Source organism: Coffea arabica, chromosome 5c (assembly GCF_036785885.1).
Source record: "Coffea arabica cultivar ET-39 chromosome 5c, Coffea Arabica ET-39 HiFi, whole genome shotgun sequence".
NCBI lineage: Eukaryota > Viridiplantae > Streptophyta > Magnoliopsida > Gentianales > Rubiaceae > Coffea > Coffea arabica.
In genome coordinates this window covers 29,972,505-30,044,593 of record NC_092319.1, presented here as the reverse complement: position 1 = coordinate 30,044,593, position 72,089 = coordinate 29,972,505, and positions in this window count along the sequence as shown.

Here is a 72,089-nt window from a genome sequence, read left to right as displayed (position 1 = left end):
TGGGACGACTTCACCTTTTCCTTTTGGTTCGCCCGTATATTACGACCACCTGACGTTAGTATATGTGTTTGTGTACATGGTTATCTGTCCAACTTGATATGTATTTGTATACTTGCTTGTCCGTCTTTTGATATGGCGTGTTATGTGCGATATGTTATTTGTGTAATTGGTACGTTGGATTTTGTTATTGTAGTCAATTTACTGCATTCATTCATTAAAGTACCTTTTTGAAAAGAAAAGAGAGAGAAGAGAAAACTATATATATATGTATATATGTGGAAGGAGGACATAGCCGCGGACATGGTCATAGCTGTGGAACAAAACGAGGCCGAGAGTCAAGAGAAGAAAGGGAGGAAACAATAGCTGAACAAAACATGGACCGAGAATGCCACTTGTGTCCAAGAATTGATTATGACCCATTGTTTTGCCCGACAGGCTACCATCTGAGTTCCAGCAATTTTGTGAGATGGCACATTGGGTTCAGATGTATAAGGAAATTGCGGTTCTTCGAGACGAAATAGAAGTCCAAAAGAAACTAGTCGCATACTGGGAAGGGCGATGGAAGCACGAGTATTCAGAGAAAATTGAGCTCTTGCACAAGAACTTAGAGCTAAAAAGGAAATACAAAGGGATTTCCGGGGAGGCCTTAGCAATGACACAGAGCACTACTTCTATGGGGGTTCCAGAGAAAACTCAAGGACAGAAATTTCAAGGCCGCAAGTGAAGACCTTCCATGCAAAGAAAAGGAGCGCATCTCTTGAGAATCAAAGGCTAGAACCGAGTAAGTGAGGTAGGTCATCTGCTAAGAAGGGTCGTGGAGCGGGTGGTGTGACAATTTGTGGTTATTGTAGAAAATCCAATCATATTGAAGTGAATTGTTGGAGAAAGGGGAGGAGATGTTTGCGCTGTGGGAGCGCCAAGCATCAAATTGCTAATTGCCCGGGTTTATTGCACGAAAAGAAAGGAACCCAGCAGCCAACCCAGACCGACCCTGGACCGTCAACTAGAGAAGGGACTGGAATGAAGAGCCTCGTTTCTTTTAAGAACGTGGAAGGTACAGGCTTTTGGTTACTTTAGATTTGATAGATTCCGTTCATAGAAATTTCGAGGACGAAATTGTCCTAAGTGGGGGAGATTGTGAGGCCCCAGTCCGTTCGTAAGTTGATATTAGGGTTATTCATGATTTTTGTGAGGCCCCAGTTCGTTCTACGTTGATATATTCATTAATTGGGCGGTAACGTTTGGTTTTGGGAGTATTTCGAAAACCCTAAGTAGGGATTAAGATTTAAACCCTAAGTTCCGGTTAAGATTGAAAACCCGTTTTCCTACATTTTCTTTATTAGAAAATGCCTCAGATAATTTTTATTGAGTAAATAGAGTTTTTAGATGATTTTTCTAGTATTAGTTAGTTTTTGAGAAATTAAGAACGTATATCGGACGTGGGACCCACTAGTGCGAAAAGTTCGGAAAAATTCGGCCAATTAGGTTAAATTCCGGATACTGTGTAAAATTTATCGGGTGTTAAGAGATAAGTAGAGTGTGTGAAGTGAGTGATGTGAGAGAGAAAAGGAAGATAAGAATGCATTAATGAGTGTGACAAGTGTCACAATATGATTGGTTGGACTTTAAGAATTACTATTCACAATTTTGACTTTTTTGACCAAAGGTTAAATATCTCAAAAATCATTCAAAATTCACCATTTTTCTCTCCTTGGTGGCCGGCTCTCTAAGCTCAAAGAAGGGAGGAAATTTTCCATCTCTCAAGCTTCCATAAGCTTCAATCTTCCATAAACAAAAGCTTAGACTAGATTTCACTCCATAAAATCTTATCTTCTAGTGCTAGTAAGGGTTGTGGTGAAGTTTGTTTGAAGGTCTAAGGTGCCCAACATCTTCCTCTCTCTTGGTTCTTGGTAAGTGAAGCTTGAAACACCCTACTACACCTAATGATGCTTATGTTGTGCTTATTAGTGATAAGAGTGCTGAAATTTCTGGTTTTAATCTTGGTTTGAAGTGATTTGGTGAAGTTTTCCATTTTATGATGATTTTTCTGGTTTAATTGGATTATGATGGTGTGGTTGTTTGTGATGATTGGTAATGGACTATAATGGGTCTAGTGGATGTGAAATGTGGATAAATGCAACCAATTTTGGATTTGGTGTGAAAATTGCAAAGCTAGGGTTCTTAAATCCCCAATTCTGTCCGGTTTTGGATCATAGGGTTAGAGGCCGAATTTGACTTTGCTCAAAACATGAAAGTTGTAGGAATTGATGTGATTGAGATGCCTGCAAAATTTCAGGTCATTTAGATTAATGTAGAATGAGTTATGACGAAATTACTGTAGCTGTTCTGCTTTGGACAGAATGCGAAAACTGAGATAGTAATTGGCCATTTTGACTGGTTTGGGTTTGGATTTTGAAGTTGGTGTCTTCTGATGAAATGTAGCAGGATGTCTTAGCTAACATATGCCTTTGGAATTTCGGCATTTGGACTTGTATAGACTAAGTTATAGTAATTACAGTTTTATGTGATTTGCAAACCTGTTTTGGTAATTCTGGATTTGTATTTTGCATATTTGACCTAGTTGTGCTAGGATTTGGACTGAGTGGCCTTCTACATTGTTGTACCCCTGTTCCTTAGCTTCGAAACGGTGGGTCTTACACCCGCATCCGATAACCGTAGTGAATTTGGTGCCATTACCGCATATTGAGGTCAAATACGGTTTGTGATTCTAGTACGTTTTTGGAAAGTTTATGGCTGGAACTTTGGCTTCACATTTGACTGAGTTACAAGCTGTTTGGGCTTCCGACCAAAACACCAAACTTATAGCCCTATATCAGAGCTTTCTAACGCCCTTGGAATTTCATGAATCGGATTTATAAAACCTGAGATATAGCCGAGCAAACAAGGCCTGCCCGTGAAAATGACCAGAAATCTGTTTTGGCCCTGATGACCAATTTCCGTTCCGAATTTGGATTGCCGACCTTCATGAAAGTTGTTCCATTTGGAATGAACTATCTAACTGCTAATTTTCAGCTCTTTTGACCATGTGTAGCATAGAAAACAGTTCGCACTCAAAACTGACCATTTGTGCATTGGCCAGATTTCGTAAGTGATTGTGATTGGTTCATTTGGGACTGAAGCCTCCAGTTTCAGTTCTGGATGTCTTCATAACAGTTGTTGTTCATCCTTTAAGCTTCGATTTGGCATCTCATACGCCTTAATCCGATATTCGTAGCTCAACTTATGGGTGAACTAGAAATGAGTAGCAAATCTGCCGTTTCCGTTTCCGTCCGTCATATTTACGTGCGCGCGTGTCGTTTTGCCGTTTTGCTTGTTTTGGGCATGTTAGTGGCCGTTTGTGATAAAATCTTCTATTTCAGACAGCGGTGAGCTAGGCGGAGCCGGTGGGGCCCACTACTAGCCAACACACAAAGTGAATTCCGCCTTTGTACTACTTTTGGTATTTTGAGTAAGTATTCAGGCCAGTTTGGTGTGTTTTCTTTGCTATGTGTTTGAGATATGTGAAAAGGGCACTTAGGCGAGGGTGTACTTTATCGCACTCGACCTAAACCCTAATTTGAATGTATAATTGTACTTGGCATATGTATATGAACCTTTTGGAACCAAAACCCTTGAGCTTGTGGCTCGGGGCGACTTTCGAATAAAGTTTGTGAAGTTTGCAAAGTTTGTGATTTTGAATAATTTTGTGAAGTTTGTGAGTTTGGGGCGAACTCTTGACCTGGTTGGACTATTCGAGCCGGTTAGGGCTTGGTCGAAGGCAGTCCAACTTAGTCTGAGGTCACCAAGTTTGTAGGTTCATGTTATGAACCAATTTTGTAAATCCGGTTCACCGAGAAGGTGACCAAGTTTGTGACCCGAGCTTGTGACTCAAGCTCAAGTTTGTGATTTCGTTCGCCCGGGCAAGTTTGTGAGGTGACTGGCCAGTGAGGGTGATAAGGTGTCGGTGGGTGTACAAGTGAAGTTCTACGGACTATTATTTGCGGTCGACGGAGTGTCGGCAGGAGATCACGCATGGCACATGAGTTGGCTTTGGAGCCACCTGTATCCTTATTATGTGATGTTACTTTTCTGCTTTTGCTTTACTCTTATTGTGTAACTGTTACGTGAAATTTATGCTTTCGCCCCTGTTTACTTACTAAGCATATAGCTTACCCCATTCCTTTTGTTTTCCTTAGCAGGGGCCGACGCGGGGACTTTTGGCTCGTATACTAGTATAGTAAGATTGGCTTGTAATAGTTGAACAGTTAGGATGTTTGTTTTTGTTTTGGTGGTTTGACTCGATACTTTTGGAGAATGTAATTATAACTCTTTTTGGGATTTGTATATAGTATGTAAGGTACTCTTTTGGATTTTCTGGTTTTTATCGCTTTAAGGTTTGAGTCCTGGCGCGAGCTAGGCAGGCGGCCCGCCGATACCCTTGGGTTCGCCCTTGGGAGAAGTGGGGTCGTCACCGTTGGTATCAGAGCTTAGGCTTCAGATCTCTGTAGTGTATCCTAGGCTGAAAGTTTAGGATGCCGGACTGTGGGATTTGATTTTATTTGAAAGTTAAGCAATTGAGGGATAAAACCTATAGCTGCTTCGCGTGGTCTCTGCGCGGGGTGAGCCTGAATGAAGTGGTGAATAAGTATGAAGGACTAGATGCTCGATCAAGCATAAGTTATGGATCATAAATGTTATAGGCCTTAAATCTTTCTCATGGTATCTGAGGACCATAGGTAGGTTCGTCAGGTAGGAATTTCGATTGTAGATAGTTTACTCTTGGGACTGCAGCTTGAGATGTGAATTATCTTATTTCGGATTCTTGTGCCTGAGTACTCCAGAGTTGAGGCGCTGCTAAGTACTTGAGATTTGCATTTTGGGGAACATGAACAAGCTTTGTCTGGCTAGAGTGAGTACAAGAGATCAACGGGCACTTTGGGAAGTGGAGTAAGAAACCGGACGAGGGTGGTTTTCACTGAGTGTGGGACGACAAGTCGCGTTTCTTTCATTTGCCCTTGTATTGTCCCTACATGTCATTTACTTGTGGTATGTTAATACCTGCATCTATAGTACTTGCTGCACTTGACTTTGTCTAACTTGAAATGTCTCTTGGTGTATATGGTGCATTATATTGCGTACATTTTGGCGTGACTTGTATATATATGTACACCTTTTGATCTTTTGATTATTTCGAGTTTTTCAACCCTTAGCTCGTTGATTGCAATTTCGAGGACGAAATTGTCCTAAGTGGGGGAGATTGTGAGGCCCCAGTTCGTTCTACGTTGATATATTCATTAATTGGGCGGTAACGTTTGGTTTTGGGAGTATTTCGAAAACCCTAAGTAGGGATTAAGATTTAAACCCTAAGTTCCGGTTAAGATTGAAAACCCGTTTTCCTACATTTTCTTTATTAGAAAATGCCTCAGATAATTTTTATTGAGTAAATAGAGTTTTTAGATGATTTTTCTAGTATTAGTTAGTTTTTGAGAAATTAAGAACGTATATCGGACGTGGGACCCACTAGTGCGAAAAGTTCAGAAAAATTCGGCCAATTAGGTTAAATTCCGGATACTGTGTAAAATTTATCGGGTGTTAAGAGATAAGTAGAGTGTGTGAAGTGAGTGATGTGAGAGAGAAAAGGAAGATAAGAATGCATTAATGAGTGTGACAAGTGTCACAATATGATTGGTTGGACTTTAAGAATTACTATTCACAATTTTGACTTTTTTGACCAAAGGTTAAATATCTCAAAAATCATTCAAAATTCACCATTTTTCTCTCCTTGGTGGCCGGCTCTCTAAGCTCAAAGAAGGGAGGAAATTTTCCATCTCTCAAGCTTCCATAAGCTTCAATCTTCCATAAACAAAAGCTTAGACTAGATTTCACTCCATAAAATCTTATCTTCTAGTGCTAGTAAGGGTTGTGGTGAAGTTTGTTTGAAGGTCTAAGGTGCCCAACATCTTCCTCTCTCTTGGTTCTTGGTAAGTGAAGCTTGAAACACCCTACTACACCTAATGATGCTTATGTTGTGCTTATTAGTGATAAGAGTGCTGAAATTTCTGGTTTTAATCTTGGTTTGAAGTGATTTGGTGAAGTTTTCCATTTTATGATGATTTTTCTGGTTTAATTGGATTATGATGGTGTGGTTGTTTGTGATGATTGGTAATGGACTATAATGGCTCTAGTGGATGTGAAATGTGGATAAATGCAACCAATTTTGGATTTGGTGTGAAAATTGCAAAGCTAGGGTTCTTAAATCCCCAATTCTGTCCGGTTTTGGATCATAGGGTTAGAGGCCGAATTTGACTTTGCTCAAAACATGAAAGTTGTAGGAATTGATGTGATTGAGATGCCTGCAAAATTTCAGCTCATTTAGATTAATGTAGAATGAGTTATGACGAAATTACTGTAGCTGTTCTGCTTTGGACAGAATGCGAAAACTGAGATAGTAATTGGCCATTTTGACTGGTTTGGGTTTGGATTTTGAAGTTGGTGTCTTCTGATGAAATGTAGCAGGATGTCTTAGCTAACATATGCCTTTGGAATTTCGGCATTTGGACTTGTATAGACTAAGTTATAGTAATTACAGTTTTATGTGATTTGCAAACCTGTTTTGGTAATTCTGGATTTGTATTTTGCATATTTGACCTAGTTGTGCTAGGATTTGGACTGAGTGGCCTTCTACATTGTTGTACCCCTGTTCCTTAGCTTCGAAACGGTGGGTCTTACACCCGCATCCGATAACCGTAGTGAATTTGGTGCCATTACCGCATATTGAGGTCAAATACGGTTTGTGATTCTAGTACGTTTTTGGAAAGTTTATGGCTGGAACTTTGGCTTCACATTTGACTGAGTTACAAGCTGTTTGGGCTTCCGACCAAAACACCAAACTTATAGCCCTATATCAGAGCTTTCTAACGCCCTTGGAATTTCATGAATCGGATTTATAAAACCTGAGATATAGCCGAGCAAACAAGGCCTGCCCGTGAAAATGACCAGAAATCTGTTTTGGCCCTGATGACCAATTTCCGTTCCGAATTTGGATTGCCGACCTTCATGAAAGTTGTTCCATTTGGAATGAACTATCTAACTGCTAATTTTCAGCTCTTTTGACCATGTGTAGCATAGAAAACAGTTCGCACTCAAAACTGACCATTTGTGCATTGGCCAGATTTCGTAAGTGATTGTGATTGGTTCATTTGGGACTGAAGCCTCCAGTTTCAGTTCTGGATGTCTTCATAACAGTTGTTGTTCATCCTTTAAGCTTCGATTTGGCATCTCATACGCCTTAATCCGATATTCGTAGCTCAACTTATGGGTGAACTAGAAATGAGTAGCAAATCTGCCGTTTCCGTTTCCGTCCGTCATATTTACGTGCGCGCGTGTCGTTTTGCCGTTTTGCTTGTTTTGGGCATGTTAGTGGCCGTTTGTGATAAAATCTTCTATTTCAGACAGCGGTGAGCTAGGCGGAGCCGGTGGGGCCCACTACTAGCCAACACACAAAGTGAATTCCGCCTTTGTACTACTTTTGGTATTTTGAGTAAGTATTCAGGCCAGTTTGGTGTGTTTTCTTTGCTATGTGTTTGAGATATGTGAAAAGGGCACTTAGGCGAGGGTGTACTTTATCGCACTCGACCTAAACCCTAATTTGAATGTATAATTGTACTTGGCATATGTATATGAACCTTTTGGAACCAAAACCCTTGAGCTTGTGGCTCGGGGCGACTTTCGAATAAAGTTTGTGAAGTTTGCAAAGTTTGTGATTTTGAATAATTTTGTGAAGTTTGTGAGTTTGGGGCGAACTCTTGACCTGGTTGGACTATTCGAGCCGGTTAGGGCTTGGTCGAAGGCAGTCCAACTTAGTCTGAGGTCACCAAGTTTGTAGGTTCATGTTATGAACCAATTTTGTAAATCCGGTTCACCGAGAAGGTGACCAAGTTTGTGACCCGAGCTTGTGACTCAAGCTCAAGTTTGTGATTTCGTTCGCCCGGGCAAGTTTGTGAGGTGACTGGCCAGTGAGGGTGATAAGGTGTCGGTGGGTGTACAAGTGAAGTTCTACGGACTATTATTTGCGGTCGACGGAGTGTCGGCAGGAGATCACGCATGGCACATGAGTTGGCTTTGGAGCCACCTGTATCCTTATTATGTGATGTTACTTTTCTGCTTTTGCTTTACTCTTATTGTGTAACTGTTACGTGAAATTTATGCTTTCGCCCCTGTTTACTTACTAAGCATATAGCTTACCCCATTCCTTTTGTTTTCCTTAGCAGGGGCCGACGCGGGGACTTTTGGCTCGTATACTAGTATAGTAAGATTGGCTTGTAATAGTTGAACAGTTAGGATGTTTGTTTTTGTTTTGGTGGTTTGACTCGATACTTTTGGAGAATGTAATTATAACTCTTTTTGGGATTTGTATATAGTATGTAAGGTACTCTTTTGGATTTTCAGGTTTTTATCGCTTTAAGGTTTGAGTCCTGGCGCGAGCTAGGCAGGCGGCCCGCCGATACCCTTGGGTTCGCCCTTGGGAGAAGTGGGGTCGTCACCGTTGGTATCAGAGCTTAGGCTTCAGATCTCTGTAGTGTATCCTAGGCTGAAAGTTTAGGATGCCGGACTGTGGGATTTGATTTTATTTGAAAGTTAAGCAATTGAGGGATAAAACCTATAGCTGCTTCGCGTGGTCTCTGCGCGGGGTGAGCCTGAATGAAGTGGTGAATAAGTATGAAGGACTAGATGCTCGATCAAGCATAAGTTATGGATCATAAATGTTATAGGCCTTAAATCTTTCTCATGGTATCTGAGGACCATAGGTAGGTTCGTCAGGTAGGAATTTCGATTGTAGATAGTTTACTCTTGGGACTGCAGCTTGAGATGTGAATTATCTTTTTTCGGATTCTTGTGCCTGAGTACTCCAGAGTTGAGGCGCTGCTAAGTACTTGAGATTTGCATTTTGGGGAACATGAACAAGCTTTGTCTGGCTAGAGTGAGTACAAGAGATCAACGGGCACTTTGGGAAGTGGAGTAAGAAACCGGACGAGGGTGGTTTTCACTGAGTGTGGGACGACAAGTCGCGTTTCTTTCATTTGCCCTTGTATTGTCCCTACATGTCATTTACTTGTGGTATGTTAATACCTGCATCTATAGTACTTGCTGCACTTGACTTTGTCTAACTTGAAATGTCTCTTGGTGTATATGGTGCATTATATTGCGTACATTTTGGCGTGACTTGTATATATATGTACACCTTTTGATCTTTTGATTATTTCGAGTTTTTCAACCCTTAGCTCGTTGATTGCAATTTCGAGGACGAAATTGTCCTAAGTGGGGGAGATTGTGAGGCCCCAGTTCGTTCTACGTTGATATATTCATTAATTGGGCGGTAACGTTTGGTTTTGGGAGTATTTCGAAAACCCTAAGTAGGGATTAAGATTTAAACCCTAAGTTCCGGTTAAGATTGAAAACCCGTTTTCCTACATTTTCTTTATTAGAAAATGCCTCAGATAATTTTTATTGAGTAAATAGAGTTTTTAGATGATTTTTCTAGTATTAGTTAGTTTTTGAGAAATTAAGAACGTATATCGGACGTGGGACCCACTAGTGCGAAAAGTTCAGAAAAATTCGGCCAATTAGGTTAAATTCCGGATACTGTGTAAAATTTATCGGGTGTTAAGAGATAAGTAGAGTGTGTGAAGTGAGTGATGTGAGAGAGAAAAGGAAGATAAGAATGCATTAATGAGTGTGACAAGTGTCACAATATGATTGGTTGGACTTTAAGAATTACTATTCACAATTTTGACTTTTTTGACCAAAGGTTAAATATCTCAAAAATCATTCAAAATTCACCATTTTTCTCTCCTTGGTGGCCGGCTCTCTAAGCTCAAAGAAGGGAGGAAATTTTCCATCTCTCAAGCTTCCATAAGCTTCAATCTTCCATAAACAAAAGCTTAGACTAGATTTCACTCCATAAAATCTTATCTTCTAGTGCTAGTAAGGGTTGTGGTGAAGTTTGTTTGAAGGTCTAAGGTGCCCAACATCTTCCTCTCTCTTGGTTCTTGGTAAGTGAAGCTTGAAACACCCTACTACACCTAATGATGCTTATGTTGTGCTTATTAGTGATAAGAGTGCTGAAATTTCTGGTTTTAATCTTGGTTTGAAGTGATTTGGTGAAGTTTTCCATTTTATGATGATTTTTCTGGTTTAATTGGATTATGATGGTGTGGTTGTTTGTGATGATTGGTAATGGACTATAATGGCTCTAGTGGATGTGAAATGTGGATAAATGCAACCAATTTTGGATTTGGTGTGAAAATTGCAAAGCTAGGGTTCTTAAATCCCCAATTCTGTCCGGTTTTGGATCATAGGGTTAGAGGCCGAATTTGACTTTGCTCAAAACATGAAAGTTGTAGGAATTGATGTGATTGAGATGCCTGCAAAATTTCAGCTCATTTAGATTAATGTAGAATGAGTTATGACGAAATTACTGTAGCTGTTCTGCTTTGGACAGAATGCGAAAACTGAGATAGTAATTGGCCATTTTGACTGGTTTGGGTTTGGATTTTGAAGTTGGTGTCTTCTGATGAAATGTAGCAGGATGTCTTAGCTAACATATGCCTTTGGAATTTCGGCATTTGGACTTGTATAGACTAAGTTATAGTAATTACAGTTTTATGTGATTTGCAAACCTGTTTTGGTAATTCTGGATTTGTATTTTGCATATTTGACCTAGTTGTGCTAGGATTTGGACTGAGTGGCCTTCTACATTGTTGTACCCCTGTTCCTTAGCTTCGAAACGGTGGGTCTTACACCCGCATCCGATAACCGTAGTGAATTTGGTGCCATTACCGCATATTGAGGTCAAATACGGTTTGTGATTCTAGTACGTTTTTGGAAAGTTTATGGCTGGAACTTTGGCTTCACATTTGACTGAGTTACAAGCTGTTTGGGCTTCCGACCAAAACACCAAACTTATAGCCCTATATCAGAGCTTTCTAACGCCCTTGGAATTTCATGAATCGGATTTATAAAACCTGAGATATAGCCGAGCAAACAAGGCCTGCCCGTGAAAATGACCAGAAATCTGTTTTGGCCCTGATGACCAATTTCCGTTCCGAATTTGGATTGCCGACCTTCATGAAAGTTGTTCCATTTGGAATGAACTATCTAACTGCTAATTTTCAGCTCTTTTGACCATGTGTAGCATAGAAAACAGTTCGCACTCAAAACTGACCATTTGTGCATTGGCCAGATTTCGTAAGTGATTGTGATTGGTTCATTTGGGACTGAAGCCTCCAGTTTCAGTTCTGGATGTCTTCATAACAGTTGTTGTTCATCCTTTAAGCTTCGATTTGGCATCTCATACGCCTTAATCCGATATTCGTAGCTCAACTTATGGGTGAACTAGAAATGAGTAGCAAATCTGCCGTTTCCGTTTCCGTCCGTCATATTTACGTGCGCGCGTGTCGTTTTGCCGTTTTGCTTGTTTTGGGCATGTTAGTGGCCGTTTGTGATAAAATCTTCTATTTCAGACAGCGGTGAGCTAGGCGGAGCCGGTGGGGCCCACTACTAGCCAACACACAAAGTGAATTCCGCCTTTGTACTACTTTTGGTATTTTGAGTAAGTATTCAGGCCAGTTTGGTGTGTTTTCTTTGCTATGTGTTTGAGATATGTGAAAAGGGCACTTAGGCGAGGGTGTACTTTATCGCACTCGACCTAAACCCTAATTTGAATGTATAATTGTACTTGGCATATGTATATGAACCTTTTGGAACCAAAACCCTTGAGCTTGTGGCTCGGGGCGACTTTCGAATAAAGTTTGTGAAGTTTGCAAAGTTTGTGATTTTGAATAATTTTGTGAAGTTTGTGAGTTTGGGGCGAACTCTTGACCTGGTTGGACTATTCGAGCCGGTTAGGGCTTGGTCGAAGGCAGTCCAACTTAGTCTGAGGTCACCAAGTTTGTAGGTTCATGTTATGAACCAATTTTGTAAATCCGGTTCACCGAGAAGGTGACCAAGTTTGTGACCCGAGCTTGTGACTCAAGCTCAAGTTTGTGATTTCGTTCGCCCGGGCAAGTTTGTGAGGTGACTGGCCAGTGAGGGTGATAAGGTGTCGGTGGGTGTACAAGTGAAGTTCTACGGACTATTATTTGCGGTCGACGGAGTGTCGGCAGGAGATCACGCATGGCACATGAGTTGGCTTTGGAGCCACCTGTATCCTTATTATGTGATGTTACTTTTCTGCTTTTGCTTTACTCTTATTGTGTAACTGTTACGTGAAATTTATGCTTTCGCCCCTGTTTACTTACTAAGCATATAGCTTACCCCATTCCTTTTGTTTTCCTTAGCAGGGGCCGACGCGGGGACTTTTGGCTCGTATACTAGTATAGTAAGATTGGCTTGTAATAGTTGAACAGTTAGGATGTTTGTTTTTGTTTTGGTGGTTTGACTCGATACTTTTGGAGAATGTAATTATAACTCTTTTTGGGATTTGTATATAGTATGTAAGGTACTCTTTTGGATTTTCAGGTTTTTATCGCTTTAAGGTTTGAGTCCTGGCGCGAGCTAGGCAGGCGGCCCGCCGATACCCTTGGGTTCGCCCTTGGGAGAAGTGGGGTCGTCACAATTTTGTACGGGTAAATCAAGGTTTTAGGGCTAAGGAGAAACCCTAAGCTCGGCTAAGATTGAAAACCCTAACTTGCTTATGATAAAACCCTAGTTTATGTATTATTCGTAAGCTCGAGCTATAGTTTATATGCGGTATTCTAGTGTGTGTTTTGGCACAAGTAAAAATAGGATTCGTTATAGTTTACAGAGGTTTAACAAGTTTGAAAATGGTTGGCAAACTCTGGATTAGCAAACCTCTAGTGTTACAATATTAGAAAGCTTAAGTGGAGTTTTATTTATCGCCCGCCTTTTTCCACATTTTCTTTATTAGAAAAATTCCCCAGATAATTTTTATGAGTAAATATAGTTTTTAGATGATTTTTCTAGTATCGGTTAGTTTTTGAGAAATTAAGAACGTATATCGGACGTGGGACCCACTAGTGCGGAAAGTTCGGAAAAATTCGGCCGATTAGGTTAAGTTTCGGATACTGGGTTTAATTTACCGGGTGTCATGAGATATTTAGAGGTATTAAGTGATAGGTGGAAGAGAGAGAAAAAAAAGGTTAGGCAAGTCATTAAATGAGGTGACAAGTGTCACCATAGTATTGTTTCTTACATAAGACCACTATTCAACCTTTTACCAATTACTAAATAAAACAAAAAATTTACCAAATATCTTCCATTTTTCTTCAAGCTTGGCCTGCTCTCTCTCTCAAAAAAGAAAGGAAGAAACTCTTCAAGTTTTGCTTCTATTTTGCTCCAAATCATCAAAACTAACCATTGAAACTTGAACTTACTCCATAAAACCTCTCCTATTAGTGTTAGTAAGTTGATTGGTGGAGTGATTTGGAAAGCTAGAAGGACCTATAGCTCTCTCTCTCTTGTTTTAAAGGTAAGTCATGAAGAACCACCCTCCTCCCTTACTTGATGCTTAAATCATGCTTAGTGGTTGTATGAGATGCAAATTCATGGATTATTTCTTGATTTGTGGTTGAAATGATGAAGTTTTATTATTTTTGGAAATTTTTCTGTTTTAATATGACCATGATGGTGTGGCTATATATGATGATTGGAAATGGTATATAATGATTCTAGAGGGTGGAAAAAGTGGAAGATTGCAAGTAATTTCTGGTTTGGAAGAAAATTGGAAAAGTTAGGGTTTCATAACCCATGATTCTGCCCGAATTTTAGCTCCTAGATAGAGGCCGAATTGGCCTTGGCTTAAAACATAAAAGTTGTAGGGAATGTTATTTTAGAGGTGCCTACCAAATTTCAGGTCAATCGGAGTAGTGTAGAATGAGAAAAGTCGAAATTACCCTTGCTGTCCTGTTATTACCCGAACCTGAGAACTGCGATTGTAATTGGTTGTTTTGGCTGGAATTGATTCAAAATTGGTTGTTATGGTCTTCTAATGAAATGTATCCCTGTTTCTAAGCTTTCATATGGCTTTGGAATTTCTGGATTTGGACTTATATAGGCTGTTTTATGATGTTTGCACTAGAATACGGTTTGTGAACCTTTTATGAGATTCTGGTATAGTATGTTACCTTTTTGACGTAGTTACACTCAAAATTGGATAGAGTGGCCTTCTTGAACATTGTAGCCTCTTACGTCCTGAATCTACCTGTAAAATCTCAGGTCAAACGGATTAGAGTATCCTGAGTTATGGACAAAACCCCCAGGCCTGTTTTAGACATTAGTTTGTGTACGTTTTGAATTTTAGTTTCTGATCGTGGGGTTTTCCGTGTTGATCATGTACGAACTGGGTGCTGATCCCTTCATAAGAAATGTATATCTTGGTTTTGGCTTCGAAACGGTATAAAGTGTGTCGAAATCCGAGTTCCGTAGCTTCCATTATGACCCAAACAATATCGATCGTCAGAACTGCCTTGTATCTGGACAGTTCTGACGGGTATTTTGGCACTCGATTTTCGTTCTATTCTGAGTGGATTCAGGTCTTGACCAAAACATCAAAGTTTTAGCCTTATGTCTCAGATTTCTAACGCCTCTGGAATTTCTTGATTTCGATTTCAGAGCCGTGAGTTACGGCCTTGCAAACAGGGCCTGTTTGGTAACCCGTAATGAAACAGCTGGCACTATTTCGTACATTTTTGACCTATACGTATTGAGATCTGGGTTGAGATGTCTAAATTAAAGTTGTAGCTCTTCCTCTTAGCTTCGAAACGGTGTCTCACCCACCTTGATCCGACACTCCTAGCCTAACGTTTGACCAAGACGGTTTGAGATGGCAGATTTGGCCGTCCCGTTTGTCGTTCCGCGCGCGCGCGTGTGCCCCTTTTTGCCGTTTCCGCACTTGCGTGTGCCAATTTTGTCGTTTTGCTTGTTTTAAGTACGTTAGTGGCCGTTTGTGATATATTATGACACAATCTTCTATTTCAGACAGTGGTGAGCTAGGCGGAGCCGGTGGGGCCCACTACTAGCGAACACGCGCGAAGCGATTTTGCTTTAGTACTACTTTTGTATTTTGAGTAAGTATTCAGGCCGCTTTTGTGTGTTCGTTGCTTATGTGTTTCGATTTGTATGAAGAGGGTACCTAGGCGAGGGTATACTTTATCGCACTCGACCTAGACCCTAATTTGCGCACATATCTGTACATGGCTTGTGTATATGGGCAATTTTAGAACTAAAACCCTTGAGCTTGTGGCTCGGGGTGATTTTGAATAATTTTGTGAAGTTTGTGAGTTTGGGGCGAGCTCTTGACCTAGATGGACTATTCGAGCCGGTTAGGGCTTGGTCGAAATCAGTCCAACCTGGTTGGAGGTCACCAAGTTTGTGAATCCGGTTCACCGAGTATGTGGACCAAGTTTGTGACCCGAGCTTGTGACTCAAGCTCAAGTTTGTGATTTCGTTCGCCCGGGCAAGTTTGTGAGGTGACTGGCCAGTGAGGGTGATAAGGTGTCGGTGGGTGTACAAGTGAAGTCTACGGACCATTAAATGTGGTCGACGGAGTGTCGGCAGGAGATCACGCATGGCATATGATTGGCTTTGGAGCCACCTGTATCCTTATTATGTGATGTTACTTTTCTGCTTTTGCTTTACTCTTACTGTGTAACTGTTGTTACATGAAATTTACGCTTTCGCCCCTATTTACTTACTAAGCATATAGCTTACCCCATTCCTTTTGTTTTCCTTAGCAGGGGCCGACGCGGGGACTTTTGGCACACACACTAGCATAGTTAGGTTTGATTGTAATAGTTGGACTTATAGTATGTTTGTTTTTGTTTTGGTTTGGTGGTTTGTATAAGGACCCTCCTTAGGGTCTACATTTTGGTTTTGGTGGTAATTATAAGGATGTAGTAGTGTGAGCATGTACTTTTGAGAATGTAATTATAACTCTTTTGGGATTGTATATAGAACTCTTTTGAAGTTTCTGGCTTTTATTGTTTTAAGTTTTGAGTCCTGGCGCGAGCTAGGCAGGCGGCCCGCCGATACCCTTGGGTTCGCCCTTGGGAGAAGTGGGGTTGTCACAGTTGGTATCAGAGCTTAGGCTTCAGATTCCTGTAGTGTATCCTAGGCTTGAAATTTAGGATGTCGGACTGTGGGATTCGATTTGATCTGAAAGTTAAGCAATTGAGGGATAAAACCTAGAGCCTGCTTTGCGTGGTCTCCACGCGGAGTGAGCTTGGGCTGAGTGGTGAATGGGTATGAAGGATTAAGTGCTCGTTCGAGCATAAGCTATGAACCCTGAAGTGTTATAGGTCTTCAATCTTTCTCATGATATCTATGGACTATAGATAGGTATGTCGGGTAGGAAGTTCGATTTGTAGATGGTTTACTCTTGGGACTGGCCAGCTCGAGATGTGAACTGTCTTATTTCGGATTCTTGTGCCCGAATACTCCAGAATTGAGGCGATGCAAGCTACTAGGTACTTGAGACTTGTATTTTGGAAACATAAACAGGCTTTGTCTGACTAGAATGAGCACAAAAGGTCAATGGACATCTAGTTTGGATAGTAAGGGACGTGAGAGATCAGACGGGCTGATATTGGGACGACTTCACCTTTTCCTTTTGGTTCGCCCGTATATTACGACCACCTGACGTTAGTATATGTGTTTGTGTACATGGTTATCTGTCCAACTTGATATGTATTTGTATACTTGCTTGTCCGTCTTTTGATATGGCGTGTTATGTGCGATATGTTATTTGTGTAATTGGTACGTTGGATTTTGTTATTGTAGTCAATTTACTGCATTCATTCATTAAAGTACCTTTTTGAAAAGAAAAGAGAGAGAAGAGAAAACTATATATATATGTATATATGTGGAAGGAGGACATAGTCGCGGACATGGTCATAGCTGTGGAACAAAACGAGGCCGAGAGTCAAGAGAAGAAAGGGAGGAAACAATAGCTGAACAAAACATGGACCGAGAATGCCACTTGTGTCCAAGAATTGATTTTGACCCATTGTTTTGCCCGACAGGCTACCATCTGAGTTCCAGCAATTTTGTGAGATGGCACATTGGGTTCAGATGTATAAGGAAATTGCGGTTCTTCGAGACGAAATAGAAGTCCAAAAGAAACTAGTCGCATACTGGGAAGGGCGATGGAAGCACGAGTATTCAGAGAAAATTGAGCTCTTGCACAAGAACTTAGAGCTAAAAAGGAAATACAAAGGGATTTCCGGGGAGGCCTTAGCAATGACACAGAGCACTACTTCTATGGGGGTTCCAGAGAAAACTCAAGGACAGAAATTTCAAGGCCGCAAGTGAAGACCTTCCATGCAAAGAAAAGGAGCGCATCTCTTGAGAATCAAAGGCTAGAACCGAGTAAGCGAGGTAGGTCATCTGCTAAGAAGGGTCGTGGAGCGGGTGGTGTGACAATTTGTGGTTATTGTAGAAAATCCAATCATATTGAAGTGAATTGTTGGAGAAAGGGGAGGAGATGTTTGCGCTGTGGGAGCGCCAAGCATCAAATTGCTAATTGCCCGGGTTTATTGCACGAAAAGAAAGGAACCCAGCAGCCAACCCAGACCGACCCTGGACCGTCAACTAGAGAAGGGACTGGAATGAAGAGCCTCGTTTCTTTTAAGAACGTGGAAGGTACAGGCTTTTGGTTACTTTAGATTTGATAGATTCCGTTCATAGAAATTTCGAGGACGAAATTGTCCTAAGTGGGGGAGATTGTGAGGCCCCAGTCCGTTCGTAAGTTGATATTAGGGTTATTCATTATTTTGTACGGGTAAATCAAGGTTTTAGGGCTAAGGAGAAACCCTAAGCTCGGCTAAGATTGAAAACCCTAACTTGCTTATGATAAAACCCTAGTTTATGTATTATTCGTAAGCTCGAGCTATAGTTTATATGCGGTATTCTAGTGTGTGTTTTGGCACAAGTACAAATAGGATTCGTTATAGTTTACAGAGGTTTAACAAGTTTGAAAATGGTTGGCAAACTCTGGATTAGCAAACCTCTAGTGTTACAATATTAGAAAGCTTAAGTGGAGTTTTATTTATCGCCCGCCTTTTTCCGCATTTTCTTTATTAGAAAAATTCCCCAGATAATTTTTATGAGTAAATATAGTTTTTAGATGATTTTTTTAGTATCGGTTAGTTTTTGAGAAATTAAGAACGTATATCGGACGTGGGACCCACTAGTGCGGAAAGTTCGGTAAAATTCGGCCGATTAGGTTAAGTTTCGGATAATGGGTTTAATTTACCGGGTGTCATGAGATATTTAGAGGTATTAAGTGATAGGTGGAAGAGAGAGAAAAAAAAGGTTAGGCAAGTCATTAAATGAGGTGACAAGTGTCACCATAGTATTGTTTCTTACATAAGACCACTATTCAACCTTTTACCAATTACTAAATAAAACAAAAAATTTACCAAATATCTTCCATTTTTCTTCAAGCTTGGCCTGCTCTCTCTCTCAAAAAAGAAAGGAAGAAACTCTTCAAGTTTTGCTTCTATTTTGCTCCAAATCATCAAAACTAACCATTGAAACTTGAACTTACTCCATAAAACCTCTCCTATTAGTGTTAGTAAGTTGATTGGTGGAGTGATTTGGAAAGCTAGAAGGACCTATAGCTCTCTCTCTCTTGTTTTAAAGGTAAGTCATGAAGAACCACCCTCCTCCCTTACTTGATGCTTAAATCATGCTTAGTGGTTGTATGAGATGCAAATTCATGGATTATTTCTTGATTTGTGGTTGAAATGATGAAATTTTATTATTTTTGGAAATTTTTCTGTTTTAATATGACCATGATGGTGTGGCTATATATGATGATTGGAAATGGTATATAATGATTCTAGAGGGTGGAAAAAGTGGAAGATTGCAAGTAATTTCTGGTTTGGAAGAAAATTGGAAAAGTTAGGGTTTCATAACCCATGATTCTGCCCGAATTTTAGCTCCTAGATAGAGGCCGAATTGGCCTTGTCTTAAAACATAAAAGTTGTAGGGAATGTTATTTTAGAGGTGCCTACAAAATTTCAGGTCAATCGGAGTAGTGTAGAATGAGAAAAGTTGAAATTACCCTTGCTGTCCTGTTATTACCCGAACCTGAGAACTGCGATTGTAATTGGTTGTTTTGGCTGGAATTGATTCAGAATTGGTTGTTATGGTCTTCTAATGAAATGTATCCCTGTTTCTAAGCTTTCATATGGCTTTGGAATTTCTGGATTTGGACTTATATAGGCTGTTTTATGATGTTTGCACTAGAATACGGTTTGTGAACCTGTTATGAGATTCTGGTATAGTATGTTACATTTTTGACGTAGTTACACTCAAAATTGGATAGAGTCGCCTTCTTGAACATTGTAGCCTCTTAAGTCCTGAATCTACCTGTAAAATCTCAGGTCAAACGGATTAGAGTATCCTGAGTTATGGACAAAACCCCAGGCCTGTTTTAGACATTAGTTTGTGTACGTTTTGAATTTTAGTTTCTGATCGTGGGGTTTTCCGTGTTGATCATGTACGAACTGGGTGCTGATCCCTTCATAAGAAATGTATATCTTGGTTTTGGCTTCGAAACGGTATAAAGTACGTCGAAATCCGAGTTCCGTAGCTTCCATTATGACCCAAACAATATCGATTGTCAGAACTGCCTTGTATCTGGACAGTTCTGACGGGTATTTTGGCACTTGATTTTCGTTCTATTCTGAGTGAATTCAGGTCTTGACCAAAACATCAAAGTTTTAGCCTTATGTCTCAGATTTCTAACGCCTCTGGAATTTCTTGATTTCGATTTCAGAGCCGTGAGTTACGGCCTTGTAAACAGGGCCTGTTTGGTAACCCGTAATGAAACAGCTGGTACTATTTCGTACATTTTTGACCTATACCTATTGAGATCTGGGTTGAGATGTCTAAATTAAAGTTGTAGCTCTTCCTCTTAGCTTCGAAATGGTGTCTCACCCACCTTGATCCGACACTCCTAGCCTAACGTTTGACCAAGACGGTTTGAGATGGCAGATTTGGCCGTCCCGTTTGTCGTTTCGCGCGCGCGCGTGTGCCCCTTTTTGCCGTTTCCGCACTTGCGTGTGCCAATTTTGTCGTTTTACTTGTTTTAAGTACGTTAGTGGCCGTTTGTGATATATTATGATACAATCTTCTATTTCAGACAGTGGTGAGCTAGGCGGAGCCGGTGGGGCCCACTACTAGCGAACACGCGCGAAGCGATTTTGCTTTAGTACTACTTTTGTATTTTGAGTAAGTATTCAGGCCGCTTTTGTGTGTTCATTGCTTATGTGTTTCGATTTGTATGAAGAGGGTACCTAGGCGAGGGTGTACTTTATCGCACTCGACCTAGACCCTAATTTGCGCACATATCTGTACATGGCTTGTGTATATGGGCAATTTTAGAACTAAAACCCTTGAGCTTGTGGCTCGGGGTGATTTTGAATAATTTTGTGAAGTTTGTGAGTTTGGGGCGAGCTCTTGACCTAGATGGACTATTCGAGCCGGTTAGGGCTTGGTCGAAATCAGTCCAACCTGGTTGGAGGTCACCAAGTTTGTGAATCCGGTTCACCGAGTATGTGGACCAAGTTTGTGACCCGAGCTTGTGACTCAAGCTCAAGTTTGTGATTTCGTTCGCCCGGGCAAGTTTGTGAGGTGACTGGCCAGTGAGGGTGATAAGGTGTCGGTGGGTGTATAAGTGAAGTCTACGGACCATTAAATGTGGTTGACGGAGTGTCGGCAGGAGATCACGCATGGCATATGATTGGCTTTGGAGCCACCTGTATCCTTATTATGTGATGTTACTTTTTTGCTTTTGCTTTACTCTTACTGTGTAACTGTTGTTACGTGAAATTTACGCTTTCGCCCCTGTTTACTTACTAAGCATATAGCTTACCCCATTCCTTTTGTTTTCCTTAGCAGGGGCCGACGCGGGGACTTTTGGCACACACACTAGCATAGTTAGGTTTGATTGTAATAGTTGGACTTATTGTATGTTTGTTTTTGTTTTGGTTTTGGTGGTTTGTATAAGGACCCTCCTTAGGGTCTACATTTTGGTTTTGGTGGTAATTATAAGGATGTAATAGTATGAGCAGGTACTTTTGAGAATGTAATTATAACTCTTTTGGGATTGTATATAGAACTCTTTTGAAGTTTCTGGCTTTTATTGTTTTAAGTTTTGAGTCCTGGCGCGAGCTAGGCAGGCGGCCCGCCGATACCCTTGGGTTCGCCCTTGGGAGAAGTGGGGTTGTCACAGGTTGTATTTTGGGAAGATTGATGTAATTTTGAGAACTTGTGATATAAGACTTGAAAGTTTATTTAAGGGAGAGATTTTTTCTTAATTTGACTTTTATTATTGGTTGTGTACCTTTAAGTTTAAATTTGACTTGTATCGAGTCCTGACGAGAGTTGGGCAGGCGTTCCGCGGATACCCTTGGGTTCGCCCTAGGAAGAAGTGGGGGCGTCACATATTTATTATTTATTTTTATTTTATTTTCCTAGCTTATTTAATTAATTATTTATTCATTTGTTTCAATTCATTTATTTCATTCATTTTAATTGCATTTGCATGGTACATTTCCTCATTTTTTATATTTGAACACGTTTTCCCTTAAGGTTAATTTTTCGATCGTTTGATTAGTGAAATTTAGCGAATACGCATTTTTCGAGGTATTATTTGGTTTGAGAGTGCAGTGATCTTGGAAAATTATGGATGATCAACTGTAGATTAAAAAAAGCTAATTGAGGGATTAGAAGTGAGTGAGATGTGAGGACCCGTAGTTTTCTTAATTTCTAGGTTTAAATTTCTTTTAATTACACGTTTTTCCACCTTTTCTTTATTCAAAAAATTGTGCAAATAAATTTTATGAGTAAATATAGTTTTTAAATGATTTTTCTAGTATCGAATAGTTTTTGAGAAATTAAGAGCATATATCGGATGTGGGACCCGCTAGTGCGAAAAGTTCGGAAAAATTCGGCCAACTAAGTTAAGTTTTGGATACTGGAATTAATTGACTGGGTGTTAAGAGATAATTAGGGGTTGATATGTGTGAGGACCCGAAAAAATTCTTACTTTATCGAATATTAATGGTTTAATTAAGTATTAATCCACCTGTTTTTCCCAAATAATTTATTACGACCATTTTAAATCCATTCGTATGGAATAATGTCTTCATTATGCTTTTAAAACGTCCCGTTAACAACTTCAATTTTCGGAGGATTGTTTGAGTGAGAAATAATGAACACGAGTGTTTCAAGGTGATATTATATTCGAGAGTATGATTATCCTGAGGAAATTAAGAACGGACAATAGCAGATTAAGAAAAGTTAATCGAGAATTAAAGGTGAATAAGTTCTAAGTGAGCATATACTACTCACGCGTGGATAGTTTTCCAAAAGACGCATGGATACAAATTTATTGGAGATTTGAGGAGTTAATACTCGACTCATGTGAGGACTCGTAAAACTCCTATTAAAACCCTAATTTGAGCTTATTTAATTATTTACTTGTTCATTTATTCCGAGTATTATTTTCTAGACCTATTGAACCTAATTACGTGGAAATATAGCTTCGTTATATTTTTAAAGAGACTCGTTTCAAAAATTAATTTCCTGGAGCGCGTTTAGTAAAAACAGTGAATAGTGCTTGGAGATTTTATCCGCGTAGGAGCACAATAAGCTTGGAATATTGGAGACTTGTACTATGGTCCTAAAATAGGTAATCTTATGAATAAATACTCAAGTGATAGTTAGTAGTGCAATCGTTATAAGAATTTCTCGGAAGTTTCGCGTTATAACGTTAAATTTGACGGTACGCGTTTTCACACGCGCGACTTCATTTGAGGGACTTTAGACCCTTATTTCGGGACAATTAAGAGTGAAGAATATTTACATGAATATATATGCATTGGAGGTTCAGTGCACTAGTGAACCAAACGCGCGAGAAAATCGAGCCTAAAACGTGCCAAACGAGCCCTAATGTGAGTTGACTTTGGAGTGATTGTGCACCACTCATTTAATCTTCTCTTGGAAGCTAACTTGGATCAAAATTCACTCTCTCTTCTCTCACCAAGACAGCCGGCCAACATCTCCTCTCTCACTCACTCTCTTGCTTCACAAATTTCTTCACTAAATCAACCCAAAACCTCAACCAATCTTCACCAAACTTGGAGATCATCTAGCAAACTACTTGGAGGTTGGATTTAGCTAACAAAAGGGCTGCATTTTCACGGTTTCTTGGAGCCTTGAGGACCAAAAATTTCTGGGTGTAAGACACTAAAGAGGTATAACTTCATCCTACACCTTAAGCTTGGATTATGATGGTAGAAATGCATCTTTAAGCTATTGCATGTGTATGGATGGCTTGATATGGTTGTAAAATGTGAAAGTGGGCTCTTTGTATTCCCACACTTGGGTTGTTGTTGCTGATTAGATGATGAATGTTGGATTTAATGGTAGTTTAATGGTTATAATGATGGATTCATGAAGTATTATTGTTGGAAACTCAAAGTTGAGGTCATGACAAGAAATTTCCGAAACTACCCTTGTTTTGTTTGGCCACTACAAGGCTAATTTTTGGTGATTTATTGGCATGAACCTGATGTTTATATGTTATACTATATGTGTAAAAAATTTTGTTGGAAAACATTAACGTTTGGATGGGCAAATGAATTTATTCAAGTGCCGTTGGTGGCGTTTGAAACTAGACATTCCTGGCTTTAATTTGGTATATAATGCATGTTCTGATTCTTTGTGAGCAAGCCAAACCAAATGTTTTAAGTTTGCTGTCCTGTTGCTCCGTTCATCTGGAATGAAGTGTTCAGGCAGCAACTTGATGCCCGATTTTGAACCAGATGGGTGCCGAATTTTGAAACCATTTCTTCTGTGGTATTTTAACCCTATGAATGTATTTTCCAACGGTGTAAGCCATGCTCGATTCCGAGCTAAATTGATTGAGTTGTGACTAAAACAAGAGGACTGCCCTGTTTTGGAAAAACGTAGTATTTGGACTGATTTGGGGAAAAACTTGGGAATGATTTTATTAATTGAAGTCTTGATGCTCATCACTTACCAAAGGTATCATGAATGTATTATAGACCTTTATTTCACCAATGAACCATGGTTGGATAGCTTTCTTGGTTAAACGATTGGAAATTGGGAAATGAAAGTCAAAAGGCAGATTGCCTTAGAATTTTTCCTGAACTTTGGTTGACTAATTAACTATCTTTCCAACGGTATTTTTCCCTGAAATTTGATAGAGCGGTACCTTTCATATGGGAGTAAAATACTGCCAATTTTCGTACCAATCCAAGTTTGTTTCGATACCCAATTAAATTACTAAAGTTAGAGGTTCAAATCTGGAAATTCTTCTCCAGTCTTGAATTTCCCCAACTTTGAGCTATCGTATCTCGGTACTCGAAACTCCGATTCTTGATCTGCTTGTTTTGTTATAAACCTTGCTTGCAACTCTAATTGAGTGACAAATTTTAGAGGCTGGTTTGTAACGTGTGAATCGTGCCGAATTTTCAAAGTTGGCCGAAATCCAACTGAATTCTGCCTTGTAAACCAATCCTGCATCGTCAAGCTCATTTTTGAACACTTTTCACTTTGATTCATGGAAAAGTGTCTTATAGGAACTTATAGTACTTTCTAAGAGGTTTCCAACGGTATAAAGTTTTCCAATTCTCGACTTATGCCGAGCGAGTTACGATTTTTCAAAGATGTAGGATAAAATTGAAATTTCTCAATTTTCAAGGCAAAGGAGTTTTTCCAAAATTCTTAATTCTCTTAGTATTATTCAAACGTTTTGCCCTCGTTTTTCGTGATAAAAACTCAAATAATATTGTACATAATAAAAGGCTAGTTGAACCTCGATTTGCGTGTAATTGAGGTTCCTTTTGTGAAATAATCTTTAGATTGTACTAGAGTACAATCTTCCTTGATAAGTGGGTTATTTGTGTGATTATCCGCTATTAATTGTCAGGCGCACAAGGAGACCTTCAAGAGGATCTCACTGTGGACACTTGAATCTCTAAAGAATAATCTCTATTGAATTGCTCGGTGAGTGTCAAGTGTGTGAATTCTTGATACTTGCTTAATTGTGGTAATTGTTGGGAATTTTAAAAAAATAAGGGCGGGTGCGTACTTTATCGCACTCGTTCTAATTTCAAATGAATGATTGAAGTGTATTGAATGAATGAAATGTATTGAATGAATGAATGAAATGAAATGTTATGTTATGATTACATATGTCGTTGGAGTGAACCTCCTCGACTTTCAAATGAATGGGGGACGCCCAAACTCATAGCCCAACCTTGGGCTCGAGCCGGCAATGGGCTTGGTCGGGAACCTAGGCGAGCCATGAGATATATAAGCTCGACCTATTAAGAGGTCTTGCTTGGCATACTCGTAGAGTATCGCCTTATAATAGGCTTGTGGGCCCTTGGGGTGTACGGTGGACGGAGGGAAGTAAGTGGTGATCTACGGAAATGGAAATACCGACCCGGTTGACAGGAGGGTCAACGCGGGAAAGTATACGAATGACATCGGCAGAGCGAGTGGAACTTAGCTCCTGAGAGCTACTATATCCTTGAATTGTTTCTGATTACTTTTCCTGTTCGAATGGTTGATTATTGAAACATCACGGTTTTATGCAATAAATTTGGGATTGCTATTTGAACAATGTGCTTGCATGTGTGTTCTTGGCCTCACGAGCGTTTTGCTCACCCTGTAGATTTGTTTTCCTTAACAGGATTGGACTTGGAGAAATGTTGGAGAAACCCCTCTTGGCGTACTCTTGTTTTTTTTGGGTTTCCGTTGCACTTTGGGGCTAGACTTGTGATTGATATATATATATTTTGAATATTGATGTATTTCGAGATTCCGATGTAATGATTGGGCAGATGTTGAATATTGATAAGCTTGAATGCTTACGCACTGATTGTATTTATGATATTTAATCGTAACGTCTAATATTGTATTAAGCTTGAACGGAAATTGCTTGAGTCCTGGCGAGAGCTGGGCAGGCGTCCCGCGGATACCCTTTGGTTCGCCTTAGGGAGAAGTGGGGGCGTCACAATATGTGGATTGATGTGAGAGGGAACAAAAGGATATGTATGCATTTAATGAGGTGACAAGTGTCACCATTTGGTTGGTGGAACTTTATGAACACTATTCATGGTCTTACCAATTGACCAAATAAATCAAAAAATTACCAAAATTCACTTCATTTTCCAAGCTATTGAAGTCGGCTCTCTCAAGCAAGAAAGAAAGAAAATCCCTCCAAATTCCTAGCTCTAATCTTGCTCAAATTCAACAATCCAACCGTTTAATCTTGCAATTACTCCATAAAACCTCTTCATTTAGTGTTTGTAAGGTGTTTGGTGAAGTTGTTTGGAAAGCTAAGGCGGTTAATTGCTCTCTCTCTTGTTTTACCAAGGTGAGTGGTGAAGGACTCCTTTCCTCCCTCTAATAATGTTTAATTCATGCTTGGTGATAGTATGAGATGCAAGTTTATGGATTAATCTTGATTTTTGGTTGAATTGGTGAAGTTTTATAATTATTGGTGATTTTTCTGATTTAATATGAATATGATTATGTGGGCATGTATGATGATTGGAATTAGTATGTAGTGAAGCTAGGAGGTGGGAAAAGTGGTTAATTGCAAGCAATTTCTGTTTTGGAAGAAAATTGAAAAACCTAGGGTTTCAAAGTTTTACATTCTGCCCAATTTTGTAGCTCATGGTTAGAGGCCGAATTGGCTTTGGGTTAAAACATGAAAGTTGTAGGGAATGACATTTTAGGGTGCCTATAAAATTTCAGGTCAATCGGAGTAGCATAACTTGAGAAAAGTCGAAAATACCCTTGCTGTCCTGGTTTTACCCGAATTTGGGAATTGCTTCTGTAATGGGTTATTTTGGTTAGGAATGCTTCAGAATTGGTTGTTGAGGTCTTCTGATGAAATGTAGTCCTGTTTCTAAGCTTTCGGATGGCTTTCAAATTACTGGATTTGGACTTAGGTAGCTTGTTTTATGATGTTTACACCAGAATGCGTTTTGTGAATCTGTTTTTCCGGTTCTGGTGAAGTATCTTGCATTTTGACCTTGTTACACTCGAAACTGGACAGAGTTGCCTTCTGGAACTTTGTAGCCCTATCTCTTAGCTTCGAAACGGTGGGTCTTGCACCTTCATCCGATAGTCGTAGTGCCTTTGGTGCCATTACTGTAAAATGAGGTTAAAAACTGTTTTTTCCGGGCTAAAGCTAATTACATTTCCGGATTTTTCTGGTTTCCTCTAATGCTTATGGAGCCTATTTTGGTGGTATTTGGAATTGGTTTATGACTTGTAATTGAGTTTTATTGTGCTTATTTGAATATTTTAGGGCTTGACTTTCCTTTCCGGACTTTTCCCTAGCTTGAATTGTACTTGTACTACTTGGAGCTTACTAAACGGCTATGGAATGAACTTATGTTGTGGGTGACTTTGGGACTGGCTGAGGAAAATAATGAAGCCATGACGGCTGGAAAAGTAAGCAAATTTAGGGGAAATGCTGTCCAATTTTCGAGGCCGTTAGGTTCCTTTAAGTTTGAATTGCCCTTTTGGTAGAAATGAAAGGCTTTTGGGTTGCTTGAGCCTAGGTCTTCATGTTACCTTAAAATCATGTTTTGCACCCTTGCATTAGTAATTATTTGGCGAGGCCTACGACTGGTTGTCGAGCCTCACATGTGCATTCTGTATACTCGATTTTGGATGTGGAACCTTCAATTGTTTTACTTTGGTTCTTTTAGGGTTTCTTGGCGATTAAAGCCAATCTGAAATGAAAAGTTTTGAAGTATCTGTACTTGAACCGGTGAGTGTTCCACTACCTGCTACCCGTTATGTGCAATATCTGAATATCTGAAATACTTGATTTATGACTGTTGGAGCGAAATACTGTTTGGATAAAATGGAGGCGAGGGTGTACTTTATCACACTCATTCTCCTGTCTGTTCATATGCCAAATTTTGGTGCGAATCTGAATCTGTTATCTGTCATCTGTATCTGCATCTGTAACTGTTCTGACGTCGTTTGGAAGCTTGTATCCAACGACCTTTCTGGGACCTTTGAGCTCAACCCCTGTGGCTAGTTACTCGAGTCGGGCCGGCAAGGGCCTGGTCGATTAGATAACGAACCACGGTAGTCTATTTTGGGATCTTTGGGTATTGAGACCCTTGATTCCGGGTATACTCGAGTATTACCAATTCTGATCTGATTGGATTTCGGGCCCGGTAGGGGTATGTGAGGTGGAAGGAATCGAAGAAAGTGGAGTCTACGGTATTGGTTACTCCTTTAGCGTTGACGGAGTGTCAACTATTATTTCGATCAAAATTCGGTGACGCGAATGGGAATTTGGCTCCTGAGAGCCACCTGTATCCTTCCTATTTGAATCATTGGTTCCTTTACTTTACATCTGGCATGTGTACCTGATTTGTTAAATGTGAAATGCCATGATTTTACTGCTATGTGTCTGGTACCTCATTGAGCGCAAGCTCACCCCTTTCTGTTCCTTACAGGAAAATAAATTCTTTTAGACTGGATTTGATAGTTGGTTGCCGAATTGAGCTAGATGGATATATCTATTGTGTAGCTCATTGATTGAAACCCTAAATGTACTTTTGGGTCTGTTTCTCTTTTGATTTGGCAAACCGTACATGTATCAACTTTTGAATACTTTTGTATGCCACTTTAGATTGTATATGCTTAATTTCAAGATGTATATATTTGAGTGATGCTTGGTTGGATTTTGACATGTCGGTTACTATTCATGGCCGACCCCATTTTCATTTTTTTTTATTTGCGATTTTGACTTGTTTACGCGCGGTTGTAAGTTCCGGAACGTATTAGATCGCTCTAAACTGAACCGTTAGTCCTGGCGAGAGTTGGGCAGGCAGTCCGCTAATCCCTTTGGTTCGCCTTAGGGGAAGGTAGGGCTGTCACAGGTGGTATCAGAGCTGCTTCGCGTGGTCTCTGCGCGGAGTGAGCTTGGGCCAAGTGGTGTTATGGTCCTACTTTTGGTGAAGGTGTCTAAAAGGATTAAGTGCTCTTTTGAGCATAAGTTATGAACCGAGCATGTTATAAGTGCAAAAAAATCTTTATCATGAAATTTGAGGAAGATAGATCTGTATGTCGGGCAGGAATCTTTAATATGGATGATTTGCGCTTGGGACTGGGCGGTTCGAGTTGTGAAGTATCTTATTTGGGATTCTCGTGCCCGGCTACTGAATCAATGAGAGCCTATGTTAGAAAGGACTTAGGCGAACTAGAAAGGCGATTCTATGGAACTTCGTATGGTCTGTTCGGGTGTGGTTAAGCGCGATCAACTTTGATTAAGATATAGATAGTGTTGTTGTCGTAGATTATGGACGGAGCTCTCGAGAGGGAAAAGCTCTTCGTGAGTTATTTTTGTACTCGTGACCTAGTCTGTCTATAGTACTTTCGAATGATCCCGCTACTTTCATGGATCTCATATTTGTATCTACTTGACTGCTACTGTGTGACTGGTTCGGTCTAGTTGTGTGTATATATGCTTTGCTCTATGTGTACCTCTTGTTATTTGCTTATGCTTATAATTATTTTTAATATTATCTTTGCACCTCGACCCTAGATTGACTTAGATTCATGGAGGGCACACGTAGTGGCCAAGGACGTGGGCGCGGGCGTAGGCAACCCACGCCGAACAGAGGTGCTGGGGAAACCTCATATGGACCAAACCCTGAACCTAGGATTGACCCCAACGTCCAAATAGCTGCTGTCATGCAGCAAATGACTGATTTGCTAGCCCAAGTAGTGCACCAACAGGGTCAAAACCCTAACCCCAACCCTGGGAACCCTGGTAATCACATAGAGGGCGAGGATAGAGCCCTTGAGAGATTTTAAAATTTCTCCCCACCCAAATTTCTCGGAGGCCCTGACCCTGACGTGGCTGAGAGGTGGCTGGAGAAGATGATCGATATTTTTGCTGCATTACACTACATTGAGGAGAGACAGGTGACATTTGCTGTCTTTCAACTAGAGGGAGCCGCCCATTCCTGGTGGAATGTCATTCGAATGAAGTGGGAAAGAGAACAAACCCCGAGGACGTGGGCGAACTTTATGAGAGAATTTAATGCCAAGTTTTTCCCTCCTCTAATCCAAGAAAAAAAGGAAGATGAATTCATTCGGCTTCGCCAAGGAACTCAGACCGTAGCCGAGTATGAGAGTCAATTCACTCGGTTGTCTAAGTTTGCGCCCGAATTGATTGTAACCGAACAAAGACGGATAAGGCGATTCATCCAAGGATTAAATGTTGAAATTCAGAAGGATCTGGCAGTAGCCCAACTTAATACCTTTAGTGATGCGGTGGAAAAGGCCCAGCGAGTTGAAACTGCGAGGTTACAAGTTAGGAACTTCCAAGCCAAAAAAAGGGGCTTTCCTGGGAGCAGCTCGGAACAGGAAGATAAGAGCACATCCCCTAAGAGTGGAAAAGGAAACGGGGGAGTACGACAACTGGAGGTGGCCAGTGGTGTCTCACCGGGAGGATCGGCCACTGCTACTCGAGGTCCCTGTGGATATTGCGAAGGGCCAAATCACACGGAGGCAAATTGTTGGAAGAAAAAAGGAAAATGCCTGCGCTGTGGTAGCGCCGAACATCGAATTGCTAACTGTCCAGCTCGACTGCGCGAAGGGAGAGGGACTCCGCCACCGACCAAGACCAACTCTCAGCAACCAGTCAAGCCCAACCCTGGACAGTCGAAAGGAGAAGAGACTGGAGCGAAAGTACCGGCTCGAGTATATTCCCTGGAGCATCATCAGGTCCCTGACTCGTCTGAGGACGTAGAAGGTATGGTCTGTTGGGTACCTTAGATTTGATAGATTCCGTTGATAAGAAAATTTCGAGGACGAAATTTCTTTAACGGGAAGAGAGTGTGAGGACCCGTAATTTTCTTAATTTCTAGGTTTTAATTTCTTTTAATTACACGTTTTTCCACCTTTTTTTTATTCGAAAAATTTTTTATGAGTAAATATAGTTTTTAAATGATTTTTCTAGTATCGAATAGTTTTTGAGAAATTAAGAGCGTATATCGGATGTGGGACCCGCTAGTGCGAAAAGTTCGGAAAAATTCGGCCAACTAAGTTAAGTTTTGGATACTGGAATTAATTGACCGAGTGTTAAGAGATAATTAGAGGTTGATATGTGGATTGATGTGAGAGGGAACAAAAGGATATGTATACATTTAATGAGGTGACAAGTGTCACCATTTGGTTGGTGGAACTTTATGAACACTATTCATGGTCTTACCAATTGACCAAATAAATCAAAAAATTACCAAAATTCACTTCATTTTCCAAGCTATTGAAGTCGGCTCTCTCAAGCAAGAAAGAAAGAAAATCCCTCCAAATTCCTAGCTCTAATCTTGCTCAAATTCAACAATCCAACCGTTTAATCTTGCAATTACTCCATAAAACCTCTTCACTCAGTGTTTGTAAGGTGTTTGGTGAAGTTGTTTGGAAAGCTAAGGCGGTTAATTGCTCTCTCTCTTGTTTTACCAAGGAGAGTAGCGAAGGACTCCCTTCGTCCCTCTAATAATGTTTAATTCATGCTTGGTGATAGTATGAGATGCAAGTTTATGGATAAATCTTGATTTTTGGTTGAATTGGTGAAGTTTTATAATTATTGGTGATTTTTATGATTTAATATGAATATGATTATGTGGGCATGTATGATGATTGGAATTAGTATGTAGTGAAGCTAGGAGGTGGGAAAAGTGGTTAATTGCAAGCAATTTCTGTTTTGGAAGAAAATTGAAAAACCTAGGGTTTCAAAGTTATACGTTTTGTAGCTCATGGTTAGAGGCCGAATTGGCTTTGGATTAAAACATGAATGTTGTAGGCAATGACATTTTAGGGGGGCCTACAAAATTTCAGGTCAATCGGAGTAGCATAGCTTGAGAAAAGTTGATGTTACCCTTGCTGTCCTGGTTTTACCTGAATTTGGGAATTGCTTCTGTAATGGGTTATTTTGGTTAGGAATGCTTCAGAATTGGTTGTTGAGGTCTTCTGATGAAATGTAGCCCTGTTTCTACGCTTTCAGATGGCTTTGGAATTACTGAATTTGGACTTAGGTAGCTTGTTTTATGATGTTTACACCAGAATGCGTTTTGTGAATCTGTTTTTCCGGTTCTGGTGAAGTATCTTGCATTTTGACCTTGTTACACTCGAACTTGGATAGAGTTGCCTTCTGGAACTTTGTAACCCTATCTCTTAGCTTCAAAACAGTGGGTCTTGCACCTTCATCCGATAGTCGTAGTGCCTTTGGTGCCATTACCGTAAAATGAGGTCAAAAACTGTTTTTTCAGGGCTAAAGCTAATTACATTTCCGAATTTTTCTGGTTTCCTCTAATGCTTATGTATGCTTATGGAGCCTATTTTGGTTGTATTTGGAATTGGTTTATGACTTGTAATTGAGTTTTATTGTGCTTATTTGAATATTTTGGGGCTTGACTTTCCTTTCCGGACTTTTCCCTAACTTGAATTGTACTTGTACTACTTGGAGCTTACTAAACGGCTATTGAATGAACTTATGTTGTTGGTGACTTTGGGACTGGCTGAGGAAAATAATGAAGCCATGACGGCTAGAAAAGTAAGCAAATTTAGGGGAAATGCTGTCCAATTTTCGAGGTCGTTTGGTTCCTCTAAGTTTGAATTGCCCTTTTGGTAGAAATGAAAGGCTTTTGGGTTGCTTGAGCCTAGGTTTTCATGTGACCTTAAAATCATGTTTTGCACCCTTGCATTAGTAATTATTTGGCGAGGTCTACGACTGGTTGTCGAGCCTCACATGTGCATTCTGTATACTCGATTTTGGAAGTGGAACCTTCAATTGTTTTACTTTGGTTCTTTTAGGGTTTCTTGGCGATTAAAGCCAATCTGAAGTGAAAACTTTTGAAGTATCTGTACTTGAACCGGTGAGTGTTCCACTACCTGCTATCCGTTATGTGCAATATCTGAATATCTGAAATACTTGATTTGTGACTGTTGGAGCCAAATACTGTTTGGATAAAATGGAGGCGAGGGTGTACTTTATCACACTCGTTCTCGTGTCTGTTCATATGCCAAATTTTGGTGCGAATCTGAATCTGTTATCTGTCATCTGTATCTGCATCTGTAACTGTTCTGACGTCGTTTGGAAGCTTGTATCCAACGACCTTTCTGGGACCTTTGAGCTCAACCCCTGTGGCTAGTTACTCGAGTCGGACCGGCAAGGGCTTAGTCGATTAGATAACGAACCACGGTAGTCTGTTTTGGGATCTTTGGGTATTGAGACCCTTGATTCCGGGTATACTCGAGTATTACCAATTCTGATCTGATTGGATTTCGGGCCCGGTGGGGGTATGTGAGGTGGAAGGAATCGAAGAAAGTGGAGTCTACGGTATTGGTTACTCCTTTAGCATTGACGGAGTGTCAACTATTATTTCGATCAAGATTCGGTGATGCGAATGGGAATTTGGCTCCTGAGAGCCACCTGTATCCTTCCTATTTGAATCATTGGTTCCTTTACTTTACATCTGGCATGTGTACCTGATTTGTTAAATGTGAAATGCCATGATTTTACTGCTATGTGTCTGGTACCTCATTGAGCGCAAGCTCACCCCTTTCTGTTCCTTTTGTTTTCCTTACAGGAAAATAAATCCTTTTGGACTGGATTTGATAGTTGGTTGCCGAATTGAGCTAGATGGACATATCTCTTGTATAGCGCATTGATTGAAACCCTAAATGTACTTTTGGGTCTGTTTCTCTTTTGATTTGGCAAACCGTACATGTATCAACTTTTGAATACTTTTGTATGCCACTTTGGATTGTATATGCTTAATTTCAAGATGTATATATTTGAGTGATGCTTGGTTGGATTTTGACGTGTCGGTTACTATTCATGGCCGATCCCGTTTTCATTTTTTTTATTTGCAATTTTGACTTGTTTACGCGCGGTTGTAAGTTCCGGAACGTATTAGATCGCTCTAAACTGAACCGTTAGTCCTGGCGAGAGCTGGGCAGGCAGTCCGCTAACCCCTTTGGTTCGCCTTAGGGGAATGTGGGGCTGTCACATGAGATGAATTAAGCTCAATTAGGAGCACTATTGGCCACTATTCCTAGTTGACTTTTTGCATCCAAAAGCTAGCTTTATGTCATTCATCCCTTTTCACCAAGCCATTTCACACAAAGCTCACAAAACTCCTTTCGTCTTTCTCCCCTTGGCCGTGTACTTCATCTCCCAATTAGAGAAGAAAGCTCCAATTTTTTTCTCCATTTTTGCTCCAACCTAGTTCAACTTCTTGGATCATCATCAAGCTTAGTAGGAGAGTTGGAGAAGGAGAGATTCTTGGTGGTTTAGAGCTTGTTTCTTGAAGTTTGCTCACTACCATTGAAGGAAACTAAAACCTCTCAAAGCTCTCATTTTTCTTTCATCCTATGGTTAGTTTTAGCTAGCTCTTCACTAGTTAAGCTTGGGTTGTTGATGGGTTCCATGAACCTTAACTTTAGGTAGATGTCTAGAGGCAGATTCTTAGGTAGTGTCCTTGAGGATATTGTTTGTTTGATTATTATTTTAGTGGTTTATAGCTTGATTTTGGCTTGAAAGTTGGAGAGGAAAAAAAATTGAAGAGAAAGAGAGCTATGCTGTTCGAATTTTTTGCTGGTTCATTTGTCCCTGTTTTGATTTCGAATTTAGTGGTTATTTTGATGCCAAAATGCTTGTTATATGATGGATTGTATGTGTGTAAATTATCTCCTAAAAAGCATTTCAATTGGTTCAGTTAAAGTTAGGTTAAAGGGAAGGAAGACAAACCTGGAATTTCTGATGAGTGCTGCCTTCCAGGGCACACTTAACAGCCCATAATATTTCGTACAGGAGTTGAAATCAAGTGCTGTTTATAGCATATGAAACTAGACTCCGAGGACTTTCTAATGGTATAAAATATCCCTGCTAATTCGTTTTCTATGAGCCGTAGTGAACCGGCAAAGTTGACTGATGTTCTTCACTGTTTTAACCGAGAACCTGCACAGCTACATCTTGTAGCTCATTTGCACTCATCTTACAAAACGAATTTGAAGACACCTTCTTCGAGTGATTTCTATTACTTTGCATCTAGTTTTCAACACCATAAACCACGCTGAATGTGGACATATGTAGCCTTAGTTATGACCTGATTTACAAACTGTGTCGATTGTACCAAAGCCAGAATTTCGTGAACCAGGTTTCAAAAACTAGCTTTCATGAGACTATTGTATCTTGGTGTAGAAATATCCAAATTGAGTTCTACTTGTTGCTTTTAAAACTAGACTTGGATTTTTTTCAGTGGCATAAATGTCAAGGGCTGATTCTATTTCTATGAATTTTCCCAAATTTTCAAATTTCACTGAAATTTCGTGACTATTTTGCCCTGTTCTTACTGAAGCAGTGATTTGGAGCTAACATGTGATCAATTTCTGATTTGAATCTGGAAAAAGTGTGTCGCGCCCCATTTTTTAAAATAAATAAAGAGTTTAGAAAAATGGAATTTTGATTTTTTTTGAAAAAATGAGTTTTGTTTTTAGAAAATGAATAAAGAAAAAGGGCCTAAATGGGATTTGAAAATGCGACGATTTGGGCCCAAATTATAGTTTAAAAGGGTTTTGAAATAAAAATCGGAGTCGCCACTTGGTATAGAGTTAAGGTGTATCAAGTTACCTAAAATGAATTTTTAGATAAAGTTATGGAAAACCCTTTTTAAACGACTCCAAGTCTATGTAGATCAAAGAAAAAGGTTCAGGAGTCGCATTTGAAGAAAGTGAAGGCAAGGATAAAAATCCGAGGCACCCTTTCGATCTAGCCAAGGCTAGTTGCGTGATTTAGTCAAAGATTTTCTTATTCTTAACCTAAAAAATTATGAATGCAAACCCTAGATCTAGGAGGGTATCGGGGGGTCGAAATGTATCTTCAAAGATTATTTGGTACCAATCACATTAATTGTGACGCCCAATGAAGACTCTTCAAAGAAGTCACGAATAATGCAACTATATGAGACTCTAAGAAAAGGAAAATAATAAAAATAGTCATAATTATATAAATATACATGTCCTAAAGGAATGCATCATGTCGGGTACGGGGGACTAATGTTCGTGACTCAATTTTTCCTTTAATAGAGGGAATACGAGCGTGCTAAGGTTAAAAAAGCCAAACTCGTCCATATCTCATATCCAAGGGGTTATTCCCTAATCTAATCAAGCAAATGCACTACCCTAATCCTAATTCTAAAATGAAATGCAAGTCTAACGTTATGTATCATACATAGGGATATATATATATATAGGGAAATTAGAGATAAGGGATATACGTATAAGGAGGATATCATACAAAATGATAAAAGACCCTAGAAAGTGAAAAATATGCATGAGATGAAGTGATTTTATCATACAATCATGATCTAACGCGCGAAGGGCTCCGAAGGGTCTAGCGTTGGACTAGCCCATATTTCTACTTTTTCACTAGCGTTGGACTAGTCAGAAATCGAACAAGGAAACCACAACTAGCGTTGGACTAGTGTGATAACATCACACATTAATTATAATCTCATAAAAACATAATAAAGCGAGTAAACACATAATATCGCGTAAACACATAACACATAATCATGATATCTAGATGCAAGACCCTAAGAAAGCGGTAACACATAGCACGTAAGCATGCAAATCACACAAGCAAAAAGAAAGCAAAAAAAACCCTAGCTATTACATTTGAGGGGGCCCTACTACAATCTAACGGGAGGAAATGCAAATAAATAAAATAAACCTAGCTATTACAACTTGGCATTTAAATGCCTTTTAAATAGTCAAAATGAACTAAAATAAATATGCGAAATTAAGACGACTAAAGCGAATAAATAAATAAAATGAAAACATTCAAAAGGCATGCAATTAAGCACATAAAATCACATAAGGTGCACGTAGGGTCAAGTAAGGTAAAAAAAATAAGGGATAGAGTGTACCTCCCTTGAGTTGGGGTGCTAATGACACGAATTTACTTATTTACCCTCCAAAATAATAAAAAGGGTCAAGGCATCACTTTAATTGACAATTAATTGCATGAAACAAAAATTAAACACAAAAGTGAAAATTAAACACGAAATGAAAATTAAACACGGAATAAACCATCCATGTGTAAGCAAACACGGTCCCAAATAAAAAGTTTCAAGAGTCTAAAATGGAATACTAAATTTAATGGTTTAAGGTGGAATCCATCACAATCAAATGCTAAAATCACAAAAGAAGAATGCAAAATTATTTATTAGGATTAAACGACAAAATTAGATCAAATGGAAACCAAGACTATAAATTCTTCCAAATTATTAAACTTTCATTATTTCATCCTAAAAATTCCATTGAAATCTGTCCACAATTCACATGAAAACATATCAAGGCAAACTATCATATAAAAGGGATCCAATTGATTAATCTTCTCAATCTTATGGGCCATAGAAGCATTAAATGAAACTCAAAGGGTTAAAGTGCAAATTATGAAAACCTTTTGCATGCATGCAACGAAAGAAGTATTCATCTGCAATTCTTTTCGCTAGTCTCTACTGCAAAATTGCAGCTCGTTCTTGTGCGAATGTTTCCATACAAAGATTTAACCAAGCTTATGGTTCATCCGCCAAAACCCCTCCAAACCTCAACTCGTCATTAAGGCATAATATTAACATACAAAAGAAAGATCTCAAGGTGAAAATCAGATTACAAACTCTGGTGCATTGAACAAGAATTTCCCCACAGGTGCCTGGTTTCTGCAATTTTCCAAACACATTTTTGTGACAATTGTGGTGTTCATTCTAATACAATCTTTCCATCAAAACCCAGCTCATATCCCAACCCAACATCAAAGCCTTGATCACAAACAACGAACTCACGGAGCTCAACATTCAAACAAACCAAGAAGGAAAAGCAAAACTTAGAATGGGAACATATAAATCTGAAAAATTTTCTGCTATTGCTGTCCATTGCTGCTTTAAATCGCAGCAAACACAGACATGGAATACCATCAAACGACAAGCAAAACCCAAAAAATTCAAGCCATTCCAGAAACTTCAGCAACCTTATGCAGCCAAATCTAACAGCCACATCAGACAGGAATCTCACCAAAAGACCAAAGATGTGATTTTTAGTTTATCAAATTACACATGTGGGAAAACGCTATCTGCTTATGGCTTTTTAATTGAATTCTTAGTTCAGATTCACATTAAATGAGCAAAAGAGACTACCGCCAAGCTTATCAACAACATAACGACATCACCAAGCAATAATCACAGTCATCGTCATCAAGCATCGACAGAACTTAAGAAAAGAAGAACATCGGGCATAAAGGGTTCAGATCTCTATGAAAATTATGTCCAATTCAGATTGAGAAAAGCCCATGATTACTTGAGAGTGCTTAGACTGCTGAGTGAACAAAAGAGACCCCGAGAAATCGAACGTTTCTGAAAACGAAATCCACGAACTGAATTGCAGAGGCTTCCAGCACTAATGCCGCTAGTCGAAGATCCTTCCTTTTCTTTTCTGGTTTCTAGTCGAAGCCCCTTTTCCCAACCTAGCCCATAGCTACTTTCTTCAACTTGGAAGCTCTCCCTTTCTCTACACGGAGCCTAGCTTTCTCAATCCCTCTTGCTTTCTTTTGTTTTCCAGATTCTCCCTCGGCTCCCTTTTTCCAGTTTCTTGCTTTTTCCTTCACCGAAAGCTCCTCACTTTCTCCGTTACTCTACCCTCCCTCAACCTTCACCAGATTTCCAGCCGTCACTTTCATTCTCTCCTTATTCCCTCAGCCCTTTTTTCTTTTGTTGCTTTTTTCTAAAACCTAGCCGTCAATCCCATCCTCCTCGTCCATCCTCTGTTTTTTCTCTACTTAGCCCAGCCGTCAACTCTTCTTATCCTCTCTTACCTGAACTCTCCTTCTCTCCCTAGCCGTCATCCGATTCCCTTAAGCCCTCTCATATCTCTCCTTTATATAGGCATCCGAAATCCCCCCGTAACCTAAGACCAAGGGATGACATTTGGAGCTGCATTTTGGCTCTTCCTATCAAAACCATCAGATGGCATTTGATTTTGTACCTTTTATGTTGTTGAATCAAAGCCAGGTGATCATGTATTGGCTTGATCCAACAGAGCAACAAAAATCAATGAAAAATGGGATGTCCTTCCGTGCATGATTTCTGCTTGAAATGTGACACGGAGAAAGGGCCAGGATCTTGTGTAGCTCCCACACACGTGAGCTTGCTTGCTTATTTTGCTTGCCTTTTTTTTTTAACAATGAATCATTTAATTAAAACAATAACTAAAAATAACCGAAATAATAATTTAAGTAAGAATCGAATAAAATAAACAAAACTAGGAATAAAAGATAAAAACAAAAATGCTAAGATTTTTTTTTATTGGTGATTTTCCCCATTTTTTCAGTTAAATAATAGTAAACTTGAATCTAAAAGAAATAAAACATATTATTATTATTATTATTATTATTTTATGTATTTATTTTTTGAATAATTTTCTCTTTTCTGATGAATTTTGTGCTAAATGTCTTAAAAATGAAAATAAAAAGAGACTAAAAATAAAAATAAATAATAACTAAAAATGAAATAAAAATAATAGTAAATAAAAATAAACTAAAAATTTGGTGTCTACAAAGTGGCTTCTAGAAAGTTTTAGTTTATTGAGTGTATTTTCCAATGGTATAAGATTTACAAATTTTGGACTTATGGAACTCAAGTTATGATTTTCCAAAGAATGCTGTCCAAAACTGACTTTTTCCTTATATTAAAGCAAAAACTCCAAAGTGGATTGAAAATATTTCTTAGGTATTAAACCTAGCTTACTTGATTATTTGCACCTCATTTAATACTTGAGAAATGAATTTCACCTCCTATTCTTATGCCCTTGGTTTCTATGACATTAAACCATCAAATGGAGTGTTTTAGCTAGAGTGACTCTTGAGGAATTTTACTAGTTTTATATTCGAAACTTGGAACTTTTAACTGCAACATTTACTATGAAAATGAGTAGCATTTTGATGGCTTTTGACACCATAAGATTAGAAAATGTGAATTCTCCTTTATGTCCTAAAACTTGGGCATAGGATTTGAAGTTTTGAAATAGGATAACCATCTTCCCTTTTTCTCGATTTTCATGCCAGAATTAAGTAGGGTACTTTCTTCTTGGAATCACGATTTCTTGTCACGACTTGACTCGAAAATGACTTTTGAGTTCTCCTTGAGTGTTATTTCAATGCTTAAGTGAAAAGTCTCTTTTAACTTGACTTGAACTTGTGGCTTTGAATGTGGGTGGAAAGAAGATAATTTTCTCTTTAGCCTTGGTCGAGTTCCTAGGTAATCATGATTGTACATGTCTCAGGTGATCACGTGGATGCCGAGGAGCTTGTCTGACCTCTTGCTTTTGTTCTTGATTTGCCCTTGACTTGTGGTGAGTGTCAAGTGCATGTTTCATGTACTGCGATTGAAATGATATGTGTACAAGTGTTATATGAAATTGTCATGATTTATGAATTTGCCGAGACAAGGGTGTACTTTATCGCCCTTGTCCTCTCTCTCTTGAATACTCACTACTTACATATGAATTTGTGTGACTTGAACTTGTACTTGAACATGCTTGTAATCGTGAGTACTGAGCGGCAGCATGTACCACACCCTATTCGGGTGGGAGGTGCCTCTCATACCGACTCAGTACTATGACCGATTTTAAGTCGATTGGAGTACTGTCTCATCGACCACTCGTGCTTGTGAGAATGCCCAAACCCATTGGCTAACCTCGTAACTCGAGGCGGCAAGGGCTTGGTCGAGAAGCTTGGTGAACCATGGGAAATTACAAAGGTTGATCTTTTGAGATCTTGTTTGGCATACTCAGTAGTATTGCCATCTCGTGCGTGTTTGGTTCCGAATCCGAGAGGGTGAAATTGTGGATGGAGGAAGTAAGTGGAGCTCTACATACATGTTGCTACTTGAATTGACAGAGGGTCAACCAAAGATGGCTTGAACCGGTCAAAACGTAGAAATAGCTCCTAAGAGCTCCTGTATCCTTTTCACTTGTGTTTACTTCCTACTTGCTCGTTTATATGAAATTTGTGCTAAGTCTCTCTTAAGTGTGCTATTTGAGTTAGTTCATGCTACTTGTTTGCTTGATTTCTTGGCCTCACTAAGCATTAGTTCATCCCTTTATGTTTGTTTTCCTTAATAGGTTTGGAAGTGGAAGTTGGGGAGTTCTAGACTAGTGGTTTTGGTTGAAACTAGTGAATCTTTTGTATGATATTGGAGACTATTGAAGTGCAAATTTTGTTATATTTGAATGTTTTGGTTTGTAATTGTAAATGGTAGCCTTAAGAGTTATGGCTTGTATATATATTTGAAGTATTCCTTTAATCCTAAGTCTTTGGTTGACTTGTTGTGAGAACCCGTAAAAACCCTATTTTTTTTTCCTAGGGTTTATTACCCCTTAATTGCATAATTTTTGCATTTTCTGGTTTAGAAATATTTTCTGGTAGATTTTATGCGTAATTATAGTTTTAAGATGATTTTTCTAGTATTAGAGAGTTTTTAGAAAATTAAGAGTAAATAGTGGACGTGGGACCCACTAGTGCGAAAAGTTCGGAAAAATTCGGCCAATAAGGTTAAGTTTCGGATACTGTGTAAAATTTATCGGGTGTTAAGAGATAAGTAGAGTGTGTGAAATGATTGATGTGAGAGAGAAAAGAAAGGATAGGATTGCATTAATTGAGGTGCCAAGTGTCATTGTTTCATTGGGTTTGACTTAAGGCTTACTATTCATGTTTTTGACTTTTGACCCATTTGTTAAATATCTCAAAAAATTGACTAAAACTCACCATTTTCTTCTCTTGTTGGCCGGCTCTCTAGCTCAAGGAAGGAAGGAGAAACTCTTCAAGTTTTAGCTTCTACTTGGTGCAAATCAACCAAAAACATTTGCTTCCATCCATTTCACTCCATAAAATCCTATCTTTTAGTGCTAGTAAGGGTATTAGTGAAGTTGTTTTGAAGAGCTAAGGTGTCCAATATCCTCCTCTCTCTTGTTTCTTGGTAAGTGATGCTTCAACCTCTCCCCTATACCTAATGATGGTTATATGATGCTTAATGGTGGCATGAGTGAAGGAATATATGATTTATTTCTTGGTTTGAAGTGATTTGGTTGAGTTTTTTATTTTTTTGAGGAATTTTCTGGTTTCATATGATCTTGATGGTGTGGTTGTTTTTGATAGTTGGTAATAAGGGGCTTTGGCTCTAGTAGGTGCATATGATAGGAAATTGCAATCAATTTTGAATTTGGAAGAATTTCTGGAAAAATTAGGGTTCTTGGTTGAACATTCTGTCCGAAATTTTAGGTCATAGATAGAGGCCGAATTGGACTTTGCTCAAAACATGAAAGTTGTAGGTATTGATGTGTTTGAGGTGCCTGCAAAATTTCAGGTCATTTGGATTAGTGTGGAGTGAGATATGACGAAATTACTGTAGCTGTTCTGCTTTGGACAGAATGCGAAAACTGTACTGGTTATTGGCCATTTTGACTGGAATTGGTTTGGATTTAGTTGTTGGTGTCTTCTGATGAAATGTATCTGGATGTCTTAGCTAACATATGCCTTTGGAATTTCGGCATTTGGACTTGTATAGACTAAGTTATAGTAATTACAGTTTTGTGTGATTTGCAAACCTGTTTTGGTAATTCTGGTATAGTATTTGGCATTTTCGACCTAGTTAAGCTAGGAACTGGATTGAGTGACCTTGTACATTGTTGTATCCCTGTTTCATAGCTTCGAAACGGTGGGTCTTACACCCCCATCCGATAACCGTAGAGAATTTTACACCATTACCGCATAATAAGGGCAAAACAGTTTTCTATTTGGGGCCAAGACTAAGGCCATTTTCTAATTTCTGGTTTGCTATTATGCTCATTTATGCATATGAAACCCTATTGGGGTTGTGTTTAGCATTGCTATATGACTCGTTATCGAGTCTCATTGCATTTGTTGCGTGATTTTAGGGCGTGACGGTGGTGCACAACGTTCTTTTGACTAAAGTATTTGAAACCGCATTGTGCTAGCTAGGTGAGTGTACTACTCACTTATGTGCTATTACATGGCTTTGATCTTTGTACTTGAGATGTTGAATGTTGATTGATCCAAGTGAGAGTGTACTTTATCACTTTCACTTATTGTTTCGCATGTTATTGGAAAGTTATATGAAATGTTATATGAAATGTTATATGAAATGAAATACATGACTTCAAATATTATCCATGAGCTCAACCCCATTGGTTATTGATTGAATCGAGCCGGCGAGGGCTTGGTCGTGCCAATTAATGTGCCTTGGGGCAACATCATAGGGAATCTTGTAGTATGAGAGACTCTTGATTCCGGTTTACTCGAGTAATACCACAATGTAAGAGTTTGGATTTCGGGCCCGGTTGAGGAATGTTAGGAGGAAGGGAATGGAAGTTAAGAGGAGTCTACGGTTGGTTACCTTTCAGACATTGACGGAGAGTCAATGAGACCTGATCAAGAATTCAAACGAGGAAAAGGGCTCTTGAGAGCCACCCGTATCCTTTTATCCTCATTATTAATGTGTGGCTTTATTTATTTTGGTAAATTGGACTGTTAAACTTGACGTATTCATGAACTTGGTTGCTTGAGTTGTATTCTCACTGGGCAATTAGCTCACCCCGTTCCTTTTGTTTTCCTTACAGGAATATGACTCTTTTGGAATGAATTTTGATAAATGGTTGCCGAATGAACTAGATGAATGACTCTTTTGTATTGTATATAAAATGGGACCCTAAATGTATCATTAGGGCCATTTTCACTTTTGTTTTGGCAAACCATATATGTAGTGACTTTTGTATCACTTTTAAACGTCATTTTGGTTTGTAAAGGCTAAATGTTATGTGGTATATGTAATTCGATGTTTGGTTGGGTTCGGACGAGTCGGTTACTATTCATGGCCGACCCCAGATTTCATTTCCTTTTATTTTGGGTTATTTTGCCCTTTTGCCTTATTTGCGCGCGCTATAAGTTCCGGAATGTGAAAGATCGCTCTATACTGCACCGTTAGTCCTGGCGAGAGCTGGGCAGGCAGTCCGCTAACCTCTTTGGTTCGCCTTAGGGGAAGGTGGGGCTGTCACACTTGTGGTTTCCTTTTAAGCATGAATGAGTGTGTGAGTCCTGACGAGAGTTGGGCAGGCGCCTCGCTAATACCCTAGGGTTCGCCCTAGAGAGAGGTGGGGGCGTCACAGTTGGTATCAGAGCGCTAGATTTGAAATACCTAGAATAGTGTTAGGAGTTCTTAGTCGTGAACTTTTGGTTATAGAAATTTGTGATAGACCTCAAGTTAAATTTTGAATGGCACCAGTGGTTATAAGGACCTAACTTTCAGTTGTGGATTATTTGTCAGCTATGGACAGTGGCAGCAGCAGTGATAGGATCGAGGGACCTCCCGCACTGATTAGGTATTGGATAGTTAGAGGTGGACCCCTCCTTCGGTACATACCCTCCAGGTGAGTTAGGACCTGCCCGTGTAGCTAGAGATTCACTTACCCTAACATGTGACGACCCCACTTCTTCTTAGGGCGAACCCTAGGGTTTCGACAGGCCACCTGCCTAGCTCTCGTCAGGGCTCAATATGAGTCAAATTTAAACTTAAAGGTAATCAACCAATAATAAAAGTCAATATAAAGAAAAGTCGCTTCCAAAAGGTTTCCAAAAGGTACATCAAATTTCTCCAAAATACAACCACCATGAGTCGACTAATCAATTACGTCCATAATTGTACCAAAATAAAGTCAAGACAGCTTTTCCAAAAATCTTTCCATTCCGAGATCTTATTAAGAAAAACAAACTACAGAGGTGAGTTAATGCTCAATGAGGCTAAAAAAAGCATGCAAACATATAAGTTCAAATAACAATAGCACTGGTACAAGAAATATAGCTGGAAAGCTCATGTAATTCACAAATAATAGTAAAGTACAATCAATAAGGATACGGGAGCTCTCAGGAGCTAAATTCCTATTTCTTTGCCAAGGCTTGATCGACTACTTCCACGTGATGACACTCCGTTAACCGGGTAGGTAGCAAGTTCGTAGAAATCCCGCTTACTTTCTCTATCCTTCTTTTCACCCCTTTCGGATCCATACCCAGACACTCACTGGAAGGGCAATACTACTCGAGCATGCCAAGCAAGATTTCAAAAGATCAAGCTTATGATTTTCTCATGGTTCACCAGGTTTCTCGACCAAGGCCATGCCGGCTCGAGTCGCAACATTAGCCAATGAGTTTTGGGTGTTCCCAGATGTACATATACAATTTGCCAAGTTCACGCAATTCAATTATCAAATCACTTCACACAATTCAATTGTCTAGTTAAGTACAAGAGAACGAGTGTGATAAAGTACACACTCGTCTTGACAAGTCCCAATCATTTAATAAACAAGAAACAATTCAAGTATTTAGCAACAATTCATGCACTTGACACTCACCAATTCAAAAGTAAGTGAGCAAATAAGGTCTTTAGTTATCCGCACTGAGATTCCCTTCGAAACCCTCTTGAGCACCTGAAAAAATAGTGACCAACCATCACTCACGTATACTCTAGATCTCTTAACATTCAAGGAAGAAAATGCACTTGCTTAAAATTTAAGATAACGCCTTAAAATAGTTTTACTCATCGAAAATCGAGATTCAAAAATGAGGATTTAAAGTCCCAAGTTCGAGTCAAGTTAAAGAAGCTTTTCTCACTAAATCATTGAAAGTATATTCCAAGAGAACTCAACAGTCATTTTTGATTCATGTCGTGGTAAGTAAATCTCAATTCCAAAAGCAAGTACCAATTTCACTTTCGGCACAAAAATCGAGAAAAGGGTAGATAGTTTCCATCTCTCAAAACTTCTAATCTCATATCCAAACTTTAAAATGTATAAAAAGCATTCACATTTTCAAACTAACAGAGTCAAAACTCATCCAAAACTCTCCTCATTTCATAGAAATTGTCAAAGCTAAAGGTTTCAAGTTTTGGATGGAAAACTAGAGAAACTCCCCAAGAATCATTCGAGTTAAAACGCTCCATTCTTAAAGTTCAAACTCATGGAAATCAAAGGCATAAGACAAGGGAGTGAAGTCTATTTCTCAAGTATAAAAGTGAGACACAATAACCAAGAAGTTAAACAACTAAGAAACCACATCAAGAGAGGTTTATTCCATTGGGAATCGAGTTTCAAAAAAAAAAGTGTTAAAGTCACAAGAGAACTTGTATCATCCATGAAATCAAGTTTGAAATGAACTATCAATCTCAAAAGAAAGTTGGAAGTTCTTAAAAGTTCATTTCTTAAGAAATTAGAAATTTCCAGTTTTACGTGACAATACTTGGAAAATCATATCTCGAGTTTGGTAAGCCCAAAAATTGGAAAATTTGTAGATTCAAAGTACTAAAATTTTCCATAAGACACTTTTCTCAGATTCCAACTAAAAATCATTCAAATCTTAGCTCAAAGTTGCAGTTTCATGAAGACAGGGCAGAACCAGTTCTTGTTTTTCAGCAAAGTTTGAAAATTTGGCAAAATTCACAGGTATTGAATTAACCTCTAAAATTTATAACAGAGCAAGTGTTTCAAGTAAAGTTTCAAACACAATAAGCAAAACTAAATTCAGATTTTTGAACAGCAAGATACAATAGTTTGAAGATGGTTGCATTTCACAACCTGTTCAACAATTTTCCAGTTACCAGCTTTGACACAGTTTTGAAATCAGACCATATCTAACTCTACACAAGTTGAAATTGAGAATATTTTGTGGAGCTATAAACTAGATTCAAAATGCTTCAAATCATCAGAAGACATCGTTTCCAAACTCCTTTCACAAGTGAGACAAAATTGAGCCACAAAATACAGTTTCACAGTTTTTCTCGGATAAATTGGTAAAACAGGTCAGTCTAATTTCCGATTCGCTACGACTCATTCAAAACAAATTAGTAGGGTAGTTTTATACCGTTGGAAAGTTCTTGGTGTCTAGTTTCAAATGCCACAAACAGTACTTGATTTTGACTTTTGTACAAATATTTATACACAGACAAAGTACCCCTGGTCGGCTGCCCTGGTAGCTATTTTCCGGATTTCTACCTTTCCACAAAACCCAAGTTTTATGTAACCAATTGAAATGATTTTTGAAAGACAATTTCTACACACATAATACAACATATAACAAGCATTTTAGCAGCCATATAAACAGCAAAAATTCGAAATCCAAGCAAGACAACAGGGCAGAAATTTCAGCCAGTACCTCTCAAGAGTTTCTTCCAACTTTCTCTCCTCTTACCAAGCCAATATCAAGTCACTCACCACACAAACAACAACAATCAAGTAAAAGGCCTCAAGTCCACTACCTAAAGGCTGCCTCAAGACCACTAGCCTAGGATATAAAGCAAGAAATAAAAGTTCCTCAAGTCCTCTAGCCAAACTTCTTGATTAGGGTTTCAAACCCATGAAATACAACCTCTACTCTTGGTAAAATTTGAAAGATTAAAGAAAGATGAACTTGTTACCTCTTCAAGTTCTTGAACCCTAGGAAGAGCCAAGTTATGCCCCACTAACCACCAAGAATTCACCACAAGATGGAAGCTTCCTTCAAGTTGGATCAACTACTAAAGGTTTGGAGGATTTTGTATGGATCTTGGAGCAAGATTGGTGAAGAAAAATTGGAACTTCTCTCCTTTCTTCTTTAGCTAGAGAGGGTCGGCCATGGAGAGCAGAAAAAGGAGAGAAAGTGAGCTTTGAAATGTGATGGGAAAGTGAGGTGAAAGATAGCTTTTGGAGGGTAAAAGTCAACTTTGAATGGTAGCTCTAATAGTGTCATGCACTGCCAATTCCTTCTTGCTTGCTACACTTAAATACTAATCCTTCAAGGTGGTTCCTCTAACACTACAAATACTCATACTTACTAGTCTAAAATTAATTCTCCAAGATCATTGCACTCTCGGATCGAATATCGCCTCGAAAAACGTGTATTCAGTATTCCTTACTAGATGAGCCACAGAAAAATTAAATTTACTAACGGAACGTTTTTAAAATATAAATGAGATATTGCTCTATGCAAATAAAATTAAAGTGGTTAAAATAAATTATTCGGAGAAAACGAGTAAATAAATAATTAAATAAACCAGTAAAATAAAATAAAAATAAGAAAAATTCGGGTCCTCACATCCTTCCCCCCTTAAAAGAATTTTGTCTTTGAAATTCATACATTCATTTAGAAACAACCCTAGATATTTCTTCTGGATCTTCTCTTCTACTTCTCGAATTGCTTCCCTCATTCCGTGATTCCTCCATAGAACTTTTACCAAAGGAATTTGCTTATTCCCCAGTTCTTTCAATTCAGCTGGAGCCATTCTAAATGGCATCTTAAAGATAGGTGCTACCCTTAGAATCACAACTCTACTGTTTTCATCTTACAATTTAATTGAGCATGGTAGTGAGCTAGCCAATCCATATCTAGGATAACATCATACTCCTTAATTGATAGGTCTATCAAATCAACCAACAACTTCCACCCATCTACATTGCCTCGAATTCCACTCTTTCTTCGAAAATAAATACTTAAGACTCTTGGGATCAGTGAAAACCTCGAAATTCGTTCCATATAAATAATATCTCCACTTTTCAAGACAAATACTACTGCCGCTAACTCCAAATCATGGATCGGATAATTCTACTCATGAGATTTCAACTTATGGAGGGGAGCATACGAAATCACTTTTTTTTTTGTCATAAAAGATCATCATAGTTACACCAAGTGAGGATAAATTCATCAAATCATTTCAAAAGAAAGGGGATATAAACAAAATCATAGGAAAACGTGCTAAGTCGCAAATGTACAAAATAACAAAAGGACTTTATCCCCTATATAAAAGATTACAACTTCCAAATGTGCCAGTTTGAACTAGGTTAAAACTGCAACCCCTATCCTTCGAGTCGAGTAAGATCCATCCCCACTCGTAAAGCTTCCACTACCTGGATCCCCCTCACGGCCATTAGTATTAATCACCCCCTCTTGGCATTCGATTGCTTTGTAGCTGACCTGGTAGGCTGCTGAGTATTTTCTCCTTTTCTTAGAGGCATTAGGGCAACTTGAAACCTGATGTTTGGCACTACCACAGATCAGACATTTTTCCTCGCTTTCTCCAGCACTCAGTTTCAGTGTGGTTAAACTTGCCACAATATCCACAAGTCACACGAGAAGTCACGACCGGACCAACTTGAGAATTTCCTTTGTATTTCTTCTCCAGTTCCACGTTCTTGTGTAGCAATTCAATTTTCTCTGCATATTCTTGTTTTCACCATCCTTCCCAGTAGTCAGCTAATTTCTTTTGAAATTCTACCTCTTTTCGAAGAATGTCCATTTCCTTACGCATCTCTCCCAAATTTATCATCTCACTGGTTGGCTTAAGTCAAATGCTAGCCTACTAGGCAAATTAAGGGATAAAAAATAAGTAACTATTCACAATGGAAACTCTGGTCATATTACTCTTTCATTCTTTTGCTTATAGGTTACTCCAGAATATAAATCTTAACTATTCTCTACTTAATATGGATGAGCTCTTGAGTCTACACAAGATTACTATCATCACTTATAAATATAACAAAATGCGGAGATCTGATTCCTTAATATAAAAGTTCCACACCCTAACTCACTTACAAAGTTGCTCAAGAAGAAACCCTAATCTCTTACTCTCACTAGTACCTTATTTTATCCCCTCAAACCAATTTTTACTGTTTCGAGGTTAGACCCTCCGTGAAACTTAGACGGGGCGAACTTCAAGAATTGCTCTATCCTCGCACTTCTCTTGGTTCCTAGGTTAGTTGATTGGTTTAGGGCCTTGGCACTTAGCTAACTGTGCTAAGATATCAATCATATGGTTAATGGCAGTAGCTATGTGGTTATCCCCTTCATTTTCTAAAAGCATAACGTAAAATAAATGCACATAAGCGAAGTTTGAAAATGACACTTCAATCATGCAAAAATGAAAATAAATAGGGGAGACACCCAAAATAATTGCAAATATGCGCAACCCATAGCATAGATTAGAAGTCATAGAACAATAAAGTCAAGCACCTCATAAGTAACGTTCAAGTGCTTCAAAAGATAGGTAACACAATTAAGCAAAATACAATGGCCTTTGAACAAGCACAACCACGATTATCCTAGACAAAAACTACTAAAGTGGACTAAATCACTAGCTTATTGATTGGTGGAGGTAGAAGTCTCTGCTACTTCATTAGGATCATTTTCATCTTCAGTACTATGAGTTTCTACATCATGTCCCTCGTCGAGTATTTTGCCATCCACCACTTGTTCGACCAAGGTAACACACTCAACCATTATCCCTTCAGTCCGATCTCTAATTTCATGTACTACCCTAGCAAGTTGGTGCTTAACCTCCTGAAACTGCTCACGAAGAGCCTCAGCTTTTTTCTGCTCCTCAAGTACATCCGTCTCTAGTTCATGAACCTTAGCAGTTTGGACATCCACAGTCTCCCTCAGTCCTCGATTATTCTCTCGAACTACCCTAGTTTCCTTGGATAACCACCTCCAATCATCGATTATTACTAGCACCACTTTATTAGGGTACGAGTAAGTTCTCCAACAATCACATGAAAACCTAGTACGACGAACTGGGGTCCACTGCCAAAGAGGGCCCCAAGGCCTCACTCGATAACGAATCGTTGGAAGGTGCCTCAAAGGTGACCCATCCCTACCATTTCCTTCCATGACCTACAATTAACCCACAAAACTAAAGGTTAGGACCTTATAATCACTGGTGCCATTCAAAAAATTTAACTTAAGATTTTTCACGAATTTCTATGACCAAAAGTTCACGATTAAGAGCTCCTAGCTGTAAACACCAAAATTTTAATTTAGCTTTATTTATTATTATTATTATTTATTGATTAAATGATAATTATTATCTATTTTTAGTTATTAATCTCATTATTTTTATTTTAATACATTTTAGCATTAAAATTTTGTCGGAAAAGAAAATTGTTCACAAAAAATATGCTTTAATCGTTTTAGATTCAATTTATGAAAATTTGTTGCAATTAACTTCAATTAGGAATCAACGTTGTTTGTTTACCTAAATTAATTGAAAATTAGTAAAAATATAATAATTAGTAAAAAATAATAAAATAAAATTTGAGCATTTTATTTAATTTTTATTGATCTTGTTTCATTTCCATTTTTTTTATTAAGAAAATCATTTCCTTATTTGTTGTTAATTAAGTTAAAAAAAAGAGGAGCTCAAACGAACCAAACATTTCTTTAGTTTCGTATTAGAAACCATACGCTAAGTACAGAAGCAAATGCAGCTCGGTTCCATTTCCTTTCTCCACCATTTGTTTTCCATTGTTTTTCCTTCATCATTGGATCATGTTAACCTCATTCCACCTGGCTTTCATCTAAAAACCAAGAATGATTTAGAGAAAAGGCCAATCGGATGGCTAAAGTAGAGTCGGTGAACTGAGGTTTATGGAGAGCCCTTGAGATCAGGGTTTGAGGTTGCCATTTGATATAAAAGGAACAAAATGCGAAAGCCGAAGGTTGAGAGGTAGAGAGCATAGATAGGTTGGCGGCTGAGTAGAAAGCAAGAAACAAGGAGAAAGAAAGAAAACTAAGGGAAAGCAAGGAGAAGAGGGCCTTCAGTTGAGGGAGGAATCGAGATAAAAGAGAGGAAGAGAGAGTTACAGGCTGGGCAGGAGAAAACAGTGAAAGAAAAATTGGAGGGCTGCGCGATTTGGAGATAGACTGAGAGCTGGGAGAGGAGTAAGGAGAGAAACAAAAAGGACAAGCAAGGAGTAAGAGAGAGGAATCTGGTGTTTTTCTTTAAGGATCAAGAGGCTACCGGAACGGCTGACCGAAGCGAGAAGCTGCTACGACTTTATTCTACCATCATCAGTTGTGAATCTCCAACGAAAGAGAGATCACTGTAAGCTATTCTCTCCTTTAAACCCCAGTTTCTCTTTAGGCGCAGATTCTTTAAGCTTTCAAAGCATGTATGTGTGTGATTGGGAATTTATGGACCTAAACCTGTTAGTTTTCGTGCTTCCTATCCTTCATAAAAATGAAACGGGTGTCATCTGTGGTTGATTCCTGATGGCTCCAAAGATATGATTTTGATGGCAGGGCTTGGGTAAAAGAGTTGTAAATATGGTTATATGTCAGGGGCAGATTTAAGGTGGGGGCACTGGGGGCATGGGCCCCCACTGCCTCCCCTCAAATTTGTATAATAGTTATACAATTTTGATATAATTGTAAAGGTGCCCCAGAGTTTTTTTAGAACAAATGTGAAAAATATGTCACAAAATTAATATCTGTAACAGCCCCACCTTCCCCTAAGGCGAACCAAAGGGGTTAGCGGACTGCCTGCCCAGCTCTCGCCAGGACTAACGGTTCAGTTTACGTCGATCTATTACGTTCCGGAACTTACCATTGCGCGCAAACAAGTCAAAATCACAAAATAAAAAAAAATGAAAATCGAAGCCGCAATTTATCCAAACCACGGCCAAACATATATATACATTGGAAATCAACATTTACAAGCCAAATGGCAAACCAAGATATTCGTCTAGTTCATACATGTACCAAAAGCCATTTACACACAAAACATTGGTGGAAACAAAACACTTAGGGTTTTTACCCTCAAGGAGCTATTCAAAAATACATGTACAAGAGCTCAACTTGTCATCCAACTATCACAATCTTTTCCAAAAGTTTCATTTTCCTGTAAGGAAAACAAATGGAACGGAATGAACTAAAGCTCAGTGAGCAACTATCACGTAAGCATCTAAAATCACATAAGTGTAACCTTTCAGTTCAAGTATACAATTAAGAGTAAATCACACCAGTAAAAGGATACGGAGGGCTCTCAGGAGCCCGTTTCCTCGCTTGTAGTCTTGTTCCAACCTCATTGACCCTCCGTCAATGTTAAAGAATAACCAACCGTAGACAACTCTTTACTTCCATTCCTTCCACCCAACATCCCCCAACCGGGCCCGCACTCCATTCAGTCATTTTGGTAATACTCGAGTATACCGGAACCAAGGGTCTCATTACCACAAGGTTCCCCAGTACAGTCCCCGTGGCAATTCAATCTTCACGACCAAGCCCTCGCCGGCTCGATTCAATTGACCACCGAACGTGGTTGAGCTCAGTAATTCAGTAAAGCAGTCGGACAATCGTCCAAACAACACCAATTCAGTTTCCATGCATGGAATTCAGTATCTCATATATCAAATGCAGTATTTCAGCAAAACGGTGAATAGCCATGAATAAAATCACAAGGGGTGAGGGCGGTCAAGTACACCCTCACCTCAATCATTTCCAATAACCAATTAAGCCTTCAAGGCATCAAATACACATATCACAAAGCCACATTATAACAAGTAAGTGAGTAGTATACTCACCAAGTGAGAAAGTGGTGTTTCATACACCGCGATCACCAATACGTCGTGAGCTACCGTCACGCCCTAAAACATGTAACACATACAATAAGACTCGAGAACGAGTCACCAAACAATGCTAAACACAACCCCAATAGGGTTTCATATGCCTAGATGAACATGATAGCAAATCAGAAATTTAAAAGAGCATTAGTCTTGGCCCCCGACTTGAAAACTGTTTTGCACTTATTATGCGGTAATGGCGTCAATTTCACTAAGATTATCGGATGGGGGTGTAAGACCCACCGTTTCGAAGCTATGAATCAGGGCTACAACAATGTAGAAGGTCACTCAGTCCAGTTCCTAGCTCAACTAGGTCAAAAATGCCAAATACTATACCAGAATTACCAAAACAGGTTTGCAAAACATAGAAAACTGTAATCGGTATATCTCAGTCCATACAAGTCCAAATGCCGAAATTCCAAAGGCATATGATAGCTAAGACATCTAGATACATTTCATCAGAAGACACCAACTTCAAAATCCAAACCAATTCCAGTCAAAATGGCCAAATACAAACGCAGTTTTCGCATTCTGGCCAAAGCAGAACAGCTACAGTAATTCCGGCATAACTCACTCTACACTACTCCAAATGACCTGAAATTTTACAGGCACCTCAAACACATCAATACCTACAACTTGCATGTTTTGAGCAAAGTCCAATTCGGCCTCTAACCTTATGATATAAAACCGGACAGAATTAGGGGTTTATGAACCCTAACTTTTCAAATTTCACTCTCAATCCAAAATTGATTGCATTTAGCAACAATTCACACTCACTAGAGTCATTTTCAACCATTACAATTCATCATACAAGGCCACAACATTCCATTCATATTAAACCAGAAAATTCATCAAAAAATGGAAAATTTCACCAAATCACTTCAAATCAAGAAACAAATCATATATTCCTTCACTCATGCCACCATTAAGCACAAAATAAGCATCATTAGATGTAGTAAGGTGTTCAAGCATCACTTACCAAGAAATCAAGAGAGAGAGGGATGTTGGACACCTTAGCTCTTCAAACAAACCTCACTACAACCCTTACTAGCACTAGAAGATAGGATTTTATGGAGTGAAATGGATGGAAGCAAATGTTTTTGGTTGATTTGCACCAAGTAGAAGCTAGAACTTGAAGAGTTTCTCCTTCCTTCTTAAGCTTAGAGAGCCGGCCAACAAGAGAAGAAAAATGGTGATTTTTGTGAATTTTTTTGATATTTAATCCTTTGGTCAAAAAAAGTCAAGAAAGTGAATAGTGTTTCTTAAAGTCCAACAAATGAGAAGGTGACACTTGTCACCTCCATAAATGCATTCTTATCTTTCTTTCTTCTCTCACATTAATCATTTCACACACTCTACTTATCTATTAACACCCGATAAATTTTACACAGTATCCGGAATTTAACCTAATTGGCCGAATTTTTCCGAACTTTTCGCACTAGTGGGTCCCACGTCCAATATATATTCTTAATTTTCTAAAAACTCACCAATACTAGGAAAATTATCTAAAAACTATAATTACGCATAAAATCTACCAGAAAAATATTTCTGAGCCAGAAAATGCAAAAATTATGCAATTAAGGGAACTAAAACCCTAGGAAAATATTAGGGTTTTTACGGGTTCTCACAATATCATTCACTTTCCTCCCCTGGTCTCCCATTTTTTCCCCAACAGAGCCAAGTACCAATTATATCAGTCTTTTCTTTTGGTCCCCACTCCCCAATTCCCTTTCCTCCTCTGGTCCCCATTTTCCCTTCACAACCGACGGCTCTTCTTTGTTTCCCCATTTGTACTTGTTGGTGAATTTATTATTTTTTTGCTTAAAAAATTAGAAAAAGAGTAGATAAAAAATTTTGGTGTTATTTTTGCCCCCACTAAAATCTTTTTCTGGCTTCGCCCCTGTTATATGTTGAGGGTTGTAATACTGATATTCATGGCAGTCTTTTGTTCCGAGTCTTGCTTTGTTGTTTTTACTCCGTATGGCAGGCAGATAATCTTTTTTTTCTTTTCTATGGTGGCTGAAGTTGTGGCTTGTTTGATGTTTTGTTGTGTGTGATACTTGAATGGGATGTCATGAATATACTTGATATCAAAGTTTAGTAGACACTCAGGTCATTTTGGGTCAAAGTTTAGCATATACTGAGGTTATTTTGTTGCATTGTGTGACCGAAAGCTTGTTGGATTTTACTCTCTCCCTGGTCTCAAGTTCTCGCATGTTGTGTTTGAATGAGTTGGGATTTGTTTGGGTCTGTTTTGGGATAAATATTTTAGAACTGGTATGAGGAATCACAGATTGCTGCAACAAGCTCGAAGCTCTCGGTTTGTTGCAGCAATGGCCATCTCATTTGTAGTTGCTGAGGTGTGTGATTGGTCTGTTGTTCCATCGACACACTATGTGTATGTTTACCGCAGGTTTCTTTCTTGGCATCTTTGCTGCATTTTTCGTAGTTAAGTTACATTGCTGCATTTGATAAAAGTAGGAGGAATGTTTGATGATCCTGTCGCCTGGATTCTGTTTACATTGCGCTTAGATTTGCGCATAAAAATCTGGACAGATGAATCTTTTTCTCTCCTTTGGTTGCTGAAGTTTTGGACGTGTCTGAATTTTCATTTGGGTTGCTTGTTGTTTGAAGGTGATGCCATGTATGTTGATTGCTGGAATTTAAAGCAGCAAGATGCGATGTAGCATCAGGCTACAATATGGCAGATCTGTGGTGGCAATAGAGTTTTTGCATCTCAGAAACTTCAGTTGCTTTAACTGAAGCTTATGTTCATGTCCATACGTTCAGATGCTCTCTTTTTCTCTCATTCTGGGTTCAATGTTTGATAGCGAGTGAGCTTGTAGTGTTGGAGTGATTTCTTTCTTGCAAAAATTTCTCAAAGCTATATTTAAACTCATCGCAAGCTTCCTGGGTCATTAGTGAATTGCCAAGTTGCAGAGAAAACTCCTGCTGCACTTTTTCCATTCTTTTGCTGATTAGTTCCTTTTATCCCTGTCGGTCAGCTTAGATTCTTTGCTTTAATCCTGCAACAAAATGTAGCTTTTGATTTAGTTGATAATTGAGAGTTAAAATCCTGGTAATTGGTGAACTTGTCTGCATGATGAAATGGAAAGAAAGTTGCGACTAGAATGCTGCAGAAGAGAAAGCTTTGCGTAATCTTGCATGCAAAAGTTTCATAATTTGCACTTTAACCCCTTGATTTCTATCTAATGCTACTATGGACCAAAAAATGGAAAAACTAATCAATTTTGTCCCTTCAACATGTTTTTTTCTTTAATATGTCTTAACATGATTTTTGGATAGATTTTTAATGAGTTTTAGGATGAATTAGAAGGGTTTAATAAATTTTTCTAGATTTATAGTTTTGATTTGAATTTTTAGTGAAATTTTGGAAAATTTTGTTGCTTAATCGTAGCAAATTGGTTTTCATTTATTTTCGTGAATTTTATCATTTGATTGGTAGGTTTCACCTCAAGCCTTTAATTTTAATTTACTTCCTTTTAGACCCTTAATATTTGTAATAATAATAATTGATCCCCGAACTTCGGTAATTCTTATATTTGGGTCCTTGTTTGTTTTAATTTATTGAATAGGGGTTGTTCATTTTTATTTGAATGATTTGATTGATTCAATTTCATGTTTATCTTCATTTCTTGTGATTATTTGTTAATTAAAGTGATGCTTGACCTTTTCTTTGTTTTTAGAGGGTAAATAAGTAATTTCATTTCATTAGTGCACCAATTCAAGGGAGGTATACTCTAAGCCTTATTTTGATTTTTACTTGACCCTATTTGACCCTATGTGCTTAATTGTATGCCTTTTCAATGTTTTCATTTCATTTATTTATTTATTCGCTTCATTTGTTTTAATTTTGTATATTTATTTTAGTTCAATTTTGGTTATTTGAAAGGCATTTAAATGCCAAGTTGTAATAGTTAGGTAGTTCAAGATCTATATTTAGATAGAATATGTAATAGTTAGAGATTTATTTATTTGTTTATTTATTTTATTCCTTTCCCCCTAGATTATAGTTAGGGCCCCAAGTGTAATAGTTAGAACTTTATTTGCTTTAATTGTTTGTGTGTTTTGCATTCTTATGTGTTACGTGTTACTCGCTTTCCTAGGGTCTTGCATCTAGATATCATGCTTATGCGTTATGTGTTTTATGTGATTTATGTGTTTACTTGTTTTATCATGTTTTACATGATTTAGTTAGTTATAATTAATATGTGACGCCACCACACGAGTCCAACGCTAGTTGTGGCCCCTTTCCCGTCACCACACTAGTCCAACACTAGTTGTGGCCCTTTTTCGATTTTTCTCACTAGTCCAACACTAGTGAGAATTCATAGACATGGGCTAGTCCAACGCTAGACCCTTTGTGACGGCCCCTGTGAGAACCCTGAAAATAGATATATAAACCAATGCATATTTTGTTGACATTCCTTTTATTCCTTAATAATTCCGAGCATTACTTTCACTTGTTTGCAATTAAGTACGTAAAAATAGGATCATGTGAAGCATAATATAATTTTCCCTAAGTCATGAAATTCCTTCGTCTTGTTAGATTAAATTTGCATCTTTAGAATTAGAGTAAATTAAAACCCTTGATTCGAAAATTTAGGACACTTGAATCGATAACCTTACTACCTTAAAATAAATGTTAGATTTTTATTACAAGGTCAAACTTGATTTTAATAAGGAATTAATAAAGTAAGAATGTAGGAACCTTAATACTAAATAGTAAACGATAAAGATTCGATAAAACGGTTTAAGTATACTAACGTATAATAGGCCACTAAATCATACTTGAGGAAAATCGTTGATACTAAGTTCGAATCTAAATTCAAGTAGAGGTTAGAGGCAATGTGAAAGGACCAAAATACCCTTCGCAACTCACCAAATCCCCACTGCACCACAACCATCACCACTCACGGCCAAACGACTCCTTGGACACCATGATTGTCCGCCACTCCAGCTAACCAATCGGCAACTTCTCCACTGCAATACACAAGCCGCCCCATACCACCAATCCAAATCCATCACCAACTCCACAAGTAAACCAACTCTTACACTCAATCAGCTCCAAAACCATGGCACTCCTTCATTTCATCTCCACTCCACATATCAGACTACACTCCACCTTCACTTCGCTATTCTCGACTGAGTTAGAGAGGGAGAGACCGAGCTTCACTCTGCCATTCGAGAGAGGAGAAAAGAAAGGAAGCCGCACGAGCTGCAACTCTTCCAAGGTTCTGTCTGCAAGCCAGAGTGGAACTAGGAAGAAGCCGTGAGCAAGCCCATCCCTTTCCGCATCAACAACCAGCTGCAACCCAGCTTCACCCTCCACCAGTCGCAACCAGAAAACCAGAACCATCAAACCTGTGCGTGAGCCGAGAGAAAATTTCGTAGCTTTCTTATTCGTGAGCTGAGCTATTCTGAGGTAATTTTCTGGACTATTTTGGGTTGATCAGAGGTAGATAGAGTCACGTAGGGGCATGCATGCTTTGGTTGTGTAGTCGGATGAGGAAATCAAAGTTTCAGAAAAATCTGTTTTGATTAAATGACTCTGCCAAGAAACTGAACTGGAAAATGCAGCCTTAATCTCGGCCATTTGTGGTAATGTGAGCCCAGAAATATGATTACTTATCTCAGGACTAGAGGATTAAGCTTTGCATGTTGAATATTAAACCATCGGATGAGTCATTGGAAAAAGAAAATCTGATTTGCGTAAGAATCTGTTTCTGCCGAGAACTTGAGCTGGAAATTTTGGTTTTAAAATTGCTGGGTGTGATGATTTGAGCTTAATCTTGGATCAACCTGATAGATAACCTCCTTATTTAGTGATGCATGTGAACTTTAAGGCTCAGAATTTCGGTTGCATGGCTGGAAAACTTATTAGAAAATTTCTGGACTGCTGAACTGATTTTCTAGATTAGCCGTTGAAATTGTTTTGGGAAATTGCTTGGGTATTTTAGCATGAATTTGCTGGAACGTGTTTGATTTCCACTTGGTTAGGTGTTTGACTAATTAAAACTAAATGATTAAGCCTTGCATGAAGTGTTTTGGTCCGGCTAATCTAGAAACAAAAATAAACAAGAAAATCTGCTGCATGCAAGATTATCCAAGAAGAGCCGAATGAATTCCTGGATTTTTGGGATGTTTGTAGTTGTTAACTGAATTTGATTTTGAACGAGAGATGTTAATTACCTAGCTAAGTGGTGGCATGTTGAATTTGAGTGCCTAATACCCTGTTTTGGCCAAAGAAAAGTTGGAGTTAAGAACATACAATTGCTGGAAATTTCTTTGTAAACTGCCGTGAATTTGAACCTGGAAATTTTGAAGATTATAACAGTTGTTTAAATTCAACTCTTGAACTGGAAATGTTCATTGTTTAGCTAAGAAAGTGTATGATGAAGCTGAGAGCTTAATAGCATGTCTTAGCCACGAAAATTGTGAATTTATAAACAACGAAGTGCTGGAAATTTTAATGACCGAAAGGTTGAACTGAATTTTTTTAAGTGGTTCCTGGAATTTTTCCTTGGGGTATTATGAGCTCGAGACGCATGGCAAAATGTACACGTTAATCTGTGAAAGCTGTTTAGCAATGAAACGTTTTGATATCTCGAAAGATTCAACCAAAAATGTGGGTGTACAAATGCTGGAAATTTTCCTTGTGGTTGCCAAAGTTTGAGTAAGAATTTCCAGCTCGATTGTGAAGTTATTCCTTGAACCTTAATGATTGGAAACACATGGAAAATGTTGATGTTAATGATTGTGGTTTGACCCTAGGGTGTTCCTGAAATTTTCAAAGAATTAGAGGGTAAGAAGGTACTTGCTAAACGTATGCTTAAGCCTGGCTAGTGAAACAATTTCTACTCGTATTCCAATGTCCGCAAAGCTAATGGTCGACATTATTTTTCATTGGAGCATAATGTGTCGAAATTGTTGACGGTGGGCTCTACGAATTCCCACTTTTGAATTGATGGTTGATTTATTGGAAATTGGTTGGTGGTGGGCTCTATGAATTCCCACCCTGCATGGATAACTGAATTGCTGAATTTGTTTAGAAATCTGTGCTACTATTTTGTGAAACTGTGAGTTGATATAAGTACTGATTACCAAGTGCTAAGTATTGACGAAGCCTTGGTAAATTTTCCTGCTTATGCTTAGATATAAATTTGTTGGAACACAGGGCTAAGAATTGACGAGCCCTAGTGTTATTACTGTTTAAATTCTAATTGTGCAATATTGAGGAAATGTGATTTTGGATTGGAATCGAAAATGTGAGAAGTTGTACCGACCTTGTGACTCCAAGTAAACGCTTGACTAAGTAAATGAAAAATATTTTGCTTTAAGTCTCGAACGGTACAGATTTAGCATCGTATTGCTAAACATAGTGTCTACTATTTTTGCCTTAGAAACTTGGGCAACATGACTTTTATCCCTTAAGTTAGACTAGCCTTATCAATTTGGGAAAATGATTCTCCCAGACTCAAAACCTTAGTTTTGTTCCAAATTCCTTCCTTCTTTATAAATCGTTTAAGGCTAGTCGGAACTAAGGAAAATTTAAAAGGTGAAACTCGATCACTTTAGTTTTAAACGTAGAAACCTGCTTGGCAAGAAGAAAAAAAACCTTATTTTAGCAACATTTTTCAATAGACCTTACCCTAAAGCCTTAGCAAAGATTTTTATAGGCACAACCACTCCAATGAACTTTTTTTTCCAAGGTATACTTTTAGCCTTGATATTAATTATCTTGCCGACTTATTTTAAGAAAATAATAATAGTATTTTCTTCGAGGAAAAGTATTACAGGAATATTATAAGAAATATTGTACGGTTCTCACAAGCTCGATTCCAAGTAAAATATTTTGAGAAAAAAAAGTAAACTAGCAACATGCTAGAAAACTCTACATGTGCAAGCCAACAGTTCCAATAGAAAACTTATGGCTTAAATTCTGATATTCTAGGATTTTACGAGGACGCGGAACTCGATCCTCAATCCAATATCTAAACTTCACTCTTGGTGAGTGTCCCTGCTTGTTCTATGTTATGTGGTTAAGCGTTTTATCAATTCGCTATGTGATAATTGTCAAAATGCAATAAATAATTTTGATCCATCGAAGTGAGCAGTGTGTACTTTATCGCACTAGCCGTTCGAGTGGTGACATGTGTGAAACATTTTCTAATGAATCTGTGAATCTAAATGTAGTTGCGTCGTTGGGTGAATCCCTCGACATCTGAATCCAACTACCATAACATCTGAATCTGTAGTTGCGTCGTTGGGTGAATCCCTCGACATCTGAATCCAACTACCAAAACGTCGTTGGGTGAATCCCTCGACAAATTTATTACGGGTATATCTCGAGTATACTGCGTCGGTAGATGAAGTTTGGGCCCAAAGCAGAGGTATGAACGGTGACGGGTTAGGATTAAAATAAGTGTATCTACATGGAAATTAAGTAGGGAAAGTTGACGGAGGGTCAACTACGATGGTATCTGATCAAGCGTGGAAAATGGCTCCTGAGAGCCCTTGTATCCTACCTTGTGCTGTTACACGCTTTCCTAACTGTTTCAATTTGATTTAAATTATTAACCGATGTTTGATTTATGTGATTGCATGTTTTGGGGCACCACTGAGCTTTAGCTCACCCCACGTTTATTGTTTTCCTTAACAGGTTCTGGAAACTGAAAGCTGGATGCTTACTCATGTTTTCCTTTTGGATTGTATTTGAATATTATAACTTATTATGTGGACTGTAATTTGTTATTTGAGATAATGCACTTTTCCTTTGGATTGCCACTTGAAGCTGGAAAATGTGTAACCTTAATTCGATTACTTAGCTTGTAAGCTGTATTATGGATTTATGAATTTTATCTATACGGTTTGCGATGACTTTGTACTTTGGTAAGTACCACGTAGGACGTTTAAGGGCCTCGACTGGCGATTTTATCATCGCTATCTTTGAAGATAATGTGGCTTTAAGGATGATTCCATTCGAGAAAACTTGTTTTTGTAATAAATTAAGTTATCCTTTGAAAGGATTTGGGCTAGAATGCTTGCGTGAGTCCTGGCGAGAGCTGGGCAGACGGCCCGCCAACCCTTTGGTTTGCCTCAGGGGGAAGTGGGTTCGCCACAGCCCCACCTCCCCTTAGGGCGTACCCCAAGGGTCGGCGGGTCGCCTGCCCTACTCTCACTGGGACTCACTCACTCACTACAGTTCTCAAATGAATTACAAGATAAATCTCAAATATTACATCCAATTCTCCAAGAATTACATATCACGAGTACCAGAAAGTAAACCCTAGAAAAGCTTATAACTACAACCACCACGACAACTATATACATCTTACTAGTCAACTTATAACAAGTACAAAGTCAACTATTCTATAACCAAAAGTCTATACACCTTCCTGAGCGATCCCCGCGTCGGCCCCCTGCTAAGGAAAACAAATGGAACGGGGTAAGCTATATGCTTAGTGAATAATTGAGGTAAAAATGTAAAAATACATTCAGATAAACATATAATTCCAAATATTTCACATCAATACAGAAATGTAACATCACAATGGTAGGATACAGGTAGCTCCAAAGCCTGTTCAATTCCCCGAGTTTGAACGCCTGTTGACACTCCGTCAACCAAAGTACTTATGGTTCGTAGACTCCACTTAACTTTTCCCGTTCACCTTATCAACTCCCGCTGGCTAGTCAACAGCACACATCAGCTCGAGCGAAACAAAATCACTTAGCTTTCATCAAAGTTTTAACAAAGAACGAAATCCCAAGGTTAGCATGGAACTAACTTCGACCAAGCCCCGACTGGCTCGAATAGTTCGTTTACCCTTGGAACTGGGCTGGAACCAAGCCCTGAGATATCCGATCTCTCAATAGATAGTATCTCTCAACAAAGTACACAACAAAGTATTTACCCCAAACAGCACACAGCAAATGGGTTCAATTCAAGTCATGTAATCACCCCCATCAGAACAGAGCAAAAGGGTGATACTCAACAGAAAACCAATATTCTCACATATCAAACCAAAACAAAGGATGTGTTTAGGTCGAATGAGATAAAGTACACCCTCGACTAAGTACCCATTTAACATATACAAAGCACTTTAACAATTTCACAGCAACAAACAACCCAGTTACTCACTTGATAATGCTTGGCACGAAAAACGATACAATTCACTGAGCTTGACCGTCACTGTCAAAAGCCTTACAGTCTGTATTGATAGATTATATACACACATAAGTGAAACGGCCATACAATAGCAGTTTATAACTTAAACGATCGAAACCGGTCAAAAATAATCGAAAATGGTCAAAACAACACTAAGGCCACAAGATTGTCGAAATTGGCCAAAACAGCTGGAATGTTAACAAAATAACAACAATAGTCTGAAACGGTCCAAAACGGCAAAAACTATTGAGAAATGCACGTACACGTGGGCGGAAATGAAAACGGTCGCGCGTCCGCACCCAAAGGCGCAAACGGACATTTCATAGTTTTGACACCCTTTATGATTTTGATTATAATAGACGCTGTTGTCATCAGTTTAACGTGTACAAGCTAAGACAAAGACCAACAACTTTGATGAAGACCACTCAGTCCAGTTCGTAGTGTATCCAGGTCAAAATTTCAAATTATAGAACCAAAATCTCACATTTAGGTTAGTAAACCATACTATGCGTAAATGACAATAACTCAGGCTACCGAAGTCCAATTAAGGCATTTTTAGGGGCGTTGGAGAGCTAAGACATAGCACTAAAAGTTCCATGTTTTGGTCAAACGCTAATTCAGTACAGATCAGGGTGAACAGATGCGATCAAATTGGTGAAATGTCCAAACTGTCCATGAAGCTCTACCTATGGCAGTCTCAGGGGCATTTTTGTCTTTTCAAGAGCTACAGCGCTTGGAATGGGCTGAAATTTTCAGGTATCTATAAAACATCATTCTATACAGCTTTTATGTTTTAGGCTAAGCTTAATTTGGCCTCTAACATGGTGAACTAGAAACCGGGCAGAACAGGGTATACCTTAACTTCAATTCTGGAAATTTGATACAATCAAGGTATAAATCTCATTTTGAACTTGAAACCATTACTACCACCTCTTATACCAACTTATATACATCATATACCACCCATACAATAAGTATGATAAGTGAATCATTCAAACCCTAACTCAAATTCATCACCCCAACCATCCAAAATCACTTGATATAAGCATTACAACCACAAATACAAGCTACTAAGCAACTCAAACATGATTACGGAAAAAGAAAAGAGTGGTCAGCCATATTACCTCAAAAACAAAGCATGCTAGAGTTATCCTCCACTTCTCCTTGAAATTTTTGGTTCCTTAAGCTTCCCAAGCTCTCAACCTAGAAGTTAATCGGTTTAGTTTTTCTTGGTTTCACTCACAACTCTTGATTTGAGGTTGGAAATAGAAACTCTCTTCAATCTTTCTCCCTCTCCTTGCTCTCGGCCAAACAAGAAAAAAATGGTGAAGAAATGAGCTAAAATGAAGATAAGAAGGTAAGAAAGTTGGCTTGGTCAAAGGGCCTTAAATGGCCAACACTTGTCACACTTAGGTTCTCACAAATTTTTTTCTTTTCTCTCTCTCTCTTGGGGTCAAGAATTTTGGCTGCCTTGAAGGGTATTTTGGCATATTTTTGCGGAAATAAAAGCAAGGAGATTGAGGTAATAGAGTAGTGTTCAAATGGTGTGTTCAATCGGTAGCGCGCGACACCCGTCGGTCCGAACCGTTTTCCTTAACCTCACACACTTAATATCATCTAAAACTCACTCTTAATCACCAAATTTGATCCACTCCCCGTACCAGATAGTCACACTACGGATAGACGTAAAAATCTTAGTTTACCCTAACGATGAATGCAAAAAGAAAAACTCTTAATTCTATTCTTTATTCTAAATATTGGGGATGTAAATGAGTAGTATAGCTATTATAAAGGAATAAATGCCAAATAAAAAGAAATTTTAAGAAAATATGAGAAATTTTACAATTTCATTGATTACAATTATGGCTTCGATTCAAAATGAGAGATTTAAGTAAACCGGTTTGTCACAAGTAAACTAGGATTTTTTATTAGACTTTAGGGTTTCTCGTTTTTAAAACAAAACAATGTCTTAAATAAAGAAATCGTAATAACCTCTTAGAGACTAAACAATGATAGTATGTTAAAAGTTAGGGTATTACAATCTCCCCTCCTTCAAAGAATTTCGTCCTCAAAATTCCAACTTGCACTAATCAGATCAAACAATCCTCAAAAGCAGTCAAGTACTAAGAAGCTCCAATCCTATTTATCACTTAGCAACGAGCCACCAGGTAGCTAAACAAGTAACCAAATAGAACGTGCAAAAGGGCTCGGTTCAACCAACTAGCTCTGAGTTAGAAATAAAGTCTCAGATATTCGGAAAATTCAGAACATGGCTTAGGCTCAAGTCGGAAGTTTTACCCCTGACGGTGCTGGACAACACAACAAGTTAGCACAACAGCTATACTTCGCCAAAGAGTTTTAGTTCAAAATATCATCCCTGGTGGTGCTGGATAACACAACAGGCTAGCACAACGGCTATATTTCACCAATGAGTCTCAATTCGAAATTTCATCCCTAGTGGTGCTTGAAAACAGAACAGGCAATGCATCACTAGAGAGGTTCAGTTCAACCGCTACAGAAAAATAGTAGCCGGTCTACAACCACAGGAATACGAATAAGTTCAAAAGTAGGGTCAAAGCAGGGTTCAAACAAATAAGTTCAAAAGCAGAGCCAATTACTTCAAGTTCAAGGAGCACAGGTACGAATAAGAACTCACAAAATCCAAGTCCACGAACCAAACTACTTGCTCATGCGTAAATGAAATACCATATATTCAGTCAAATCAGGTCCACTAAGTGTATGTAAGAGCACACTCGCCTAAACAAGTTCAAGTCTCAAGTGCACTCAGCCTAGTCAGTCTCAGGCAGTTCAAGTAGTTCAAATCCCAAAACTTACAAATCGGGTGGTGCCAACCTTAATCAAACAAAAAGACTAGAAAAAGGATGCAAAATCAAAAGTTTTCTCAACAATTCCGGTCACCACCATAATCTATCAAAACCCAAGCCAAACACTTATTGGACAAGTCCAAATCATTATTTCAATCTCCTCATTCAGTTAAATCTCGAGTACAAGACAAAATCTTCTGCGTTCTAACCTGTGCCATTACAACTTATCTCAAGCCCAATTATAATTTTTATTCACATCATCATACATTAAACCATGTTCCGTCCAAAATTCATGAGCATTTCCTCAGGAAAAGTATCGAGTACTCAAGTACAAGAATTCAAACTAAGAAACTTCACGACTCAGACCATACGCTCTTAAACGAAAATCAACAAAGCCATATCTTACACGTACCACTTTCAAGATTCACAACTTACGCTCCAAAAGAGCTCTTAACTTGCAAACCAATCCCACAGTCCGACATCCTAAACTTTAAACATAGGACACACTACAGAGATCTGAAGCCCCAACCTCTGATACCACCTATGACGGCCCCACCTCCCCCTAGGGTGTACCCCAGGGTTCGGCGGATCGCCTGCCCAACTCTCGCTGGGACTCACTCACTCACTACAGTCCTCAAATAAATTACAAGATAAATCTCAAATATTACATCCAATTCTCCAAGAATTACATATCACGAGTACCAGAAAGTAAACCCTAGAAAAGTTAATTACTACAACCGCCACGACAACTATATACATCTTACTAGTCAACTTATAACAAGTACAAAGTCACTATTCTATAACCAAAAGTCTATACACCTTCCCGTCTATACACCTTCCCGAGCGATCCCCGCATCGGCTCCCTGCTAAGGAAAACAAATGGAACGGGGTAAGCTATATGCTTTGTGAATAATTGAGGTAAAAATGTAAAAACACATTCAGATAAACATATAATTCCAAATATTTCACATCAATACAGAAATGTAACATTACAATGGTAGGATACAGGTAGCTCCAAAGCTAGTTCAATTCCCCAGGCTTGAACGCCTGTTGACACTTCGTCAACCAAAGTACTCATGGTTCGTAGACTCCACTTAACTTTTTCCATTCACCTTATCAACCCCCGCTAGCCAGTCAACAGCACATTGTAGCTTGAGCGAAACAAAATCACTTAGCTTTCATCAAAGTTTTAACAAAGAACGAAATCCCAAGGTTAGCATGGAACTAACTTCGACCAAGCCCCGGCTGGCTCGAATAGTTTGTCTGCCCTTGGAATCGGGTTGGAACCAAGCCCTGAGATATCCGATATCTCAATAGATGGTATCTCTCAACAAAGTACTTACCCTAAATAGCACACAACAAATGGGGTTCAATTCAAGTCATGTAATTACCCCCATCAGCACACAGCAAAAGGGTGATACTCAACAGAAAGCAGGTATTCTCATATATGAAATCAAAAAAAAAGATGAGCTTAGATCGAGTGAGATAAAGTACACCCATGCCTAAGTATCCATTTAACATATTCAAACCACTTTAACAATTTCACAGCAATAAACAACCCAATTACTCACTTGATAATGCTTGGCACGAAAAACGATACAATTCACTGAACTTGACCGTCACCGTCAAAAGCCTCACAGTTTGTATTGATAGATTATATACACACATAAGTGAAACGGCCATACAATAGCAGTTTATAACTTAAACGATCGAAACCGGTCAAAAATAATCGAAAATGGTCAAAACAACACTAAGGCCACAAGATTGTCGAAATTGGCCGAAATGGCCGGAATGTTAACAAAATAACAAAAATAGTCTTAAACGGTCCAAAATGGCAAACACTGTTGAGAAATGCACGTACGCGTGCGCGGAAATGAAAATGGTCGAGCGTCCGCACCCAAAGGCGTAAACGGACATTTCACAGTTTTGACACCATTCATGATTTTGATTATAACAGAAGCTGTTGTCATCAGTTTAAGGTGAACAAGAAACTATTTCGAAGATAAGACAAAGACCAACAACTTTGATGAAAACCACTCAGTCTAGTTCGTAGTGTATCCAGGTCAAAATGTCAAATTACAGAAACAAAATCTCACATTCGGGCTAGTTAACTGCACTATGTATAAATGACAATAACTCAGGCTACCGAAGTCCGATTAAGGCATTTTTAGGGGCGTTGGAGAGCTAAGACATAGCACTAAAAGTTCTATGTTTTGGTCAAATGCTAATTCAGTACAGATCAGGGTGAACAGATGCGATCAAATTGGTGAAATGTCCAAACTGTCCATGAAGCTCTACCTATGGCAGTCTCAGGGGCATTTTTGTCTTTTCAAGAGCTACAGCGCTTGGAATGGGCTGAAATTTTCAGGTATCTATAAAACATCATTCTATACAGCTTTTATGTTTTAGGCTAAGCTTAATTTGGCCTTTAACATGGTGAACTAGAAACCGGGCAGAACAGGGTATACCTTAACTTCAATTCTGGAAATTTGATACAATCAAGGTATAAATCTCATTTTGAACTTGAAACCATTACTACCACCTCTTATACAAACTTATATACATCATATACCACCCATACAATAAGTATGATAAGTGAATCATTCAAACCCTAACTCAAATTCATCACCCCAACCATCCAAAATCACTTGATATAAGCATTACAACCACAAATACAAGCTACTAAGCAACTCCAACATGATTACGGAAAAAGAAAAGAGTGGTCAGCCATATTACCTCAAAAACAAAGCATGCTAGAGTTATCCTCCACTTCTCCTTGAAATTTTTGGTTCCTTAAGCTTCCCAAGCTCTCAACCTAGAAGTTAATCGGTTTAGTTTTTCTTGGTTTCACTCACAACTCTTGATTTGAGGTTGGAAATAGAAACTCTCTTCAATCTTTCTCCCTCTCCTTGCTCTCGGCCAAACAAGAAAAAAATGGTGAAGAAATGAGCTAAAATGAAGATAAGAAGGTAAGAAAGTTGGCTTGGTCAAAGGGCCTTAAATGGCCAACACTTGTCACACTTAGGTTCTCACAAATTTTTTTCTTTTCTCTCTCTCTCTTGGGGTCAAGAATTTTGGCTGCCTTGAAGGGTATTTTGGGATGATTTTTGCAGAAATAAAAGCAAGGAGATTGAGTGTGAGAGCCCGTAAAACCCTAATTATTTTCCTAGGGTTTATTCCCCTTTAATTGCATAATTTTGCATTTTCTGGCTTAGAAATATTTTCTGAGAGGATTTTATGAGCAATTATAGTTTTAAGATGATTTTTCTAGCATTGGCGAGTTTTTAGAAAATTAAGGATAAATAATGGACGTGGGACCCACTAGTGCGAAAAGTTCGGAAAAATTCGGCCAATAAGGTTAAGTTTCGGATACTGTTATAAATTTATCGGGTGTTAAGAGATAAGTAGTGTGTGTGAAGTGATTGATGTGAGAGAGAAAAGAAAGATAAGAAGGCATTAATGAAGGTGACAAGTGTCACCTTCTTATTGGATACTTTTAAAGAAATACTATTCATCATTTTGACTTTCTTGACCAAGGGTTAAATATCTCAAAAAAATCATAAAAATTTACCATTTCTTACCTTGTGTTGGCCGGCCATCCCAAGCTCAAGAAGGAGAAGAACTTCTTCATTTTGCAAGCTTCCACTTGGTCCAATCTACCACAAACCAAAGCCTAGAGTTGTTTCTACTCCATAAAAACTTTGCTTCTAGTGTTAGTAAGTGTATTGGTGAACTTTGTTTGAAGATCAAAGGTGTCCAATATCCCTCTTTCTCTTGATTTCTTGGTAAGTGTTGCTTGAACACCCTACTACCTCTAATAATGGTCATATGATGCTTAGAAGTGGCATGAGTGTGTGAAAATGTGATTTATTTCTTGATTTGGCTTGTTATGGTGAAGTTTTTATTTTATTGGGAATTTTTCTGGTTTAATATGATCTTGATGTTGGGGGCTTCTATGATGAATTGTAATGGTTGGAAATGGCTCTAGTGGATGTCAAATGTGGTTAAATGCAACTAATTTTGGATTTGGATGGAAAATTGGAAAGTTAGGGTTCTTGAAGCCCCAATTCTGTCCGGTTTTAGATCACTGTGTTAGAGGCCGAATTTGACTTTGCTCAAAACATGAAAGTTGTAGGTATTGATGAGGTTGATGTGCCTGCAAAATTTCAGGTCATTTGGATTAATGTAGAATGAGTTATGACGAAATTACTGTAGCTGTTCTGCTTTGAGCAGAATGCGAAAACTGCGATAGTAATTGGCCATTTTGACTGGAATTGGTTTGGATTTTGGAGTTGGTGTCTTCTGATGAAATGTAGCTGAGTGTCTTAGCTAACATATGCCTTTGGAATTTCGGCATTTGGACTTGTATGGACTGAGATGTACCGATTACAGTTTTCTGTGTTTTGCAAACCTGTTTTAGGAATTCTGGGTTAGTATTTGGCATATTTGACCTAGTTGTGTTAAGAACTGGATTGAGTGACCTTCTACATTGTTGTAGCCCTGTTCCATAGCTTCGAAACGGTGGGTCTTACACCCCCAACCGGTATTTGTAGTGAGAGTTGTACCATTACCGCATAATGAGTGTAAAACAGTTTTCTATTTGGGGCCAAGACTAAGGCCATTTTCTAATTTCTGGTTTGCTATTATGCTCATTTATGCATATGAAACCCTATTAGGGTTGTGAATTGGTGTTGTTTATGGCTCGGCATGGAGTCTTATTGTATGTGTTGCATGATTCTAGGGCGTGAAGGTAGTGCACGACGGCTTGGTGATCGTGGTACATGAAATACCACTTACTTGCTTGGTGAGTATACCACTCACTAAATTGTTACTATGTGGCTGTGTTAAATGTTATGTGATGCCTTGATGGCTTATTCGAATATTGAAATTGATTAAGGTGAGGGTGTACTTGACCGCCCTCACCTCTTTTGATATTGTCACTGAATGGCTACCGTTTTATTGCATTACTGAACTTGATATATTGGTTGGTGAATTCCATTTCATGGAAACTGAATTGATGTCGTTTGGACGATGTCCAACGGCCTTACTGCATTACTGAGCTCAACCCCGTTTGGTAGTCAATTGGATCGAGCCGGCGAGGGCTTGGTCGTGAAGATTGAATCGCCACGGGGACTGTACTGGGGAACCTTGTGGTAATGAGACCCTTGGTTCCGGTAAACTCGAGTATTACCAAAAAATATTACTGAATGGAGTGCGGGCCCGGTTGGGGTATGTTGGGTGGAAGGAATGGAAGTAAAGAGTTGTCTACGGTTTGGTATTTTAACATTGACGGAGAGTCAATGAGGTTGGTTCAAGATTGCAAGCGTGGAAATGGGCTCTTGAGAGCCGACCGTATCCTTTTACCGTTTTGCTTCATTGCTTATTTGTGCACTTTAAATGAAGGTTCATTCTTATATGACTTTGATTGCTTATTGGGTGGTATACCACTGGGCTTTGGCTCATTCCGAGTTATTTGTTTT